Raw genomic sequence first — 72,089 nt, 5'->3', positions numbered from 1 at the left:
AGCAGCAGGGTCACGGGGTTCCTCTGTGCTTCCTGGGAAAGCAGAGCTTGTCGCCACAGTGCGTGGGTCCTGTTTCACCTTCCTTTGTGGGAAGTAGGGGCTGATGCCTGTGAGTTCAAGCTGGACATTTGGCTTTGGCCCCCACCTTGAGGGGCTTTACCTCCCATTGTCACCATCTGCCTTCAGAGCCAGAGGCCAGCAGGTGCAGGACCAGCCTGCACCTCCCCTAGAGTCTTTCCCCTCTCTGTCCACAGAGGTGTCTGACCTCAGTCATCTCCCAGTGTTCCTGAGTACAGGTTTCCTGTCATTCCTGTGTCTGGTGGTGGCGGTAGTGGTGGGGCAGAGAAGGGGATGTGAAGTGTGGCCTGCCACCCCTTCTGGGCGAGAAGCCCATGCTTTCCCATGCAGAGCCCACGTGCACACTGCACCCCTATTTTAATGGGTACACATTTGAAGTGAGTTGAATCAAAATTAATGAAAGAGGGCAGTATTTCAGTAATTCTGAATCTGTTTTTTTGGAATGGCGTTTTGAAGCCAGCAGATTATTCATGGTGCTAACTGGGTGAAGGGAAGTCTATAGGGACTGATGTGGGTGCAATATTCTTAGAAATTCACGGGCCTGGCTTATTTACCGAGACATTGAATGGCTTCAAGGGAATTTACACTCTGATTAGTGTAAGACTTTAAAAGATAAATCTGTAACGGCTGCGGAGAAGCAGCAAAATTAATGGCTGGCCATCTGGCTTGGTTTTATTAACCTATTTGTTCCAACTGTGTTTGTTGGCTTCTGTACTTGGCTTGATGAAGATGAACTAGCTACAAGGAATTTTTTAAAGGACTTCTGAGATTTGTCTCCCTCTTTTCTAAGCTGAATTTGTGTGAGACTACACCACTGTGAGGTGTTTTCTCACTTAACAGATACAGATTGCAACGACCATGGCATGCCAAGTGCTCCCCCAAACCCCATGTGGGAGACACACACAGGACCTTGACCCTCGAGTGCAGGGCCCAGGAGCTTGCTCATGTCTGGGTACTGCTCACAGCCAGGGGTGCTTGTTTGTTTTCACATTCCTAACCATGGTAGAAATTTTGTAAAAGCTAAATAAAAGTCATGCTTAGGATACATACAAGGTTTTAATTTCCTTCCCTCCCTCATTCCTCTCTCTCTTCCTTTCTTCTTTGTTAGGTGCAAGATGTATTCCTATTTAAGGTTCTTTCTGTGGTGCTGAAATCTGGGAAAGGGGGCTGCTCTGTCTAAAAGCAGACTCCAAGGGACCAGAAGGAAAGCGTCTTGGACTAGCTTAACGTTTTCCATCCTGCACTGGAGTTAATTAGACTGCCATGTGTTCCTTTGCAAGAAGAGAACCACTAGGTGTAGGATAAGGAGAGAAGGAAGTTAAAGAAAGGTGGGAAGGGACAGAGACAGAATGGACCCCTCTTCTGTCATCATTTTAAAGTCTTTCTCTTAATGGGTCCTTTGAGCTCTGACATTTGACCTCACCTTCCCCCTGACAACTCCATTGCACTATGAGCTTCAGTTGCAGGACTAGGCAGGTAGCAGGTGGAGGAAGTCAGCAGGGTGCAGAGAAAGAGGTGGTCGGCAAGGGTGCACCAGCAAGAAAAGGTGTGTGGGATGCACACCAAGGGCAGTGGGAGCAGCCTCAGCCTGTCGGGTGTGCCTAGGGAGCCCTAGACTGGCATTTGGAAGACCCCATTGAGTCTCACCTTCTTACCTCACCAGATGTCTCCCAACTGATCCCAGCCTCTTTCTTCACCTGTGCCATGTGGACAGAGCCGCCAGCTTATAGCCCTGGGTGCAGATGAAGCTTCCTGCCAAGTGAAACCCACTGCAGAGTGACAATGACACAGCCACGAGGGCTGGCTTCACACCAGGGACAATTCCACACTCACATCAGTGTCCCTAGCCACAGGATCATCATCGTCCAGAGCTCTGAGTTCCCTTGGGAAGTGGGTGGGTGGAGTTTTCCTTTCAGCTGCTCTTCTTGGCCTCATATTTGCTGTTGTGACCTAGAGGCCCCCACAGCCCTGACCTGTGTGGGGCCCTGGGCCAGGCTGTGTTGTTTCAGTCCCCCTGCTCTTGACTTGCACTTCTGTTAAGAAGGCAAACAGTGATGGAAGGAAGGTCAGAGAAGGACAGGAGGAGCCATTCGCTCATCAAGCATTGGGTTTGGCCTCTGCCTTCTGCGGGTGTGTAGTGGGAAGACCTGGGATGCAGGGAAGGTGGGCGATGCCCCAGGAGAACCCATAGGTGCATAGGGGTGCCCAGCCGGGTGGCATGTGTGCGGGGCACAGCAGCCGCCTGCTCCACTCCCACAGCCTCCATGCTGGGCTTCGCTTTCTTCCTGAGGGTTCTGAATTTGTGTGAGGGGAAAGGTGACTGGCATCTTTATCACCTGCCATGTGTGTCCAGCACCTCACGTGCAGTGGCTTGCCGTGGTTCTATAAGACAGGGAGCATCATGATCCCCACAAGGAAATGGAACCATTAGCCAGAGGCCATGTTGCTAGTGAGCATCCAGCAGGAATTCAAACCCAAGCTTGTCCCCGCAGCCTGTGTTCCTTACAGAGGCGAATTTCAAAAATGTGGGGTTTTGAGGATTTCCCAAAATGGTGCATGGTGGGTCTTCTGGAATGCTGTCATCTGTGCAAGTCCTCTGCTCACGAGAACTTGATGGACCCTCTATCAGCACAGAGATCAGGGGAAAGGCATCAGTCTCCTCCCCAGCCCCACATAGAATATTCCCCGTGAGTCTGTGTTACGCAGCCACTTTTGCCAGTTGTGCTCCCCATCAAAATGCTGGCCGAGTTCCAGAAGGTGTGTAACATGGCTCCCAGGCGTCTGTGCCACGGTGAGGACCATAGCTTTGGGGGCCCGGGGTTGCCCACTTCTCTGAGCATGGACTCTTGGGGAAGAGCTCCTGACTTTCGTTTGGGGCATGGCTCTCCATATTTATGCGTACTCTGCTGTGTGTGCACTAAGTTCTACTAGCTGCTGGCCTTGAATAACCCCTTCTCCACTGTAATGAGGCTGTGCTGTGTTTTCTCAGTGAATTAATGAGATCCAAAATTACTGACATCTGCAGAGCTTAGGCACCATCATGCCACCCCCCCGCCCTCGCCTTTTCCAGGACAAAAAAATAGTTCTCCATTTGTTCTGTTGACTCTTCTCTTTAAAATAACTGCAGGGATGTTTTTCCTAGAGAGTGAATCCACACTGTGCTCTTGTTTCCTGTGTGAGTCGGCTTTTTCTCTGCTGGGACCAAAAGACCCGACAAGAACAATGTAGAGGAGGAAAAGTGGATTCGGGGCTCACAGTTTCAGAGGTCTCAGCCCACAAATGGCCATCTCATTGCTGTGGGCCCTAGGTGAGGCAGGACACGATGACAGAAGTGGAAACAGCTCAGGACATGGCCACCAGGAAGCAGAGAGAGCTTCACTCACCAGGGACAAAACATAAACCCCAGGGGCCTGCTGCCAAAGACCTGCCTCTTCCAGCCACACCCGACTGCTCCCAGCTCCCACCAGTGATTCCATTCAAGTAGATCAATGCACTGAGGAGGTGAAGGCTCTCCTCGCTCAATTGTTTCCCCCCAAACTTCCCTGCAGGGTCTCACACATGAGCTTTTGGGGACACCTCAGGTCTAAACCATAACATTTTCCCAATGTGCTTAATGGTTTTGATATCAGAGATTGAAGTCAGTTCAACTGAACTGGAGCCCTGATGGGTGCCCAGTGAGTGGATTCTGCAGACGGCAGTGCCTTCTGGCTCTGCTGCTCACCCAGGCCCCTGCTCCCATCCATGCTGCCTCCGAAGACAGCTTCCTGTGGCCGGCAGCTTTGTCCTCCAGACATCAGAGGGGGACAAGGCGGGTCATCTGTAAACGCCCAGGATTCTGGATTTGTTTTTAAACTTCAGGTTGAATTCAACAGGCCTTACGGTCTTTCAAGTATATATAATGATCTGATAACTGTTTAGAAAAAGGCAAAGTGAAATTTTGTTTAAAATATGCATCTTAAAGTGTCAGGCTGATAAATTTTCTTCCCTAGGCATTCTGATCATTGGTATATATGGAGATAGATTCAATGTAGACAATTGACTGATAAGTATGCATATATCAATGTTTTCCTCATCCTTTTTTGTTCTGTTTTATTTTTGATTAGCACTTACTAGTTGTACATTTTCATGGAGTTCATGCAATATATTAATGCATGAACACATTCATTGTACCCTGACAAAATTAGGGTAGTTGACATGTCTCTTTCCTTATCTCTTGTTTACATGTGGATTCTTTTTTTTCTTTTTCTTTTTTTTTTAAAGAGAGAGAGAGAGAGAGAGAGAGAGAGAGAGAGAGAGAGAGAGAGAGAGAGAATTTTTAATATTTATTTTTTAGTTCTCGGCGGACACAACATCTTTGTTGGTATGTGGTGCTGAGGATCGAACCCGGGCCGCACGCATGCCAGGCGAGCGCGCCACCGCTTGAGCCACATCCCCAGCCCTACATGTGGATTCTTTAAGTTCCTCTCCTCCAGAGTTTCATAGAATATATGATAGGTTTTCCTGAACTGAAGTCCCTCTCTGTGCTATGGAATACTAGAACTTTTATATCTGTTTTGGTGCCTATTCTCCAACCCCCTTTTCTCTCTCCCACATTTTGCAGCCTTTGATAATCATTATTCTACATAAAGGTCATCTGAGAGAGAACATGTGGTACCTGTCCTTCTGTGTCTGGTTTATTTTACTTCCACCCATTTTTCTGCAAATGGCAGGATTTCAGTGTTCTCCATGACTGAGTAATATTCCATTCTGCATACCACGTTTTTTTCTTTCATTCATCCATTGATCGACACTGAGACTAGTTCCATGTCTTAGCTATTGTGAATAGTACTAAAATAAAGAGAGACATTCAGATTTCTCTTTGGTACATTGATTTCATTTTTGGGGGCATTTTTTTCATATATTTATTCATCATTTGTACTTCTTCATCTATTGGGATCATTTGCCCATTTTAAATCTGGACCCCCTGTTTTCTTACTGTGAGGTGTTTAGAGTTCCTTGAGTATTCTGTATGGGGCTCCTTCGGTTGATGAATAGTTGGCACATATTTCCTTCTGTTCTCTGGGTTGTCTCTGGTTCTCTCGAAGCTCTTCTTTGCTACACTTTTAGTTTGATGTAGTCCCATTTGTCTACTTTGGTTTTTGTTTTTTGTGCTGTTGGGTCTTATTTCAAAGAAATATCACCTATACCAATGTTTTGAAGTTTCCCTAAGGCCTTTTCTAGTATTTTCAGAGTTTGAGGTCTCACATTTAGGCCTTTGATCCATTTGGAGTTGATTCTTGCACAGGGTGGTATATATCTCCACATATACCAATGGTCAAAATGCCTAGGGAAGAAAATTTATCAGCCCCTGACATTTTAAGATGCATATTTTGCACAAGTTTCAATCTTCAGCATGAGGATATCCAGCTTCCTCAGCACCATTTACTGAAGATGCTGCCTGTTTCATGACTTTGTGAGGAACATTACTGTGCACAAGATGCTCAGGGGTTCACTGTTTTACGATTGTATCAAAGGTAGCTGTTATTCTGCTGCCATTCCTTGTCTTACTAGAGAAGGTGCATTCATTCATCTGAAGGTTTGGGTTCTTTCTTTCTTTCTTTCTTTCTTTCTTTCTTTCTTTCTTTCTTCCTTTCTTTCTTTCCTTTCTTTCTTTCCTTTCTTTCTTTCTTTCCCTTCTTTCTTTCCTTTCTTTCCTTTCTTTCCTTTCGTTACTAAATCTGCAGAAGAATTTGCACCATATTTGAAAATAGTAAAATTGTAGTAAAAATTTGAGTGAGTCATAATTTGGGAAAACTCAATGTATGAGGCAAAATGCTATTAGGTGAATATAATAAGACATGAAAATCAGCATTACCTCAAGATTTCAAATGGGCTTATGCTGAAAACCTTAGAGTGGACTTTGATTTTTAAAAATAATCACTTATAATTATTGACCATGTAGTTGTCTGCCATTTCCAAATTGGTAAGGTTTTACAGAAAGCATTTCTGTTCCCCACAAACCCCACAAAAATGTATTAGGGGTTTGATTCATCAGACCATTTGTTTTCTCAGGCTATTATAGGACTGTCTTATTTTTTCCAAGCTTCTCTGTCATAAAAGATGAGCTGGAGGAACTCATGAGCTGGTCCTCTGGGAAGCTCAGACACAAGCTTAAGCAGCACCATGATGAGCTACATAAGCCAACCCACCACACAGGGCTCAGGTTCAAAAACAGACGTCAGTCTCACTAATGCCCGCCCAAGAGAAGGGATGATAAAATCGGCTAGAATGCTTGGAGCAGGCAGAACCCAGGGATTTTAATGATTCTTTCCTTCCAACCCTGACTTGAAGTATCCACCCATTACAGTAGAAGGTAACAGACAAGCAATGGCACAGAAGGGCCATTAGCACTGGGTGCCACTAGCACCCAGTGGATCTTCAAGCATCTTCAAGCTCTGTGTAAATATTCTGCATTCAGGGTCCCTACTCCCAGAGCCTTATGCACCCAAGGAAACTGAGGCTATGATGGTATGAGCAATTTGGGTACCATTGTACACCTGGCAGGAGGGAAAGGTGGGGTTAACTTTGGTGTTCACGATAGCTCCTGACGCTATAAAGAAAATGTCCCCAGTACTGCCTTACAGCGATAGGTGCTTTGGGATTTGCAAAGGAATTTCACAAACAGAATCTCATTCAATACATAGCCAGAGGTCTTTTCTACATCTGCCGAAAGGCCATGGGTGATGTCCATCCACAGCTCACATTGTCACGGATGCCATTATGTCACCTGGATCATCTCCTCTGTGTCTATCCAAATGCTGAGCATGCTGTCTAAGGTCTTGTTGTCAAGTCCGGCTCATTCACCATAGCTTTCTTTCACCACTCTTGGGTCTGACCTCCAAATTGTCACAGGATCATGGAGAAGTTACTTTCAGCTTAATACACATTTTACTGTGACCTGTGTTGTGCATTTTACTTTCATAGTTTTAATCCATTTTATTCATATATCCCCTAATTGTGACAATTCCAATGTCCCCAGTCACACTGAGAACTCTTTAAAGATGTCTGACATTGCCACAGTGTATCTGGGTCCTTTACACCTGGCACAGAGCTCAGTACACTGGCACTTACTTCTCTTATGTGGTCAATGGTCCCCAAGAGCATTTGCCAAAATTGAGCTTTCCAACCCTTGGGCTGCTATCAGCTCAGAGCCTCAGGTCAATTAGTTTCTGCTGTCAGCAGCCCTAACATCTATGTCAACAAACTGGACAAATATGATTTCCTCTGGGTACCATGAAATAAAGCAGAAAATGATGGGAAGCACTGTAATACCAGATGACCAAATGTGGTCCTGGTCTTAACTAGACCAAACTATAAATGTTGAGAAAGGCAGAGGAGCTTAGGATAGTAATACATGCATTTTAGAGAACTATGTCTCTTGCAAAGTGTAAATTGTCCATGAATGTGTTGAAGAGGTTGAATGAATAACAAAGTTAGAACATTCCATAATAAGTTAGTGCAGTTCTGGAAATGCCTGATGACTACATTTTCTATTAATGTTGAATTAATTTCTACAAATTTGTAGAGATGTTGCTATCTAAGCATAATATCAACATTGACCAAGAATTTAGAAGAAATGCCCCACCATATGGAAATGTTATCCAAATATTTAGAAAGGAGAACACAGTGGACACACAAGGGGAGTGTTCGGCAGTGCATGGTTTTGCTCAGAGGTGGTCTTCCCATTATGCATGTGATGGAGTGGGACAGAGGAGAGCCAACAGTCATGTTTCCATCTTTATCAGTGGGTCAAGATGGTTTCTCTCCAATGGCCCTTTCTCTTATCTGGATCAAGTATGGGGTCACCAAAGTCCAACATTTAGAGTATCTGTGTCAAGAGTTTCTAGAACAAATTTTGAGCTGGTTTAAATGTCTAATAGTTCATTGAGGTTTCTAATTTCTTATACTTCTTTTTTCAGATAAGATAGGTATCCTGGGGTGTGAGACAGAAAGAAGGGTCAACTCAATGTTGAAAGTATGCTTAGATAGCAACATCTCTATTATGGTCAATGTTGATATTATGCTTAGATAGCAACACCTCTACAAATTTGTAGAAATTAGTTCAACATTAATAGAAAACATAGCCATCAGGCATTTCAGAACTGCTCTAACTTATTATGGAATGTTCAAAGGTGCTTTTTGAAGCACTTCTTAGAAGCTACCCTTGAAGTTCAGTGTTGGCTCAAGTGACAGAATCATGGGTCCCTGTGTTGGAACTGGCAGGTCTATGTGGCACTGCTGAGGATGGGGATAGTGGGGAGGGGCACCACGTTAGAGGGAATGGACTTACCAGAGGAGGGAGGCTCCAGGCTCACTGTACCATCAGGGACTCTCTGGGCTTGGGGCAAATTCATTTTCACGGGTGAAATTGTGATCTTGCAGATTTTGATGGATTCTGAAGCCATCATCATTTACTTAAATGGTTGATTCAGTGGATGCTTTGTAGCAAGGATGATATGGCGGTCAGAGATGGCCACAAAACCTTTGCTACTCTTCCCTTTGAGAGTGCCATGATTTTTCTCTCCTTCTAAATATGAACTGCATTCTTGACTTTTTAAAAATTTTTTATTGATTATTTAAAGCATTACATAGCTCATGATATATCATCTTTCATACATTTGACTCAAATTGTGTTTTGAACTCCCATTTTCACCCCAAATACAGATTGCAGAATCACATCTGTTACATATTCACATTTTTACATAATGCCATATTAGTGACTGTTGTATTCTGCTACCTTTCCTATCCCCTACTATCCCCCCTCCCCTCCCCTCCCCTCCTATCTTCCCTCTCTACCTCCCCTGCTGTTGTTCAATTCTCTCCCTTTTTTTCCCTCCCCCTTGCCCCTCATAACCTCTTATAATTTTATGTATCATTGAAGGTCTCCTACCATTTCCATATGCTTTCCCTTCTCTCTCCGTTTCTCTCCCCCCAGCATTCTTGACTTTTTGGACCACGAGAATACAGTGGAAGTAATGTCTTGGGACATACATAGACTGTGTGGCTTCCATTTCTATTCTCCCAGGATGTTCACACTCAAAACACTCCCTTGGCAGGCCCCTTCTTGGAATGTCTTCTATACTCTGGAAGCCCAAGAAGTTCTATGGAGAAGCTACATGGATAGGACCTGAGGTTCCTCTCTGGTGACGACCAGATGGTGGTTGGATAGATACAGCTTGGCCAACATCTTACTACAACTGCATGGGAGATTCCAAATGAGGGCAACCTACTGAGTGATTCCTAAGTTCCTGACCCAGAGAGGGAACTATGTTTTCTAAGCTACTAAGCTTTGAGTGAGTTGTTATGCTGTAGATAACCAGAGCAGATGGCAAAATGTGTTACCTACCACAGGGCCACAGGCACAGAGGGGAATGAGAACAGGCTTCTTCCTTACATTGAATGGCTTCAGCATGGGGAAGTGCAATGGTTTTGCCAGGGCTTGCAGACATCATTAGGAAAGCATCAAGTTTAGTTCACAGATGGCTGCAGTTTGGTCAAACTGGAAGAGGAAATAAGGCAGAATAGTTGAGCAGAACAGCTCACAGTCATGCAGACTTACACTCGGGAGGCCATTTTCTTCACAATCCATCTGACTTACTCACTTTTCTTGGGAAGAAACTGAAGTGCCAAGAAACTTGTGCCAGGTCATACACACACGGTAGAGTGGCAGAATCAGATTTATCAGCTCCAAGTTAAGAGATCTTTCTATAAGCCTGTGGCTTTCTATAAAACCAAACAGATTGGAGTGGTCTAATTAGAAGTCAAGTTCAAGGACAGAGAGAGTACCCGGGAGGGAGCAATGCACCATGAGGTGGATGTGGGGCTCCAGTTTTAGGACCTTCCGTTTGTCAGATGTGTGGCTTTAATGAGCTCTGAGCACTTTCATTTCTAACCAGACACAAGATAAGATAACTTCTAGAGCCTCATTTGGGGGGTTGAGATAGCAGACGAAGAGAAAGCACCTGCCATGTGCCGCAGTCTGGCTGGGCACAAATCACGAGCCACTGAAGCAGGAACAAACTTTATTTCTGAACTCTACCAGCACGTTCCACACACGCTCCTGGGAACTTCTCCCGAACCACGTGGCTCTTCCAGGAACTATCCTCTGGAAATCCCTCCTCCTGCACTTCCCCAACCAATGGGAACTCTCCGGGAATCCCCACGAGAACTCCAAAGTAGCGTTGAGAACTGCAAAGTAGTGGCCGGGGCAGATAGTAATGCCTCGCCTGTCAATCAATACTATTGGCAAAATGCCAGGGGCCATTCCAACTCAGCTGTGGCTCTCAGCAGCCATGGAGTTTGGAGAGTGCCTGACGTGTGCCACCACTGAGCATTTCTTCACATGTGCACTATCCACAGACATAGCCTCCACAATCCATCTCAAGGGATGATGATATTTCTGTTTTTCATATGAAAAGGTTGATATGCAGTTGCACTAGAAACTTGGATATGGTCCCTAGAGGCAAATGGCTATAACTCAGACCCAAGATTGTGTGACTTGAAAGGTAAGTTCTATCTACCTTGCTACATAACTCTGTTAGCCCCAGGGACGGGAAGATTGGTTTGGGGTTAACCAGGCTGCCAGGTGGTGTACAGAATCCCACGCAGGCATGGGAGGAGATCACAACAGGGGTGTAGGACTTAAAAATGACCCAGATAAAAGAAATGAGATTCAGCCTGCAGTCTGACAACAGAGTGTCAAAATGCAGAGTTGGTGCCAAGAGCACCATAGCATGGTGGCTTTGGATGGGAGTCCTTGAGAGCCCTCAGATCTGGCTTCAAGCAGGCTTTCCTGGGTGCAAAGTGGCTGACTCACATCTGTAGCCACTAGAAGGAGGGCAGAGATAGGAAAGGGCCCTTGGTGCATCAGAAGAATGGAACCCATGAAGTCTTCAACCTCATATTCTGTTGTGGTTGACAGAAGAGGAGGCAGCTAACGGGTTGCAATCTGTGATCCAGGGGCCACCACTCTGTCTGGTCTTATCATGGATCTCTTAGGAAAAACCAGCTGCTATAACAAACAAGCCCCTCATATAAGGAGCTTTCTGTGCCCACGTGATTATTCCTTTCTCCCTGGTCCATTGTTCCTGGTCTGGCGGCAGCTTTCCTCTTCGAGAGTTCAGGGTCCTAGACTCTGTCAATCTGTAGCTCTCTAATTGCAGCTGACAGAGGGAGAAAGGGGGGTGATTGGCGTGCAGCTTTTCCCCTTGGACAGGAAGGCACACACACACCTTTCCTTGCTTTCCATTCACATGGCTCCTTTCAGATACACACTGGCCTGATGGACAGGGTCCCTGGCCAGAGAGCCATCTCTCAGTGATGCTTATTTACCATGGGAGAGGAATGTCACAGGTTTTGGGTGGTGTTCACTGTCAGCCACATAGACATTTGTATCTGGATTGGTAACCTAGCCCAGAGGTCTGGTTCTAAGCCTCTTTACCCCCCATGGTTCATCATTAGCCACTGCTGCCCAGGCCAGGGCCATGTCTGTTACACTAACTGATCTAGCACTCTGACTCCCATGTGGGATGGAGCCCCTCTTTTTAAGGCTGCTCCCCCTTCTACAGACTATAGTCCAGCTCCTGTTTCCAGAAGAGCCTGCCAATTCTTGCATACTGCTCAGAGCTGATGTTCTGCTGATGCTGTGTGTCTGGCTGTTTCCCAGCGGCAGCCCTCATCCTGGCTCTCTGTTGGCCACTGTCCACATCAAAATGACCCTCTCTGCTGACAGCTTGCTTGGACTTCTATCTGCTATTGCAATTCACTGTCAAAATTGTGTTTGGTTGGCCAAATAGGACCATACCTTGGCATCTTCACCCACCTGCCCACCCCACCAGCTGAATGAGATCCCTTAGGTATTTTCTGCATCAGAGAGGTGGCTGGTCCAGGCCTTGGGTACCATGGGTGAACCTCTGTTCTTGAGTATCTGAGTGCATTTCAGTCTGCATGCCGGCAGTGTATTCTGGCAATATTTAGAATTGAGCATTAGGTGTCTTGTCACCTGGCTGCTTCTCATGGCTACTAATCAATTCTCTGATTATCTTTGCAGTTCAAAAGAGGGTGACACCTGTCATAAGATCACTACTCCTTGTTATAAGGTCAAGTTGTCAGGACCACTGTTGTTGGGGAGCCACCTGAGCCTTGTAACCTGGCCCAGATGATTGAACTGTGTTATCCAGGAAGCAGAGAAGGATGCCTGCTAGGGCCACAAGGCTGCTGTGTGTCTGTGTCCCAAGGCCCTGGGACGTCATGGTGCACCGAGCCATCACCCGCTGGACACAGCCAAGGGAATGCTGGACGTTTTCACAGCAGGCACCTCACACCAACAACTTGGCTTTCTTGGCCCACTCTGGTAATCTAATTGTTTCAGGTTTTCAGTGTTTCCTCTGTTTTTTATTTTTTTCTTTCCAAAAGAGAGTTCCCACGTTGGGTCACTTTGGAAGTAATAATGTTGAATAATGCTTGTGGAAGTTGAATGTGAACACATTTTTGTAAAACGTGAGTGCCTGTGCATTAATTTAAATTATTTCATATCATTATCAGTAGGGAAACTCCCCAACTTTGCATCGATAATGACTGAGAGGGCCAGAATATACACAGCCTGGGCCATCAAAATGCAGAAATGGGACCATCCCAACTTCTGTCCCCATGTTGCCCCTGATGGGTGCCTCTCATGGCAAAAGTGTCCAAGGGGGCTGAGCAAACAGCCCTGGTCCATGAGCTCTTAGTGACTTGCATCATGCTTTTAATGGTGGCTTGGGCAATTCCTTTCTGAGGAGGCTAGACGGGAGGCTTGTGGACACTGGTGTGGGAGGCCATCCTCGCACGTAACTTGAGTTACCTCCTTGGCTGGGCGAGAGGCGCTTAGACACATCCTTGTGTCCAGAGCTTTCCCCACCCTTCTCAGGTCCGAGGGCTTGTCTGTGTGGAGGCGTGTCTGGCCACTACCCTGAAGACCCAATCTTTACATCTGGCCTTAGGACATTCATTGGATGGGATTTTCCCCAGAATTTTTTTGTTCCCCAATAAAAGTCCACTCCCTGGCATGTTCTCGCTCTTTCTCTCTCTCTTGCTAGCCTCTTCAGTAAACCTAATAGGTAGCTGGAGGCTGGAGCTAGGAGAAGCCGTCCTGGAGCTGGTTTAAAGGTAATTAGAGCCTGACTCTTTAATTCAAACTCCCTTTGGATTTCTCACGTAGCTGAACCTTCATTTATGAAGCCTGTGCTGGCCGCGGGCTAAACACTGGCTTTTGGCAAAAATGACATGCTGGACTGACCATATGCAGCAAGATCCAAGAGGACTCTGATCCCTAGCTCTGGTCATGTGAGTGTCCTGGAGGGAGCAGGTTCTCCCTCCTGTGCTGAGAAGTTGATGGTGGCGGGCTGTGTGGGAGAGAGCTCTTATTTCTTCAGTTGGTTCATCCAGTGTGATAATGCCAAGGAAGGGGGAATATAAGTCAGGTAAGACAGCTTTGCTGTCCCAGTGCCTGGCTGCCACTGTCTCTAATAAATAAACTGATCTATCTCTGAGTTTCAAGTGAATCATGTGAATTCATTACACGGAAGATTTCAGACCAGAAAGAGCTTCCAGAGTGACAGTCCCTTGAGCGTCAGAGAAGGCTGATGGTTACAGTTTGCTCTGGGGAGTTTGACCCAACGTGTACACACGGTATTCACAGCTGCCTCGATTGTGCCATAAGATCTCTTGACAACATCCTGGTCTGTAGGCAGGTGCAGATTGTAGAGTCAGGCGGACCTCTGGAGACTGATGTGTGAGAGTGGCAGGTAGACCTGGGTAATTTGGTTCATCACTGACTATTTTCTCATCTTCTTTCTCCCTAACCCTAGGTCGTTTTTTTTTTTCCTCTACTAAGCCCACAGTGGACAGAAGCAAGGATTCCCAGAGCCCATGGGATGAGGGGTAGTTTTTCCTCTAAGGGGGAGAAGTACAAGGACCTTCTAATGTGACGTTCTCGGGAGCTCAGGGGAGGGGCTCAAGGACACGTTGTCTTCATACACTACTCTCCTCCCAAAGTCCCTCTCTCTTCATCCCCCACCTTCTCTGATGCTTCTGCCCTCAAGGAGCTTGGGATCGATGACTTAAGATAATCTCAGCTCATTTCAGGCACAAGATGATATTGTCACAGGAAATGCATCTTGCTCAAAATTAACTTCAGAAATTAGCTGATTTGTAGTTTTCAAGGCAGAAGACAGATTTGATTGCCAAACTTGTCTGGAACTCCTCCTCTGTTCAGCGCAGTCAGCTTCTGTACCCACAGTTCACAATCTTCTGAAATGAAATCATCTTATCTCAGGTTATCAACTGGATGGTCTTGTCTTTGGGTGTGGTCACTGAGTCACACACCTTGGGTCCCCAGAGCTTAGACAGTGTCTTGTCTGGAGTGTGAGCTTAATAGGTTCTTCTGTTGCTGATGCTTAGGGAAGGTTTTCAAAAGTGTTCTTTGTTTCAGAATGTATTGTGAACAACACAACTCAATCTCCAGGAAATCCTAAGGAATCTTACAATTTTAAAACAGATGACATTTGAACTTGAATCAAATTAGAATGAAAACTCCAATGTTTTGAAACACTAGGAGGCAAATAACTTTGAAATCCCCATAGCACTGAACCATCAGTCTTGGCATTATAGGAAACAAGCTGTGTGTTATCAGTTCTTCAGCACATAGGAGATTAGAGCAAAGTTCACAACCCTATAAATTCTTTGAAACAAAATTGCAGTGTTTAAAAACCAACATTCCTGACTACCATGGAAAATAATTGTTTGACACCTACTGTGATTGAAATGAAGGGCAACAGAAGTCACCAAATGAAATGCTTGAGATTGCTGATGTCCTAGCAAACACTGGGCCTGGAGTCCCCAAAAGAGTGTCCCCTGACTTCAGGGGCTTGGACACCATACATATGCTCTGAAACTCTGAATAGCCCGTCCCATTGTCCTTCATCATTGAAATTCACCATGAGAAGTGAGAATTCAATTGCCAAATTAGGTGGACTTCAAAAAACCATTTATACTCATCTAAACCACACAGGTTTAGATATCTAACCAACCAAGTTTAGATAGCTAATCAACCCACAACCCACGTGCTGTGTCATGCCTGTCTCCCAGAAACATGGCAAATGGATCTTTTGAGGCACAAAATACAAAGCAAATTTTAAAGCACTCTTTCTTGTAGGACTTTAAAATATAGTTATCCTTCAAAAATTTTACTGAATGTAAAGACAATAATTTAAGGAATCTGCTGTATCGTGGTCTTCTGCTTGAGTTGACAGGGGTTAAAGAGACTAAGTATGCATTGCTTCTACTGAAGAAGAGGAGACTACTCTCCCCACTGTATTTTTTAATCTAGTGGCAATCAATTCTTGATACTGAAAACGGCAGCAGCCCCACTGTGCACCCTGGCTGGCTGACACTGTGGTGTTAAGTTACTGATGCTGGGTTCCAAGGCCACACTTGTTCTGCTCACTGGAAGCTATGACAGTCCTTTGCCAATAGAAGGTTCTAGAAAGACTGGGAGACAGGAGGAGGAAGATGAGACTGGTTCCTGCAAGTTTCATTTCTGTGACCTTTAACCAGCCCATTTCTTCACATGGTGGTGGAGATTCTTCCTAGAAGGAGTGAAACTGAGTTTACAGTTTTCTTCCAACCCTGGCTGTGTGAGCTTTCCCACACCCTTCCCAGAGACCCCAGCACGGGTCAGCAGCCACCCTGCTGCAGCGGTCCTGGTGCTTTGCAAAATGAGAGATGTCTGCTACTGGAATCCACTTGTGAAATGTAAAGACCCTTTCTGCTTCACTCCAAACAAAAATAACACATTTTTACATGAGTAAAATCAAGACATCTACAAGTGTCAAAATGCTAAATTATGTTTGCATTAGGCATGTAAACTCTGCGCGTTGCAGATGGACCCTGATCTGGGGTCTTAGTTTCAGTTTCTCAAGGCCCTCCTCCAAGCTTCCATGTTTTTAAAAATTAAAAAATAATAATTGCACACATTATATATTTATGAAGTAAACGTGAAGGTTTGATATGTGTTTATAAAGTAGATTTATTATATCAAGTTAACAAATCCATTACCTCATATACTTATTATTTCAGTGGTGAACATATTTAAAACCTATTCTTTCAGCAGTTTGAAATATAAAATGCATTATGATTCATTACAGTCACTGTTCTGTGGCATAGATCAACGAAGCCCATTCCACGTGCCTGAGATGTTGCAGTCCTCCATCAACAGCTTCCCTCCACCCAGCCCCGGTGCCCACCCTCCTGCTTTCTGCTTCTCAGAGTCTGCTCTGCTTTGTGGAGTCTGACGTTTTTAGACTGACGTGTATGTGGAGTCACTGGCTGATTTCACTTAGCATAATGGGCAATGGACTCGAATAGACATTTCTCAAGGGAAGCCATACAGATGACCAACAGATACATAGAAAGTGGTCATCATCACTGAGGGTCAAAGAAATGTAAATTATAGTGAGATATCATCTCATCCCTGTTAGAGTGGTGATTATCAAACAGAAGGTAAGTGTTGGGGTCAATGCGTAAAAAAGGAACCTCCATTTGACCCAGCTCTCCCACTCCTCAGTTTATACCCAAGGGACTTAAAATTAGTGTATTACAGTGATACAGCCACATCCATCTTTATAGCAGCTCAACTCACAATAGCTAAACTATGGAACCAACCTAGGTGCCATTTAGCAGATGAGTGGAAAAAGAAAATGTGATACACACACACACACACACAATGGACTATCACTCAGCCTTAAAGAAGAATGAAATTATGGCATTTGCCAGTAAATGGATGGAGCTAGAGAATATCATGCTAAGTGAAATAAGCCAATCCCCCAAAAACCAAATGCCAAATGTTTTCTCTGATATGAGGATACTAATTCATAATGGGGGGTGGGGGCTAGGAAAGCACAGATTTACTTTATACTAGGTAGAGAGGAGTGAATGGAGGGAAGGGTATGGTGGTAGGAAGGATAGTGGAACAAATCAGACATTATTACCCTATGTCCAAATATCACTATATGACCAGTGGGATTCTACATCATGTACAACCAGGAGAATGAGGAATTATACTCCATCTGTGTATGGTGTAACAAAGTGCATTCTACTGTCATGTTTAACTAATTAGAACAATAAAAAGGAAACTCATGCACTATTAGTTGGAGTGTGCGTTAGAACAGCCACTGGAGAAAATAGGATTGGGTTTCCACAGAAAATTAGAAACAGAACCACATGACTCAGCAATCCTACCAGGTCTGCCTCCAAGGGAACTGAAATCAGCATGCTGAAAAGACACCTGCACTCCCTTGTCCTTTGTGGCATTGGTCACAGCAGCCAAGATACTGAAGTCACCTGAGTCCATCAACAGATGAATGCCTGAAGAAACTGTGGTGTGCACACTCAGTGGTATCCTGTACAGCCTTGAAAAGGAAGAAAATCCCACCATGTGTAGGGTCTGCCCGGTGAACCCAGAAGGCACTGTGGCAAGCCTCCAAGCTGCAGGACCCCCGTCTCCTCCCATCCCCTCTCCTGGGTCAGGGGTGTCTTATAGGTTGCCTTAGTGTTCACTTCCTGTCTCTTCAGTTAGTAGTAACTGGATCTTTAGACCTAGTTAGTGACCCTGCACATTAAACCCTCTGTTCTTTTAGCTGGTGTAATTGCTAGGCCCCAGCAGATATGGACGACATCATTAACAATTCTAAGTAAATTTCCTGCGGCATTGATTTCATGAATAATGTAAATGTAATCTAGATTTTTAAAAAAGTTCCTGAAATTGTATTCTCAATTCGCTACAAAAGAACCAGACTATGATTCAAAACTATTGGTGAAAGTAGTTTTATCAACCCAAACTCACGGAGGCAAGTGACAGAGATTCTAACTTAAACAGAAAAGGGGACGTACTGGCTCATTAACTGAATGACTTAGCAAAAACTGGGCCCTGGAGTTGGCAAGAAAGGACAAGTGAGAACTGGGGCACCTTGTCCTCATGAAGACATTGAACATGAAGATTAATTATAGCAGGAAAAGTTATTCCTTGGGACAGTTGAATAATATTGCACCTTCACTGACCTGATGCGTGTGGGGGCTCGGGGGCGGGGTGAATCCTGCCCCTGAGCATCACTGGATGCATCCATCACAGTCTCTTCATTTCGTTTCCTCTGTTTCCTGCATCTGCTCTTCTCCCTCTGGACTTCCCTGTGATGTCAGGCTCGCACCAGCAGCTCCAGCTTGCTCTCTCCCCCTCAGCTGAAGGATGGAGTCTGAGCTTCCTGCATTCCCAGCCAAATCCCTGGAGCCCTCTGGGCCCACTGGGCCCTCGGCCAGCCCCTTCATCAACCCCCATGGTGGAGGCAGACCGGGAGCTGATTGTCAAGGTCCTTCACTCACACCTGCATGGAGAGGGCCAAGCTAAGTCAGGGTCCCCCAAGCCAGATGGACCAGAACGGGGTAGTGGTTTCCCCGGAGAACATCTGGTACCGTGGCCAGAGGCCGAGAAATTAGTGCTGAACTGCAAGACCAAGATCCTCATGACAGAGGTCACCATAGTGCTCCACTCCTCTCCTCTCAGAGCCACCTAGGCCAATGGAAAGTCCCCCTGGCCATGCCCTTGGTCCACTATCCTCCCCTGGAGCTGCTCCCAGCCAATGCCAGAGCATGGTGGGCCTTGAATCGGCCACTCCTGCCTGGTGCAGGGTTCCTGAAGTAAGCAGCTGTGTGGCTCAGGTTCTCCTCCTCTCGGGGTGAGGTATTCCGCACTGGCCCACAGCCCCGGTTCTTCCCCCTCGCCTCCCTTCTCTCCTAACACAGGCACGGGCCTGAGTGGTGGCTGGAAGGCTCTCCTGGTTCCTCTCCTCTCCTTGTGTGGTGGTTCCTGCCATCTGCTCTGGCAGCTCCCAACCAACACAGGGACACACGCATCTTTCAAAGTTTTCCCTTCAAATGGCTGTGCCGTGTGCGTGCTCTTTGATTTGGGTTGATGAATTGGGGGAGATACTGAATTTCTCTGCCAGAGATGATGTCTGATTTGGAAAGAGGAAAACTATGGCAGGGTGATTCCTCCTCAGGCCAAGTTGTACACCCTCAGGGACAGGACTGGACTCAGCCGTGTTCAGATGTTCAGCTCCTTTTCCCTTGGGGTGCACGGAACCCCACACCTTCATGCTTTGCTGACTGCCAAGGGAGGGTGTCTGTTGAGTGGTCTTTGTTGCCGAATAGATTGGGGGTACCATGGGACCTGGGGCGATGTGGTCCTTCCTAAGCTCTTCGTAGAGCACTGCAGTGGGAAATTTCCGGTGCTCTCCCACTTGATGGAAAGTAGGAATCATTGGCAACGTCTGCATGGTCATTCAAGAATTCAGAGGCCATGTGAGATCCTGGACAGGTCCTCACTGGCAGAGGAAATGGTTCTGGGCTCAAGGATCAAAGATTTCCTATTTGTATTCTGGTTATTATTACCCCATTAGCACAGTGCCAATCCTGTGGACATTTGTGATAAACAATGTATTCCTCAGTGGTGGAATTTGTCTTCTCAGAAATAGATAAATCAAGATGTTAGGCCGCAAACTGGAATCTGATCATTAAGACTGACCCAAATGAAGGAGCAGGGTAGATCCCAAGCAGCAGTTCTGCGGCTCACAGCCTCCATTTTCTCCTAATTGGTCATTTTTTCCTTTCTGTTCAGCATGGTTTTGTCTTAGTTCCACTAATGAGGCTCAGTCCATTAGGACAATCAGCGGAAGAGACTGGAGAAGTGAATTTCCACCCATTTTAATGGAAAAATTCACTCTCCTTGCTGGAAAAAGCCTTTCCCAATTAATCAGGACCTTTCTCCTCTGTGCCCATCTGTGTTATATGAAACCCCGTGGGCACTTACAAGTGAACACAGAGCGTCGGTAACTTGGTAAGAGTTCAGAAGATGAACTTCCCCTCTGTAGGAGCCAAAGCCACTCTGCCCACCCCTAACACTCTTAATGACGATTCAGTGCTGCTCTCCATGGTTAACTAGTCCAGAGAACGAGGTGGATAAACGTCTCTTGTAATAAGTCAGAGTGTTGTCATGGGTCTTCACACACAACTGGTCAAATCCCAACAGGATGAGTACACTATGTGTTTTCTTTTTTGGAATTTAGTCCATGGTTCTAGCCTACATCAAAGATGAAATGATTAACATTCTTCATATTTTTGGAATAAAATGTGTTTAGTTTCATTAAGATCACATACTTCCCTTAGCAATTAGGTTTCCAATCATAACAAGGATATCTCCCTCATTGTTTTGAGGAAAAATATTCCTTGCTTTGCAATATGAGAAAGAACTTGTTGAATCCTGGACTCTCTTGACCTTTTTCACTAGTTTAGGTTCCACTTTTCTGATTAACAGATCTTTTCCAATCTGACCGTGCTGAGTACAAATAATGTGGAATTAAATTTTATTGGGCATTCTGTTATTGTCTGTAGATAAATCAGAGATTTCTGCAGGGTTTTCAACCATTTATTTTTGCTATTATCCTCATAAGTGAATTCAGAAAGTGAATCCTAATTTTGTGTTTGAAAAATTATGATCAGGGCTGGGAATGTGGCTCAAGTGGTAGTGCACTCACCTGGTATTCGTGGAGCACTGGGTTCTATCCTCAGCACCACATACAAACAAAGATGTTGTGTCTGCCAAAAACTAAAAAATAAATATTAAAAAATTCTCTCTCTCTTTCTCTCTCTCTCTCTCTCTCTTAAAAATAAGAAGAAAAATTATGACCAGGGATGGGTAAAGGAAGGGCTGTTCTTCAGGAAGTAGAAAGTCTCTGTTGTGCAAGGAGAGTGAGCTCCGGAGGTCTGTTATACAACACAGTGCCTACGGTCAACAGTACAGTGATGAGCATTTTTTTTTTTTAAGAGAGAGTGAGAGAGGGGAGAGAGAGAGAGAGAGAATTTTTAATATTTATTTTTTAGTTTTCGGCAGACACAACATCTTTGTTGGTATGTGGTGCTGAGGATCGAACCCGGGCCGCACGCATGCCAGTCGAGCGTGCTACCGCTTGAGCCACATCCCCAGCCCCCAGTGATGAGCATTTTGAAACAAGAGAGGAGAGGTCTCGGGTGAAGTGACCTAAATCTTTGGAAATGAGGAAGAGGTTTGGCCTTTGGTCCTGGTGATAGTACTATAGGCATATACATAGGTCCAGACGCATCAATATGTGCACATTAAATATGTATAATGTTTTGGGCATCAATTATGTCTCAATAAAGCAAAGAAGTTATGGTTTATGCAACAATGAAGACACTTCAGTTCTGATCCAAGTTCATGACCTACCTGAAAATCTCTCATCATCCTTTGTATTTAAGTCACATTGAGTTTTTTAAAAAATTCTTTCTCCTACTTAGAACCTTACTCAGTTGGTTAAGAGTCACAGACTGAGTTTTTTGATAACTGAAATGTAGAAAGACCAATTTAGTGACCTCAGTTGATTTTTCATTCACCTTGGTGTTTTTAGGAAATGGTAGTTTGCTAAGCAGAATGAGAAAGCAGTTTTCATTTTCTTTGGAATCACCAACAAGTTTCTTGTTTCTTCTCCGTGAGGCTTTAATGAGCACATTTCACTATCTGAAGTTTTTGGGTGATGGCACTGCTAGTGGTGGCTAAAGCTGAGCCAGTGAGTGGTTGGGTGTGGTTGACCAGGGAGTGGAGAAATGGACACCAGCTGGGTGTGGAGCAGTGAGTTAGGAATGACAAAATCTCATCTGCTTCAGTCAGTTCTACATCTCCTTTTGGCTTTATCAACCCTGTACATGTGCATAGTTTAAATTGTTTACTATATTTAAAAATCAAAGCAAAACAAACAGAGGTCTTCTGCTTTGCTGTTCCCCATCTTTGCATCTTATCATCGAGAGGCAACCATTTGCATTTCTTTGGGGTATTTCTTCTGATGTTGACTCCTTGTTTCTATTGTTTGAATTTTCAATCATACATTTCTTTTGACTTACCAAAGAGGAGGATCTGACGTTCTCTTACTCACCTCTAATATACTCACCTGCTTTCCCCAACCTGTTATCATGGTTCAACGTCAGTTTTTGGTTAAAGTAGTATTCAGGATTGCACTGCTATTTCTGCATAAGCAGTGTCCGCAGCTAAGCTGTGGAGTATCCTGAGATGGTATGTCTTTTAATGTCCATGATTTCCCTACATATTTCATTTGCTTTTAGTTTTTTAATATACCAGAGACTAAATCATACCAATCTCTCCAATGAAATTTTAAACAAAATCTCTGTTCATCGGGTCCACATCAAGGAATCTATCTATTTTATTTTATTATATTTTCCCTCTGGAGATGACCCTCCTGCTACCACCCATCCTCCCCTCCACTCTGGAGCCTTCTAGACCTGCAGAACTGTTTTACTGAGGATCCAGTTCTTCATCACCCCGAGACCTCTCATTCTCTCTGCCTGGATTGAATTCTGTTTCTTGGGTCCCATTTTCCTCTTTCTTGGTCAGCTCTGCCATTTGGTGGATCATGCCCTACAGCAGCTTCTTGAGTGAGGAACCATGATGTGAATATTTCAGATCTCTTGCATGTTTGAAAATTTACTTTCTAGGTAAAGAGGTGCTGTTTACACTATTTTCCCTTCTGCACTTTGAGTTCTATTTCTCGGCTTCTGGCTTTCAGTCTTTCTATAGAGAAGCCTAATGACATTATGATACCTGATCCTCTTTTTCCTACTTTAGGAATCACTAGATTCTAAAATTTGACAGTTACATGATTTGCTGTGCATCATTTTTTTAAAATCCTCAGATTTAACATTTTGTGGGTTCTTTCAATCTGGGATATAGTACTTCAGCAGTCTTCTTTAATTTTATAAAATTATATTTATATTTATATACTTGATAATTATTTCCTTTCTTTTCTTTTAGAAATTCTGTTGTTCAGATTCTAAACTTACCAAACTAATTGTCTTTTTTCCTATATTGTTTTTCTGTTTTCCATTTCTTCTCATGTTCATTGTACTTTTTGCATCTGGGAGACTGGCCTTTTTAATTCAACCCATTCTTTTGATTTCCTCCTCGTTCCTTCTTAGTCCTGTGCTCCCTGCCCCAGATATGTGACCACTGCTTTCCACAACCTCCTTGCTGATCTCTGATTCTTTACTCTTGCTCCTATAATAAGACATCACCCTGTTTCTGTGGCCGCAGAGTTTCTCTTGTGGAGCTGGAACACCTTTTCCTGAGGCCACTATTATCTACACACTCATTTCAGGATGTGGGGTACACCACAGCAACTGAGCTGAGTTGCATGCCCAGATCCATCAAAAAAGAACAGTTGTTGTTTCTTAAAGGACAGATGAGAAGTATGAAGCTGGAAGGTGGGTGAGGTCCTGGATTTGAGTAGGAATTCAGAACCACATATCTCCTTGAAAAACTAAATGCAGAGGAATGGGCCAGAATCCCAGGGAGGTCACTGGACCTGCCAGAGGATTATTTCACTCTCAAAGTTTTAATAGTTTCGGTTGACATCCAGGTTACTGCAAATTTTGCTGAAAATCTTGCATATCTAATATGCTTTTATCTGTATGGTTACCCATCACCTCCATACCCCCAACTGTCCCCCCCCCCACACACTGCTTTAAACATCGAGATGTACCTGCTTTCCTTACAAATCATGTTTCCACCATGCTCACCACGTCTCCACAGTCTTGTACTTTTCCATTCTTCTCTCTGTGGATAACCTTGACTAATGGGTCCCAACTCAAGCAAAGAAAAATTTTCTGATGCTCACATTCAAAACCCATCTCCCCCCCTCGGTGGTCTTGTGGCACTCCAACTTTGGGACTGTAGGTTTTAACCTGTGCTTGTGTATGTTTCCCTAATTCAACTCGATCACCACCAATGCTACCACAACAAATATTGGTTGAACATTCTTTTAAGAATTTATTTTTGAATTGACTTCTTATAGCAACTGTATAAAGTAGCCAGTGTTATGAAGAAATGGAGGAGCCCAGTCCCTGGTCCCCATTCAGCGAGTCAGGCAGTATAACTGTGTATCCCATGCTGTCCCCAGATCCACTGCCCAGCACAGTGTTGCCCCGGGGCATATTCTCAGAGAGGCTCATTCCTCATGCATTCATTGGTTATGTTTTTTTAAAAAAAGATGACAAACATTTTCTTCTGGCTCCCAGTTGGAACACAAGTAAACAGGTGAAGGGTTCTAGAGAGAACAGATTTGCTATTGTGCTTACTGTTTCTTTCTTTAATTCAACCCTGGGCAAGGCTTTGGAGCTGTGCTCTGTGAGGTGATATGCAGGCAGTGTGCATTGACTCAAGCTGCATTCAGTGAGGGTGCTTAGTAGCACTGCTGCCCTGGGGTCAGCTAGACCTGAGTGGGTGACTGTCCACCACAGGGGGTCAGGTGGCCTTCCCAACCATGCTGAGAGGTGGCTGTGCTGTCACCTGATGAGAGCATCTGTACGAGGCTGTCACACAGCAGGCAAAACTGTCATTGTGCTGTACCATTTAATAACCAAGATTTTCCCTATCAAATGCCACCAAGGTCTCATAACAGTAAAGAAGAATGGACCAATACCACTCCAAGAGCAGGGCTAATGCTTGGATTCACTTGGTTCTGGCACATGGAGTTTTTTAATGAATCCTGCAATTACTTACCTGTTAGTCTTCATTAGTGTGGTTTTAGTTGGCATATAGGTGCTGTGCGATGAACTGGCCAACACTGGCTTGTCATGGGGTCTGTAGTTATTATAATTCTATATATTAATAACATTTCTCAGTGCTTTTTAGAAATATTCTAGTGAGATGACAAGCCAAACGTCACATGCTGATTGTCTGATCTGTGAATTACTCTTCCACAGCCCTAAAACGTGGTCTGGAGCTGAAGTAGGGCTTCCTTGGCTCCTGTAGACCACGGCACAGCCCAGAGCAGGACAGAGAGCAGCAGAGGTTGGGTTTCCTCTCTCCCCTGCTGTGTCCCCCACTTAGAGTTACTGAGCGTGGTGCTTGCTGATCTCAGCAACTGGCATGTGTAGATTCAGAGTGGTGACTTGGACATTAGGTGGGCTCTTACTCCTTAGAAAGGCATTTCTTGGTTCTCTACAATCAGGAAGATTCCCAGGCAGAGGTGTGGGGCTCTGGCGCCCCTCTCCTCTTTGCTGAGTGTTTTCTGGAAGTGCACAGAGAGAAAGAGTCTCTGTTTGAGTCTGTATTTGGTGTACAAAGAGCCCCCAAACCTTTCAGAGCACTCGCTCACTCCTGAAAGTGGAAACTTATCCTGTCTCCTCAGATTTAGGATTTCTCTCCACTCTCATCCTCAGCAGTGACTCAGCTAATATACACTGACATTTGTACTTAATTTCAATGCCTGGCATAGTAAAAAGAAGTAGCTTTCATAGACTCTAGAAAGAGAACCAAATGATGAGTCTTGTACCACATATCCCAGAAACATCTTCTCATACCAAAGGTCAAGGAATGCTGTCAATAAATGAGTTATGGATTCTTCATGATGCTCTTCAAGACCTGAAAAGTGAACAGATGACATTAAATAGCTCTAGGTGACACATGTCCCTTCTGACTCAGATTCTCTATGATTCTATAAACAGAAGACCTACTTAAGTAACATTTCTTGCCCCCCCACCTGAGACCTTGATGGACCACGGTGCACTATTTGTTAACCCTTTTAGTAATTTTCATGCTGTCTCTCACCTACGATTCTGACAGCATAATTTTCCTCTGTCCCCTAATGCCACAGTAAATCTATGTCAAACATATCTCAAACATAAATTTGTTATGATACCTTTATCTTTAAAAGGAAAGTGTGAGCAAGTGATTTGCTCTACAACTCACAGGAACATGGGGAAGACACATGAAAAAAGGAGATGATTATTCTCTTGTGAGCTATGTAATATGCTGGATGATAAAATAGAGTTGGCACAGAGCACAGAAGTCAAGCAGAGCACTGCTGAGATAAGGATGAACCAGCCCCACAGGCTGCAGAGAGGTCAGGAGAGATGGAGGCTGAGATGTGACCACTGGATTCCGTCATGCAGGGTCACTGGTGTCCTTTTCAAGGGCAAGGTAAGTATACTGTAGCCGAGGACAGGCAGAGAAGACCTACTGTAATGGGAGGAGGGGCAGAGAGCCAACGTTTGCAGACCCTGACCATCAACTCCTTTTACACGTGCAGAGGAGGGGAGGGGAGGCTGGAGTTTCGTATGTGGCTTGAGAAGGATGTTTTCAAGGTAGGAAGATGTGGAGAGATGAATGGAAAGAAAACAATCAGGGAAATAAAGACTGATGTGCAGTAGGAGCCAAATTATCCAATGCACATACAACTGTGGAGCAACTCCAAGTGTAATGAGGGTTATTTTAAACATGTTTTATGCTTCATTGTGAACTCCATGATGGCCATAGAAATCACAAACATAAAATGTGAACCCAATCTATGAGAAATCAATTACTCATAAGTAACTTGCTTTAATATTTGACTAGCTCCACTCTGTGGTTCTGGGTTTGGCGTTAACACACAGTAGGTAAGTCTTCTTTACACTTACAGCATCTTCTCAATTATTTACCTTTGTGTATTTCTCCCAAAGAACTTCAAGTACACTTTATGAAGTTATGAAAGTGCACTTCTGGGATTCAGTTCAATTTTGAAGGAGGATTCAATGACGTCACAGTGGCCAGTCTTCACCATGGCCAGTCTCCCTCTCACCAGGCTGTGTGGATGTCACATCTTTATTTGCCTTTAAGAAACACTTTCCTCATATTTTCCCCATGAAGGCCTGTACACCTCTTGCTTAGTTAATTCCTGGATATTTTGTTATTTTTGTTATCATGGAATTTTTTTCACTTAGCTGAATGTCATTACAGAGTAATTTATTACCCACAGTCACTCAAAAACCCAAAGGCCGAATGTTCTCTCTGATATGTGGATGCTGATCCATGGGAAAAATGGAAGGTGGGATGGGGAGGGGCCCTAAGGGGAGGGGATATGGGGGCAGGAAAGAATGTGGAATGAGATGGGCATCATTACCCTAGGTACATTGTATGACTGAACATACGGTGTGACTCTACATCATGTACAACCAGAGAAATGAATATTGTGCTGCAGTTGTGTACAGTGAATCAGAATGCATTCTCCCATCATATATACCCAATTAAAATAAATAAATAAATTAATTAAAAAATACAAAGGGAGTTTCCCTTTGAGAGTTTGCGTCCAGACAGCTGCAAACAATAGAAAGAGTCATAGTCTTTGATTTGTGTAATTCTTCCTGTTTCTACCTAAGCCACTATCATAATGCCAATTTTGGACTCAATGCCTCGTGCAAGAACACATTTAAACTTAATGTAAAAGAGGTCGGCTTCCCTGTCTGATTCACATGGCCTTGCCTTACTCGTGTTTAGCCAAATTTATGATCCAGGCCTCTCCTTTGTCTTTTTTAAAGTCAATTATTGAATCAGATATTGCATGGGATTCGGACCTGATGGGTTTATACACCGAAACATCTCTATTTCTTCTCTTTAAAGAGCCCATACATCTCACGTTTTTTTTGCAATTACTCACAATAATTTATTTTTCTGAAGAACTTGTTTGTGTGATGAAAAGTAAATGGGGCAAGAGCAGATATTTCTTTCTGCACTCTGAGATGAGACATTTCAACACTGGGATGGCTAAAATATAATAAGTAAAACACAGTGCTCTGAAGGACAGGCCATCAGCAAATCTCTGGTTGGCACCAGGGAGCATCTATTGACCGACAACACACAGCATCCGACTTTTAACCAGACCTTTGCTTCTGTGTCGCTGTCGCTGGCACGAGTCACCTTGGCTGTCCCAGGAAGTGGGCACTTTACAAAGGTGAGCACTGGAGCTGGGCAAGTTGTCCCCATTCCTGTCATTCCACTACAGTCTCTAAAATTCATGGGCAGATATTTATTCCAGAACCACAAGGTGTGACATAGGGAACATTTATTATTTACAACTCAAAAGATCAAGGCCGCTTATACCCCAAACCTTAAACCATAACGTCAGCGAATTCAGAATCCTGCTGTGATGAAGTTGCTTAAAAGTGCTGGGCACCCAACCAGGGATGTTGGCGGAGGCTGAGGCCAGCGCACCTGGATGGAGGGCAGTGGAGGGGCATTGGACGCAGAACCAGGAGACCTGGCCCTGCAGTGGCCTTGGGAGCGCTGCCTCCCTCTGGGTCCCCACCTGTGGGAAGACACTGATAGGAAAGGCAGGGTGACAGGAGGGGAGTCTGTGGTGTTGGTGCCCCTCTTGGGGGCCACAAGCCCTGTATTTGCACCCTCACAAGTGCATTTCTGTGTGGTTGACGAGGCATCCAGCAGGTCTGAGAGGAAGTTCACTCTTGAATTGTAAGTGCCTCTTGTGGCCATACTGGACTCTCTCGTTAATGAGAGGAAAAGAGAATTTTTATAAAATCAGATACTTTTAAGTATTGAATTCTATACATCAAGCAAGTGATTTTTCCCCCCAAAGTCTAAAGTGAGAAAGCTTCCTGCATCAGTGTTTTTACAATTTGATATTTGCACTGGATAATTCAAATTACTTGATTATTAGTTTTAGAAAAATCATAACTGTGTCCTTAGTTATCAGCTTTTCAAAGTGGTATTGCAGATATTATTGAAATGTGCTTTCAGTTCTGATACAGTAATCAAATGTTAGCCTGTTAATATAAGTTGACAGTTATAGAAATGACCCAGAGGTAAAGGCTGGATATGTGGATGTTGATCTTATTGTTCCAAAAACATCAACCCTAACTACTGTCAGCACTTTTTCCTCCCTATTGTCTCAGTAAAATTTGCATCATTTGGGGCAAAACTAAATTTCAGTCATCGTATCGCCACCATTTCTGAATAAGGGGAATTTCAGGGTAAGATTTTGCCATTCTAAATATTTTCCTTTATAAAACTTGATTTTTCTGCAGGTTTCTTCCTTTACAGCCAGCAGCACTGAGTGGCTTACCACATAGCCAGCCTTAGAGGCCCTGCATTTAATGACTTGGCTTCCCCCGTCTGCACGATTACCTTTCTTGTCATTTTATACCAGAAGAAATGGGAGCTTGGTGGGGCTCAGAGACCGGGCATAAAGAATGCCAGTGGCAGAGGTGGGATTTGAACCCAGCTCTGTCTGACTTCAGAGCCGCGCCTGCCACTCACCCCTCCCTCCCCTCTCCTCACAGAACCCCTGCAAGTTAAGGTCATCAGCATTTCCTAGGCAGCTGAGTCCCTCTGTGGAGAGCAGCTTACCTGAGGTTGTACGGTGGTGAAACGGGAAGAAATCCTGGTCCTGGCCCACAATCCCAAGCTGCTCATCTCTGTGCATGCAGGAGTCAGCGTGTGTCTGCTGGGCAGGTGGGTGGGAGGCTGCCCGTCTTCCTCACCGCTTCAGAGCAGGTGCCCAGGTGCTGGGTCCACCCTTGCAGAGCTGTGAGACCTACATATGTGGCTAATGGGTTAATTTTCATGTCCTTTTGGACATGATTCCTTGCAATCTGACTTATATTCTGAAAGCAGAAAACATTTTTAGAGATTCTTGGCTGATGAGTGTCTTCATCCCCATCCCAAGTGTCTAAATAGTTTAACTCAAAGCAGGGACATTGTTGACAACCAAGGACAAGACTGAGGCTGTAGGGCAGAGGTGAGGGAGGGGACATGAGGTGCAGAGCCAGACTCAAGCCTGGGCCACTGCCCTCAGCTTCCCCTCCCTATGCCCTTAGGATTTCATCGGCACATTTAGTTCAGGGTTGCTCCATTTTATAGAAGAGGAACTAAAGTTCAGAAAGGTTACATTATCTTATTTATTAGTTTACTCTTTAATTTCATTCTTCAATCCATCCATCTACTCATCATCTCTTCATACATCCATCCTCCAGTGAACACTTACATAGCAATTGCTATATTCTAAGCTAGTATCCAGTTTTTCCTTGATAATAATAATAATACTTGGTGCAATTGGTGAATCTACAGTGCCCAGACTTTGACTGTGACAAATATGGTCCTTGCCACAGCAACTTGGATGTTGCCAGAGGGCTGCTAGAAAAAGAGACTTGGGGTCCCATCCCAGTTCTACCAAACGAGAGCCTGCATTTTAACAAAACCCTTCTTTCTCCTGGGGTTTTAATGTATATCAGCATTCATGGAGCACAGTCCTCTGTGATTCTTGTCACTAGAGAAGTTTGGGACATGCTTTTGGGCATCATGTTGGAGGTATTGATATCCAGAAAGCACAAAGCTTTGTCTTTGCCCACAGAAGCTAAATTTCGATTAATATTCGTAGAGCCATTCTGCTAGGCTGCACGTACAGCTTTTCCAACTCTGACCTCTCGTTTTTATGGGATGCCTTCCTTTTTATAGCACTCTGGACCTACAGCATAATACTTTGTGTATCCAGTGAGGAAAGCAAAGCTTGGACAGTTCAGGTGGCTCACCCAGGGTCCGAGAGCCAGCACATAAAAGATCTGGAACTTGAAGTCCCGTCTTCGGCCACCTCTCTGTAGAGTTAGTGCATTGACCATGTTGGGGATGCTGGCCCCAAGCCTGAATTCCATAACATGCAGGTTCTGTCACATTTTTCTCCTTTTAAAATGTGTTTTACTCCACTCAGGACACATTTTACAAAAAGCAAACCCCTGGGGAAAAAATCAGTGAGAAAAGCTTTGTATTGATTGTGAAGTACTGAACCGACATGGCTGGGGTTATTAGGCCCGCATCAGATGGCACGTCTCAGTGGGCTCCTCTCCTGGGTCCCCTTTGCCAGCTCCATGGCTTGCTTGGATTTTGGGATTGGGCTATGAAGGAGTCCTTCAGTTTTCTTCAAATGAATCCCCAGGAATTTTTGGAAATGAGCTCATACACTTGAAGGAATTGCTGCTATTGGCCGTGTCCTAATGATCAACATCTGTGGTGTTCTAGAAATGAGACTAATCGCTCGTATCTGCTCATTCTAAATAAATGCGTGCTCAAAGTTTTCATTGTCAGATGTCTAGTTTTTGAGGCAGGGTGTGAGATCAGGACCCTCTGTGGAATGGAGGCGTGGGAGTCTGTAGGGCATCCCCCGTCACTGCACGGAGGCCACCAGGTGGGCTCTGCAGTGCTTGGGCTCCCGGGCTCAGGTGCTCCATGTCTAAGCAGAGCCCAGGTGAAAGCTGCAGTTTCTCCTGCCCGACCCACTGCACCAGGCCATTGCACAGGGCCTGACAGGCAAGCTGCCTGTGAGAGTCCCACAAATTTCCAGGACACCCAGCAGGCCTAGAGTGACCTTCTCACAGGGGTGGCTTCTTGGTGCATAGCATCTATTCTGAGGATGCGGACCTCAGCCCTTCACAGGGATATCTCCATCTGCAGCACCGTCTACTCCTCTTGCGTGGCTCTCTCCCTCAATGTCTAACTCCCCTGCCCCTGTGGCTCTTGCTCTCCTTTCACGTCAGGCATCAAGTCTACTCAGGGCGCAGTGCCCCTCTCTTTCTGAGCGTATCGCATGTGTGACTTAAGTTATATGCTCACGGTGCTATCGTGCCTGTGTTTGGATCCCTGTTGTTTTATTTCCTGTGAATTTTCTTTGCCTTGTTCTATGTGTAGGAGGCTTTCTCCTGTGGGCTGGTGGTGCTTGTTGTACACTTGTATTTTCCAGGGAGACAATAGAAGTCTGAGAGTCACTGTGCGGGGGGTGCTGTCCTACCTAACAGTGGGATGTGCTGCAGAAGGTCTCCATGGGACCTCTCTGTTTGGCTGGAGAATCCACATGTGTCTTTTGTCAGTTTTCCCAGGAGAAATTGGCCATCCTCTCCTGCTGAACGTAAGCTGGCAGTGTTGCTCTGGCTCTGGGTGGAGTTGAGGGCACAGGACACCTGCCCGCAGTTTCTGGACCTGTGCTGTCCATCACACTGTCCCCTAGCCACAGCAGCTATGGGTGATTGAAGTAATTAACAGGATGAAAATAAACAAATCAGTTTCTCAGTCAAACTCCAAGCATTCAAAGGCTAGAACTGGCCCTTGATGGTTGGAACAGTTTCACCCCCTCTGAAGATTCATTGAAAAGAGCTGCCTAGACTTTTGCTTCTTCTCCTGAAAAGCAGCTTGCCCTTGGCTGGGCCTGGAGCCCTGAGCTGAGGATCTGTCTGGCTTAGCCTCTCCAGAAGGGCTTGGCAGGAGCCTCTGTTCCCCTCCCCCAGCTTCCAGATGGACCTGCTCTGGATGTCAGCTCTGCTCCTGACCCTCCTCTGTCTGGGACATCACACAGCTTTCTTCATGTTCCCCTGGGTGAACCAGGGGAATGAGACCAACTTAACTTGCTCTGATAGATCCTGCCTGCCCATTTCATTCCATCCTCTCCATTTGTCAGGACTTGGGACTCAGGAGGAACCACGACTTGTCCTGTGTGTTCCAGTCGCTGTCTCAGCGGGAAGCCTGGTCACTCCCTGTTATCTACAGCAGAGGCTGCAGGGGAGGAAAGGCACTCTGGCTCTTGTGCCTCCAGCAGAGGAAGGCATTGTCCTCAGGAATTTCATCTGTGGCTGCTGATGACCAAGACTTGGAAGGAGCAGCACAGCTGTCACATCATTGTCCTCATCCAAGACTGTTCTTGGCACAATGAAACCCGTCAGAGTCCCCTTCGGTGATCTATTTCTCTCTGTGAGTTTCCATGGGGCATGCCCTGCCATGCTCCTTGTGCCTAAATTCGCCATGCCTTGTCTTTCAGAGGGCCCCTCTGCAGCTTAGCTTACATGCAAAAGGTATGACTCAGGGGGTGATAATAAACACAATGAACATTGTAGCAGCAGGTGACAGAACTCAGCTCTGTTTTCCTGCTGTGATTAAAGTTCTAACACTGCCTGCGAACATTGCTCAAGATGAAGGTTCAAATTGGAGAGTTTCGGTTCCTGTATCTTCGTGGCCATCAGGAGTCCCTGTGTGTGTGCAGAGGGTGATGGTGCCTGAAGCTCACCTGGGAAGAGGGTGTCTTGGTCTAAATGAGACAGGAGGGGGATGGGTGTTGGGCTTTGCAAGGACACCTGCTGTGGGTGGTGCTATCACTCAGGCTTAAGTCCCCTCATGGAGCCCTTGTTCCACACTTCCCTGTCCCCTTCACCCTGCTTCTAAGGGCCATGCCATCCAGTCATGGGGGCCAGGTTGGTGAGTGGCCTGTAGCCAGAGGAGGCCCCACCACAGGACGCAGTCCTTACCTTGGTGATCAGGAATCAGGCAGAAGTAAGCATTTCTGTTCCACATCCCACCCCACGGAAGAGGACTGCCCTGACTCTTGACCAGGACGCAGACATCTGTGGGGACACACTGATGAGAAGTGAAGAATACCCCAGTGTGGTGCAGAGAGAAACCAGCCAGGACAGGCATCTGACAAGGTTTTGAGGAGAAATCACCAGGGAATATCACGGTTGGGGCTGAATCTATTTTCAGAAGACTGAGCAAAACTGGACATTATAATGAGAGTCTGGGCAAGAGGACACAGCACAGGGTAGAGCAGCATGGGACAGAGCTGTGGGAGACACCAGAGGGCTGCAGAACACAGACCTGACGTGGTGGACTAGCCCAAGGAAGAGGCCACCAGGGCTGCACTCCAATCCCATCACAGAGCCTGGAAGTCAACACGTCATACTCACAGCTTGTGTGTTTGATGGTTTTCAAGATAATTTTTTTGGGGGGGACCGTAGACTTGTTTTTGTGGGTTGTCATGCACCACGAAGCTCCTCAGGGCCACCAGCTGAAGAATGTGGGTAGGTGGCTATTGGTTCCATAGATCTCCTCCCCTGACATCCTTGCTCCCAGTTCCAGAGAGAAGCACTCAGAGAACTTCACCATCCCTCCTGGGGAGCTGCCAAGGGACTGGGCCTGTGTCCAAACCCCATCGTTTCTCCCAGTAAAGAAACGGGCTCTCCAGATGCCAGCAAAGTCCAGTCCCGAGCCCAAGCCTGGCAAAGGCAGCCGTCCTGTGCAGTCACGGCCCCGCCTTCCACCACGCTGGAAATTGCACCTGATATCACTCCCGTGGCATTAAACAATCACATTTTAATTTTGTCCTGGTTTTTTGCATCAGTATTTTCTCCCCTTCAGTGTCCCTCATGGCAGAATCACCCTCAGCTGCCCCTCCTCTGCTCCCAGCTGCCCCCCCTTCCCTGCTCCCTTCAGAGCGGATTTCCTCAAAACACGGCCTGTTTCTCTCCCCACTTCCTCTGCTCTTGTGCTCATTCGAGTGTATTTCACACGAGACACAGACCCAACAACCCCTCTGAGACCTGTGTCAAAACCACCAACCACTGTCACTTTCCAAGTCCCATGTCCAGGCCCCTTCCTAGCAGGATTGGTAGGCGGCTCGCTCCTCTCTGTGGATGCTTTCTTCCTGTGGCTTGTGGATGTCCTTCCAAATCCCAGGCCCTCCCTCTGAGGCTTCTTCACCGGGTGGTCAAAGGTCAGTGTGGATTTGGCTCTGACCCCTGACTTTCTACCTGCAGGTACTGGGAGGTAATTTCAGCTGGGAGCAGGGCTTAGGGCCCACCCAACAGGAAGCCCTCTCAAGGCCCTACTCCCACCTCCCACATTCCTCTTGCCTGGCATTGTAGGGTTCCTTCTTCATATGCTTCTCTTCACCCACTAACCTTCTGATATGCAAGGAACACAGCGTTCCGCATTCTATCTTCAGTACTTAAAACGATGATGAGGAGCTCAATAAATACATGTCAAACAAGAAATAAAGGCATGCATATATAAATATATTTTGGCCAAGTAGAATTCTCTTGATTTCTCAACTCATGATTCATGTAACTGGAGTGAACAGAGCAGGTAAAGAGCACCCTTTAAAAAACATGGCCTTAGATTTACTTATTAAACTAGTTACTTTTATTGAAATAACGTTTTATAAATATGATGCAAGATAATTGTGGAACTTAATATGCACCCTTCAAGCATGATTTTTTTAAAAAAACCAATTTAAAACTCCATTCTTAGGATCCCTGCCATGGATTGAATCATGTCTCCTCAGGTCCATTCGTGGAAGCCCTGCCTCTCCCATGTGGCTGTATTTGGAGAAGGGGCCTTTACAGAAGTTGGTAAGGTTACAGAAGGTCACTAGGACACTGTGGACACCTGAGAAACACTTTTGAAATAAGTGGCTGAGTAGGTGGGAGTAGAGATGGAGGAAGTGATGGGAAAACAGACTATTAGGTGGATGATTTGATTTATGAATTGATTACTTTGGGGAAATCTGAAGGTAAGAGTTGTGTGTCAGAAAGAGCAATGGTGAGGCAGTTGTCCCCAGGAGCTGAGGGACGAAGCCAGCCCTGGAGGTGGCGTGAGTTTAAACTGCACCTCCACATAGGTAAGGATGTGCCACCTTTTGCAGCCGAGGTCAGCTCTGTGAGCAGAGGAGGCTTTGGGGTTGGTCAGGCCCCTCATCTGTTAGGGAGATTCAACCCCAGGACAAAGAGAAGGAACCCAGGGAAGTAGGGGAGTCTAGGTGAAAGGAGCAAAGGAAGAAGTAAGGACATGCACCTCCCCCGATCAACAAGGTGAAAGCCAGCACAAGTACAGCGGGGGAGAGAGCAGGAGGACGAGAGGAAGAAACGCGTTAGTGCCTCACCTTGGAGCCCTGCTTCCACGTGTGAAGAGTCCCCAGGAGAGAGCAAGACCTGGAGTGACCACAGGGACGACCCACCCAGGTGAAACGGAGAAGAGGATCATCAGAATGTGCTGTGATGGTAACTCAGCGTTCCACATGGTGAGGCAATGGCCCCTGTGGTCTGGCTGAACACTTATCTAGAGTTGAAGACTGGAAATCATGGGCTCTAATCTCAAGCTCATGGGAACCAAAGGAGATCAAGAAGGCATAGGAAACAAGAAGTGAAAGACCTCAGAGGCAAGTGACAGGGTGGGCTTTCCAAGTGGGCATTGGCCTTAGGGGGAAGGTGACTAGGGGACATGGCTCTCAGCCCCACACTTACTCCTCATGGAATTTCCTGGTGAGCTAGAAGAATAGGAAGGTGGGGGAGAGGCAGGGGCTGTGGGTCACGGCACCTCCAGCCTGGTTCAGCAGAGGGATCCTTTGGGCAGAATGGGTTTATTATGGAGCAGTTTGGTTATTTATTGGAATTTGCTTCTGTTACTAAAAATTCCTCTGAATGATTAAGTCATTGGAAATGAAGAATTTTGTTTCACTTTCTTTTTAATGGGTCAGAGGAGTCAGGTTCCACATGGAAAGCCAGGATGGATAGGCGTCCCACTGATTAAAAAGGTGACACTCTAGGGGATGTTAGAACTTAGAATAAAGAGACCCCAGGGAACAGAGGCAAGTAAAAGGAATCATCACCTCTGCTTGCCGTGAGCATGGGAACAGGAGAAGTATAGCCATTGGGTCTAAGATGCTGTGTTTACACTTCCCATTCTTCCTGGGCACTAAAAGTGATAACTTGAGTAAAACGATGAACCAAGTACTATTAAACATAAAGGCTAATTTTATCATTTGTAAAATCTTTTTCTTTTCAAAAGATTTATATTTGACTGAATCATAGCTCTAATGAGGAAGGGAGTGTGTGATTTTATTTATTTTATTTAATTAACTTTTGAAAAAAATCAATTTATAAGTAAAGTTTTGTTTTTCCTTATGGAGAAAAAGACCACTCTTTACATTCAGCCAATCATTTGTTCCTGCACTTGATGCTTTTGACAGTAATTTTAGGGGCATATAAGTTGTCAATTATAATACAGCCCAACTGGAAATCCCTGAGTTGAATGTGGGTTTACTGCCCAGCTCACCATGGTTGGGATTGGGCAGTAGAAAGGGAAAGAAAATAATTCTCACATTTGTTGCTTATTGGAGCACACTGATTTTATTTGCATCGGTATTGATGCAGGCATGGATGAATCTGGAAAACTTACTAGGTTCAATACTAGGTTTCAACTGGCATTTTATATATATTGCTTTTTATGCATTTCAAATTCTTTTGGGGACAACTCTGAATAGCCTGAAGTTAACACTCTCTTACCTTCAAACCTAAGGGAGTTGATCTTAAGAGTTCAGAGTCTTTCTGAAAACGATGTGTTAGAAAGTGAAAGAGCAGCAGATTTTGTTTTCTCTATTTTAGACAGTGGGGAAGGTTGGCATTCAGTCACGTAAATGTCAGTTGGAAGCCTAGGTATACTCTTTCTACTTTCATGCTTTAATCGCAAGTCCAGATGGTCTCTGAAGCAAAGCCTCACAGATGATCATGGGATTTCATACACATGACATCTGATGGCAAGGAACCACTGGGAAGGTACTCAGTCTTTCTGCTTTTGCTCTGTGTGTGTGTGTGTGTGTGTGTGTGTGTGTGTGTGTGTGTGTGGTGTGATTCTCATCATCTTGTGCTTGTAGTTTGTTCTTTTTATAAGATGCCCAATGAAGGAAGACATTTCAATGCAGTACTTGTTGGGGACTTATTGCCCTAGAAGTGATTGTGTTCCAAAAATGCAAAACCTTAAAAAGTCCGAAGGCAGAGAACTTACAGCATTAGACCTTTGCCTGCAGGGCGGGGGCCATGATCAGAAGTAAGAAAGGAAAACATTTTATGAAACATGGAAGAAGCTCCTTTGGCCTTGTTTGTTGAGTACTGATGAGAAAATTATCTGGAAAACCTACAGGAGAGGTTATTAGCTGTGCTAAAGTGAGGCTACATGTGCAGGGTGACTGTTCCTTGAACTGACACCTTCCTCCACAGGACTAGGATCTGTGGACGCCTGAACTTCCCCAACCCCCATCCTTTCTCGTTGGAGTCAGGTTTTGGTTATGAAGACATAGACATCTGGGTAGATGTCTCTTTAGTGTTCAGTACCTACATCTATCACAGATAGGTTATGCAGAGAGAGCTTTGTAAAGACTGTGTAGGTGGACGGCATCTATCTTATCAACTGTGCTCAGGTTCAGGGGCACGTTCCCCCCACCACTGCCCCATGCTTCTGGTCAGAACCACAGCTCTTCAAAACAAAATTTTCCAAAATACTACCAGCATCAATAAAATCCCTTTGTACTCAAAATTCGGTTGATAAAGACTAATAAAAACATTTTTAAAAGTTTTAAAAAATATTTCCTTTCAAAAATTAAAAAAAAATCATTTAGATAGTTTTTCCATCCCCTTTGGAAACTAAATAAAAGTTTTTAGTATAAGCCAAAGAGAAAACACTCACTTTTTGATATTTTGGCTTTGCTTTACATCATTAAATCAAGTAAGTAAGGCCACAGTCTCTTAAAAATAACCATTTGAGAAGAGCTGGCAGAAACAGAGACTTGAGAAATACGTTAGCATGGAGTGGAACCTTAGAGAGGATTTGAACATAAAGGAGCACTTTCAAATTTGAGAACCTGTGGCTGCGAACCTGTGGCTGCTAGCCTACAGCCTACGGGCACATCGTGAGAGCCTTGAATCTATTTCCATCCTGCTCTCTCCATTATATTGAGGGAGCCCTGATCAAACACGGAGACTTTCCTCTGCTTGCCGTCAGGGCTTCCCTCGGAGGGTGGTGAAGCTCGGGCTCCCATTTTCCTTGCTGTTTCTAACAGACATAACCCTTGTGGCCAGCTGGTTCAGGAGGCCAAGGTTTCCAGAAAGAAAGTAAATGCCCAGAAGAAGTGCTTTAAATCCTCAGCATCTATTTTTCCTAAGCTGACAGATGACGATCGTACATCTGCATGGGTTCCTTGTGATGTTTCATACTTGTATGAAGTGTGTGTTTATCAACTCAGGACAGTAGTGCTGTCAATCATCTCAAACGTTCATCATTTCTTTGTGAACATTCTAAATCCTCGCTTGCACCTATTTTTAACCGTATGACACAATGCTATCAACTACAATCTTCCTTGCATCTCGTGTAACACAATTTATCCTTCCCATTTGGTGATCTCAGGTTTGAATTCTCAGTTCTGTGTGGAGCTGCTGCATTTTATTTCTTGATTTTGGGTGTTTCTGTCATCATTATCATCACAGTTGTTACTTTTTCTCACCCACACTGGATGCTTTAACCACTTATGCTTCTAGACCCTGGTTGCTGACGACATGGTTTGGCAATTCATGTCTATGGAGAACTGCAGACACATGTAAGACCCCCCACATTCCAGGCACATGCCCCCCCGGGGAATGAGACAGCCAACAAGAATGAATTACTAGCATCTCTGCCGGATGTCACCTCAAAGACAGGAAGCCGTTGGGGAGTAATTAGAGCCTGCCAGAAGGAACATATGGTAATAGCATTCTCTGACTCCCTCCTTAAGAGTACGGCATGCACACTGTAGACAATGGAAGAAATCTCCTTTTATGTCATTTCCCAGTGTTTGCCTTCCATCCCTGATCTGCACCACAGTCATGAATGGCGGAATCCAGGAAATGAGAAGGCTCAGTTTCCAAGGGTATAATCATCTTTTTTTTTGTCCTGTTTGAAAGTGCAGAGACAGAGCGTGGTTTCCCTTTCTCTTGGTGTTCAGTATTGGGTAACAATACACAGGTATTAAATGCCGGGTGCCAGGTTGCATGGATGACGCGTCAAGATGACAGGCGGCTCCCCAGAGAAGGCAGGTACAGTGGGCGTGAATGAATATGCCTAAAATCGGGGTGTATCTACTGAAAGCCATGGGCAGAAAACAATGGCAGTGAGCATCCTGGGGGGAAGCAGTGTGGAAAAGGTGTTGGGGAAAGGTGCTCAGGATGCTCTCCCTGGGAGCTCTCTAGTGCCCTGGTGCACCCAGCCTTCTGTGCCCCTGTCCTTGTGATATCTTGGAGAGCTTTCACTCATTGGTGGCTTCCTATTGTCAACATACATTTTTGCCTTTCCTAAAACATTCATGAACCCCAAGAGTCATAACCCATGCTTCACATCCTGTGGAGCAGCTGGGCCCTTGTCTTCAGCTTCCCAAAGAGGACAGCCTGCTGAGGTGCTGGTGGCATGACCATTGTCATTGCTCCCTTCTGCTCTCACCTGTGACAGATTTGGGCCAGTGATGGGCAGGGTGGGCAGCAGCAGGGGGTGTGAATGCTGTCCGAGAGTCTAGAGGCTGTTTCTCCGATGAACACAGCATTTTTTAGAGTCTAGTTTAGGTCCAGTTTGCACATTCATTGGAATCATCCCAGATGGCTAAGATTACCAGAAGAGGCAGCTCCCAGGTCTGCGGGATTTAAGCTGAATCTTTGATGCACAAAATTCATTTCTTAGCCTTATTTTAAAGCCAAGAGAAAACCTGTAATCCTGCACCTTCTTACTTTTGAAATGGTAATAGAGTTGCTGTCTCAGCTTCTATTTGGTCCACTTTAGTCATCAATCATTTCTGTGAGCCTGCCAAGCACTGGCTACCACGTGGGCACCAGGGGGATGCAGAATGCAGAGTGGTGAAGCCCACCTAGCAGACACTGGACACCAGGCCGCACTAGGACATACTGATGAGCAACTCAGGCTTCTTGTGTGTGAGAGTCGGCACTGAGAGGAGCGGCTGCTGAAGGCTGAGGCGAAGTTCTGGTTTTAGAGCTGACGAGGCTGTACCTGCTCTGTCCTGAAACAGAAGGACATCATCTCCCTGGTGGGGAGAATGAGAGTAGAGAATCCACAGGTGCCTGGAGCACCGTGGGTGAGAAAGGGGCACAGGGAGCCCCCGTAGCTCAGCCTGGAGGTTGGTGGCCTCCACACAGAGGCCATCTGATAGCAAGGAGCAGCAGGGTTGCTTTCTTCTGTGGCTTGTTCTCCCTCCATCTCTGCATGGTCTTAGTGTCTGTGTCCTGATCTCTTTTTTGTTTGTTTATTTATTTGTTGAAAAACTCATTTTAACTTAATTACATTTAAAAAGATATTTTTTTCTCCTGATGTCCTGAGGATAAGGACTTCAATGTAAGAAATTCAGGGGACATAATTCATCCCAGAATAGGCACAGAGTAAATGAGTCAGGAACCAAAGGGGTTTGTCCACAGAGGGGCTCGGCTCAGATCTGGAGGGTGAGCTAGAGTTTCAGTGACCAAGTCTTCCGCCCCTGGAAGGCCCTCCCAGGCAGGGGGTCCACCTTCGAGTTCCACCTGGCCCTTGAAGGCCACCTTCACATAGAAGACCAGCAACCACAAGTCGAAAGGTGAACTTGGGCCACTTGGGCCACTGGTTCTCGACATGGCAGGAGCAGGACGGGACACTGAGCCTACAACAGCCCCTGCAGCCCAGGCTTGTGCTGGTGTGAAGGGGGCTCTGCTCGCCAAGCCACTCTGCAGTCAGCCCGCAGCAGGGAGGAAAGAGACTCCTCCCCTGATGGGAACATGCAATGCCTAGTGCCAAGAACCTGGGCAAGGTCAGGGGCCAGAGGGACCCATGGCCGGTTCTGCCACCAGCACAAAGTTTTCATGCTATTATGAGGGAGAGCCTTTCCCAGTGATTAAGGGATTACAGCATAGTATTTTTGTAGTTTTAAGAAAATATGATGAGAAAGAATTTGGGGGAAGTTGTTAAATTTCTCTCCTTTAAAATATCTAAGTCAGGAGAGGATTCATCTTAATAAAAATGTTAACTAACCCTGAATCTCACTCAGATAACTTTGGTTGTGTTTTTCATAATTATCGTTTATTTTATTTTTTATTAGTTTTAGGTGGACACAATATCTTTATTTCATTTCTATGTGGTGTTGAGTATCGAACCCAGTGCCTCATGCATACTAGGTGAGCACTCTACTGCTGAGCCACAACCCTAGCCCATAATTATAGTTTTAATAAATAGAAAATACTAAAAATCATGAATCACATAATGTAGAAGTTGAAATGCACAGGGAATTTCTCTTCCTAGTATGCCGCAGTCTGGCTGGGCACAAAATAATGAGCCTCTCACAGCCTTGTAGATTCAAACAGCAATTCTTTATTCCCGAACTCTCACCGGCACTCTACAAGCACGTTCTGGGAAAATCCACGCTCTGGGGGAATTCTCCCGAACACCATGAGGCTCATCCAGGAACCCCCAGCTGGAAATATCTTTCCTGGAAATCCTTCCTCCTGCACTTCCCTAACCAATGGGAACTCTCGGGGAATCCCCGGGAATCCCCACAAGAACTCCAAAGTAGCGCGAGAACTCAAAAGTAGCGGCCGAGGCGGATGGTAATGCCTCGCCTGTCAATCAGTACTGTTGGCAAAATGCCAGGGGCCATACAGACTTGGCCATGGCTCTCAGCATCTCCCCCCTTCTGTTTAATTAAACAACAAGCAATGTGGTTTAGGGACTGTGCCTGTGAGATTGTCCAATTCAACATATGGTCCTTACCCGTCATCGGATGAGCTGACCTCTAGGCGTCAGCCTCCTGTCTTAGGTTGGTACCACTGCAATTGGATCATACCCGTCACTGACTACCGGTCCAGCATACAGCCATACTTGTGGATAGTGGGGGGTGAGGTTCTTTGCCTCACCTCTGTTGGCCCCCAAATTTGGCCTTGGTGCCAGTGGGGGGGGTGAGGTTCTTTGCCTCACCTCTGTTGGCCCCCAAATTTTAGACCATCACTAGTAGAAGGGAGGAGGATGCAAAATGCCACGACACTAAACCAACTGAGGGCTCCTTTGAAAAATTGTACCACCGGTGACACCATCAGCAAAAATACTCCAGCACTACCACAATTCACTGCACCAACAGATAGTTCACAATGCATACAAGTGATACATAGTCCAGGCAAGTTCTGCAAGCAGTTCAAAGCAGAGGAATCTGTCAATATGTCCATTTCCTCCCAAAGTAAATCGACTCCTTGATTGAGCATTACTTGTTGAGTTATTATTCATTGATGCATCAGTTTATACAGTTTGTTGTGATAGCTATCATAGAAGCTGTAGTTTGGTTTTATCTTTGTCTTCACCGGCACTGGGATGAAGATAGGAATTCTGGCAATGATGCTAAAGAGACATTATCCTGAACAGAATTATTAAATATAATGAAAAGGAAAGGTGAAAGTAAACAAATAGATCTGTTAACCTCATTTAAAAACAATCCTTAATAGCTGTTTACCTAATTTAAATTAAACCATTTAAATCATGTGAATAAAAAAATAATTAGGATCCATTTTTTCATGAGTGCTCCTCATATATGATATATGGACATATGCACTTATAGACATACAACACAAAACAGAAGTGTGCACACGTAACATACAACACATAAGACAATAGTAAAGGCCTTGTAGCTTTACACAGGTGAAATCTCCATTGCAATGTTTAAAACTCCACAGTCAAAAAATAAAACTGATCAGAAAAACATTAACCTAGGTTTGTATGAGCTCAAAAATAAAATAGAACTTTATAAATGTGGAAAAATGCAATAATAAAATAAATATTGAAAAAAGCATCCTGGTTAATCACTGTCGCAGATGTAAGAATAGCCAAACTGGAGTTCTGGATATCAGCTGTTATGGATTTGAGTCAAATCACCTTTTTTTTTTTTTTTGGTCTGTAGAATTCACTTTGGTTAGTTTCTCTGGAATCCAAATCGGCTGTTGTTCTCCCTGTGGAAACACACAAACAGAACCCTGACTCCAGACAATCACTGGGTCAGGACCTTAGTTAATCTCTCTGGAATCCAAATTGGCTGCTGTTCCTCCTGTGGAAAAACACAGACAGAGCCCTGACTCCAGACTATAACTGGGTCAGGACCTTTCCATTGTCCTGTTAGAATATCCTTCCAAAGTACCTTAGGCTTATGTACATTTTTTGGACACATATGCCTTTCCGCAGCACTAAGTCCTGATGAATCCAAATTTAAAAAGTTTAGAGTAAAAAGGGTTATTTTAAGTTTATCTTTGGGGGATATATACCCCTTTCCAATTCCCTCTTTTTGCTTTAATAATTACATTTTAATAGTTTTATGAGCTCTTTCAACTATGCCTTATCCCTGTGGATTGTATGGGATTCCTGTTAAGTAAAACATTAACTGATTTTTTTTTTCAGGGATGATGTTCCAAAACATCCTATATGCATCCTTTGGAAATTTAAAGGTCCTTTTAAATGTAAGTGTTCCAAAAGCATTTTGCCTTAGTTTTTAGAATTACTTTAGTCCTTTTAATTTTTTGATGTGGTTTTAAACCAATTTCCTTCTAGTTTAATGTTTTCTAAATTGGCTCTTGTCTATAAATTTTAACACCCTCATCTGAGACTTCTAATTTCTGCACCACCAGAAATTAAAGTTGATGGGCTCTTTGAAAAAATTACTAATAATCTCCTTGTTTTCCTATTCTATCCAATATTTGACTTTAAACTTCTCTCTTCTACCTTTTTCTATCTTAAATGTCTGTATCTAATAGTTGCCTTAGCTTTTTGCATTTTCTATTTGAAATACCTTTACTTGACATTTTCAACCATTTTCTATCTTATTTCTATCATCTAGTTTTTTGTTTTTTCTAAGATTTGTACATTCACCCTTAGTTGCTTTTTTTTCCTCCTAGTTTTTTTTTGTTTCCTATTTTGTGGGTTTAAAATTCCTGTCTTCCTACATCTTTTTTATATTCCTACATCTTTTCTATATTTTTTCTTTTTAACTTTCTATACTTCTGTCTTTAAAGTTTTTCACTTCAAATTTTTAATCTTCTTTATCTAAATATCTTTTATCCTATTTTCTTCCCATTTTCATGGTTTTTTTTTTTTAAAGTAATGCTTTTAAGATTAACTAGGCTTCGAATGACGCACTCTTTCCTCCACCATGAAGGCATCTTAACCACCTTCAATTTAACCTTTTAAAGCCTTTTGCAACATACTTAGACATTTTACAACTTTTTACTTTACCACACAAAGATTATCTCATCTATAAACATTTCTTTTTCTTTTAACCTTCCATATTAAAATATATTTTCACATCTTCGATCTTTAATATCTCTTTTCTAGCCGTTAACCCTTTTTATAAATTCACATTCTGAAACAACTCTTATAAAATTTCTGCTTTAGACAAATTACTCCACTTTAATAAGATGAAATACTTTCATGTTTTTTTATGGTACTATAATACTATAATTGAAACCCAACTGAAACTTCTTATACTCTTTGTATAAAAATTACACCTGATAGAATCTTAACTCTTAGAAACCTTGTTTCAGCAAAGACACAGACACAAAGCAATATTAAACTTTTTTCCCATTTACCAATTTATAAAAGCACACATAATGTTAAGTAAAGAGTACTTGATTTTATATTTAGTGGTTGATATTTTAACACTTTAGCTTTGTAAATTAATCAGATCTTTGTAGAAACCAAGATCTTAGACAAATGTAGTAAACAGAACTAGCCATCTCTTTCTTGTTGAAGAAAAATCCTTCTACAGGATACCATGATGGTCCCATTGATATACTTAATAACATGTCTTTAAAAAGCCATGGGATACATTTTTGTATAGTATCAATATATGTCCTAGCTGTTCTTGGTCTTACTGGGGTACCTCCTTCCTCTAACAATTTCTCTTCCTCGGGGGTGAACAACTTCAAACTTTGAGCCAACCATTTTCCCAAGTTTGCCTGAGAATGTTCTAGGGACAGGCAACTTGAAATAAAAACAAAATAAATCACAATAAGAACACATTGTTTTTTGAAATTTTCACCCATTCTTTCGCTCTCCTTCAGAGGTGAGCAATTTCACTTACCTCCAAGTTTCAGACGTTCCCCGTACAGGCCACCAAATGCCACAGTCTGGCTGGGCACAAAATAACAAACCACTCACAGCCTTATAGATTCAAACAGCAATTCTTTATTCCTGAACTCTCACCGGCACTCTACAAGCACGTTCTGGGAAAATCCACGCTCCGGGGGAATTCTCCTGAAAACCACGCGGCTTGTCCAGGAACCCCCAGTTGGAAATATCTTTCCCGGAAATCCCTCCTCCTGCACTTCCCCAACCAATGGGAACTCTCGGGGAATCCCCGGGAATCCCCACAAGAACTCCAAAGTAGCGCGAGAACTCAAAAGTAGCAGCCGAGGCGGATAGTAATGCCTCGCCTGTCAATCAGTACTGTTGGCAAAATGCCAGGGGCCATACAGACTCGGCCATGGCTCTCAGCACTAGGAGATCTTCTTCCCTCTACTTGTTTTATTTAATTTATGATTGACACATAGTAATTATACAAATCCATGGGGCATAATGTAGTGTCTTGATATATGTGTCCACTGTGTAATGAGCAAACAAGGGTAATAACATATCCTAATTTAACTTACAACAGCCTTCTTGATACCAATAATGAAAGCAGTGATCCTGCTCTTTGTTACTTCCTTTTCTTCCTATAGTTTTTGTTTTTTTTTTCCTATAGCACCTGCAAAGCTTTCTCTTTTTTTCTAATGCAGAATATCTGAATCTCTGCATTTATCGTCATACATGACCTTTCTTCTATTGATGGATTCTTAAGTTCTTTTTCTTGCTATTATAAACAATGCTACAAGGGACATCCTTAGACATAAATGCCTTTATGACATACTTGTTTGTTTATTGTTTTGTGGTGCTAGGGATCAAACCCAGGATGTCACACATAATAGGTAAGTACTCTACCCTTGAGCTTTATCCCCTGCCCCCTTTCAGCATCCCTAAGGGTTATTTTTAAAAATAACACAAATGATCAAGAAGTATATGAAAAGATGTTCAGCATCTCTAGCAATTAGGGAAATGTAAATCAAGACTACACTAAGATTTCATTGCACTGCAATTAACAAGAACATAAATAACAATGAATGCTGGCAAGGATGTGGGGAGAAAGGTCTACTTGTACGTTGTTGGTGGAATTGCAAATTAGTACAACCATTCTGGAAAGCAGTGTGGAGATTCATCAAAAGACTAGTGATGGACCCACCATATGACCCAGCTATTCTACCCCTTGATATTTATCCAAAAGTACTAAGATCATCATACTATAGTGATATAGCCACCACAATATTTATAGAAGTACAATTCATAATAGCAATATTATAGACCCAACTGTAATGCTCAACAATAGATGAATGGATTAAGAAAATGTAAGATATATACACATATATATTTGTGTGTGTGTGTGCGCGTGTGTGTATGTATGTAATAGAGTTTTACTTAGCCATAAAGAAGAATAATTTGACAGTAAATGAATGGAAATGTAGAAAATCATGATAAATGAAATAAGCCAGACCCAGAAAATCATATGTTCTCTCATATGTTGAAGCTTGAGTAAGATAAGGGAAAGAAGAGAGGGTGGAGGGATCGGATATAGATATAGGAAGATCAGGTAGATATAGGTATAGGAAGATAGGTGGATGTAGCAGAATGACGAGGAGGGGGGAAGGGAACGGGGATGAAAAATTGAATGAATTGAATGAAATTATGTCATACTCATGCATAAAGACACCAAAAGGAATTTCACTTTTACATGTGTGTAGAAGAAAGGAAGTTTAATAAAGTCGAGGAGGGAGAATCAGGGAGGAAAGAGGGGCTTGAAATAAAACTCCTTGTGAGTATGATTTTGTCACAATGAACCAAGTTACTATGTATATTATGATGCTTTAATAAAATAAATACACGAATAAATAAATAAATAGCCCTCTGGAAGGAGGTTTCTAGGGCAAAGCTTAATTATATTTGATATTTTGATTGCTGTTTTCAAATTGACCTATAGGAGTGTACAACTGCAGAGTCCCTGAGCCCAAGAAGATGGTGCCCATTTCCCCACCCCCACATCATCACCAGGCACGATGTCTTTCTTTTCCATTAGACTTTTTAGTAGGTTAACAAAATGACATGTCATCATTACTTTTGGTTTGCATTTCTTTGGTTTTGAATGAAGTTAAGCATTTCAAGGTTTGTGGTTATCAGCATTTACCACAATTGACCACCAGTGCTCTCTGGCCTTTCCTGCTGCCTTGTGTCATCGGTGCCTCATTGATTGGCATGACCTTTCCAAAATTTTAAATTGTCAAACCTAGTGTATTAAAAGAATTCCCAGCTCCTCTTTATATATGGTATGTGAAATATCAGATCCCAGGAAAGGATAGCAAATGATTGGCAAGCAATTTTCTATACATTGTTAATAGAGAAGTTTTGCATTCTTATAATGTCAAATGCTTTAGGAGAATTTGTGGATTTCATGTGCTATTTTTAAAAGACTTTTTATTCTGATATTAAAAATGATTCATTACTTTTTAAAGAATTTGTGTGATGTCAATTTTTTTAAGCAGTTCTTTTTAAAATCTGAAATGTACTTTGAAGGAATGAAGAGAGCTTGTTTTCCCATTATTTAAACAGAAAATTCATTATTCTAGCACCACTTATTAGATAATTCCATATTTCACATAGATCTGAAAAGACTCCTTTATTGTAAACTAAATTCTCACATATTCTGCGCCAATTTTCTACTTGATTTATTTTTAATAATTCATTTTTTTCTACAGTATAAACTATTTTTAATTAGCTTAAAGAAAGGCCTTTGTCTGTGGGAGGGCACCTATGGTTGAGTATACAATAGAATGGGACTGTGAGGGTAAGTTGGTGGGGTTAAGAGAATGTGGCTCAAATGGCAGAAAATTTAAAAAATAAAATAAAATGCAAGCTTTGTAGATTTAGACCTCTAAGGGATTCAAAAGAAAGATGTGTTTGTACATATTCTTCCCCTAGGGAAGTGCTGTTCCCTAAAGCATGCACACATGGGTACCTGGGCACATGCGTGCATGTACACACGCGTGCGTGTACGCACACGTGCATGTACACACACACACACACATATACACACATTATGCTTTTACTTTAGAGAAAGAGAATCAGGTACAGTAACAAGGAAAACTTGAAGTTGTAGCCCACATGTTTAGGAATTACTTGGGTACTTGCTCTCCATGAAAGTTATAGCTTTCTGTAATATAAAGTTGAGAAATAAGGTCAAGTTCAGGCTTTTTCCTGGGTCCCACTAGAGAATGAGCTTTGGTGGCAGGGAGCTAAAAGAGGGAAAAGCTGAATCCTGCTTCACGTCCCTCTTCCTCTTTGCAATGGAAGCCTCTATCTTCCAGCTGCTTTTGCAGCCTGGTCTTGTCATGTTATGAGCATGGTGTGACGGAGACCCCTGCAGACCTGGCCATGTGGCCATTGTACAACTCTCCAGGCACCCTTTTCCCTTTTGGTGACAATCCTGGTCAGCTCATGTTGGCAATGGTGGCGTCACAAGAAGGAAGGACCAGGGAAGGTTAGTGCATTCCTGAAAGAAAGCCCGCCAGTGCCTTTGGACTATGCATGTGAGAGAAATAGACGTGCACTGTTCATATCCAAGATCTGAGGACTTTGTTTTAGTATCCAGCATCAATCACCCTGATAATACAAGCCAACAGTGCTCTTGAGAAACTTACACTTTTAAAATAGATATTTCAAGGCAGGAAATATCCTCAAAATACATGTAGAGAATATAATATCTGAATGCTATAAAACTACCCATTGTCCTACATCCTGGTACAGGCTGCTACCATTGCAGAGGTGCAGGAGGAATCTATGTTTCAGTGCCCACAGTGTCAGAGGTGAAGATTTGGACCAGAGATCAAAGACAATGTGTGGCTCAGCATCTCTGTAGGCTAGAGACACTAATTATTTTAAATCAAAGTATACCTTTACCCTTCCTTCCATCTCTTCCTTCCTCATCTTCTCTAGGATACCACAGAAAAATAATACTCACTTTCAGACATATGTATTCTTTCCACTCATTTTTGAACTTTCCTATGAACAATGATCTTTTCTTCCCAGCTTTTAAGTGCATGTATATGCGTGTGTGTGTGCGTGCATGTGTGTGTGTGTGTATGCATGTGTGTATGTGTGTGTATGTGTATGTGTGTGTGTGCACGCGTGTGTGAAGGATATAGGAGTGGTGCTGAGAGGTGTAAGGACTGTGCAGTGAATGGGAGGAGACCTCCGTTGTAAGCAGGCAAGCGTGGCTGTGTACCAGGTGGACAGCACTGTCCTGGGAGGGAGTGCTCACTGAATGTGCCTTCCAGGACAGAGAGGAGCAGAGGGAAGGACTGCAGAACCAATGCCAGTGGCCCAGGGGAATCCGAGCCATGGAATCGTGGAATTTGCAGTGTTAATGAATGAAACAGAAATCTGGTAAGAAAAAAATAACCTAGCTGGCCATGTTCTAGGGATACTGTAGAGGCAAATTCATTGTCCACTGGACAGCGTGTCATAGGTGAAAGACTCCCTCTCTACCAGAGCCTTCTGTAATTCCAATAAAAAATAAAGAATTGGCCACCTTTAAGAGTGGCACCTTCTATGGTGCAATGTTTGTGCCTCTCAAAAATGCATTTGTTGAGAGCTGATCCCCAATGCCTTGGTGTTAGGAGTTGGGGCCTTTGCATTTCTCTAATTGTTAGACATGTTGAACGCTTTTTCATATTTTTGCTGACCATTCATATTTCTTATTCTGTGAAGTGCCTGTTCAGTTCCTTTGCCAGTTTATTCAATGGGTCATTTGTGGTTTTGGTGTTAAGCTTTTCGAGTTGTTTTTATATCCTGGACATTAATGTTCTATCGGAGGTGCAGGTGACAGAGATTTTCTCCCATTCTATAGGCTCTCTCTTCATGCTCTTGATTGTTCCCTTTGCTGTGAAGAAACTTTGAGTGGGGTTTGTCTATCATCAATAAAAGTTTTATTTTGATTTAATATTGTATGATACTTTAAGTTCAAAAAAGAATAACCCAGATCAAACAGAAAGGAATAAATTAGTTATCATTAGAAAAGAAGATGGCAGTCAACTCTCGATGTCCTAGATCCTCCTCTGCTCTGCTTTGAGTCTTGGGAGGGGCAGGAGGACGATGATGGGGCTCTAGTGGTGACAAAAATGTTTCTGAAGTCTTATGTGCAGGCTGCTTTCCTTTGCTCACCATCTTTAACCATCAGCTTTGACTACTGCCTTCGCTCTCTATCAGCTGTGACACAGAAATGCAGGTACAGAATGTCTGGCACTAGGCTGTGTTTCATAAGGTGGCATCCTCAAAAATCATTATTTTTATCACAAGACTTAGAACACATCCCCTTCACAAAAAGCCCTAGGACACAGAATAATAAAAAATCTTCTAATTAAAATACTTACGACAACAGTCGTTTCAACTGCTCAGGGAACAGAGAAGTGTCTTCTTTATTGTGCATTGTGACAAGATTGATCTGTTAGCTGAGACCACACTTGGAGAACGTGGGGTTCTTGGGGTCATTTTATCCAAGAAAATGAGGTAAATTCAGATTTTAATTAATTAGGTGTGTGAAGTTTGTAAATGATGCAGTGGGATCGTATTGTCTGAACATATGGAAATGTTTTGAGAGAACATCATTTTAAATTCTCAGTACTTGAAGTTCAAGGAACTGTAAAAGGAGTTATTTTGGTAACTTCAATGTGGGTCCTCTCATTTGAAATTCAGAGATATTTCAACCACAAAGGATTCTTAGTAGGAATCTCCACAGTGCAAAATGGAGAGAAGGGATGGTGAACCAGGGGCAGGGGAGAGGAGCTCCACCAGCTTCCCCCCAGCAGAGGATGGCAGAGCAGAGCTTGTTATTTTGAAGTTCCTTCTGGAGAAACTCCCATACTGGGAATTACTTAATTGCCCTTGTGTTCTGTAGTCGATGGGATTGCAATAACTCGCTGTGCTCGTTACTAGGTGTAGATATTAATTTTGTTACTGTAAAGTTTATTGTACAAACTTAAACAAGGCATTATTTGAAGATCTTGTTAAAATGCAGTTTCTGATGAAAAGGTTTGGGCAGGGCTTGAGATCCTGCATCCAGAACAAGTTCTTAGGTGATGACATGATTAGAGAGCAGACACAAGTTTAGCCACTGAAGTTTAGATGAGGAAGGTACCTAAGCCTTTAGTGGCTCCTGGAAATTCTGGCAATGACAGAGAAGTGCAGGGAAGAAGTGATACTTCTGCATTAAAAGCATATGGCCACTTATTAAACAGCCTAAGTGCTGCCTGCACTAGTGGACACTGGATCTGGCAACAGAGTGGACACATTCTCCACTATTCTTCGGCTGCTCCTCATGGATCCCTGTGGAGCACGCCTATAGTGGGATTATCTTCAAAGACCCTTGGCTGACCTTTCTACACAATCTGAGTGGAGGATTTAGGCAGTCCAGAGCAGCAGGTAAAGTTAAAAGCTGCACCTGAGACTAGAAAGACCATTACAAATTGATGGGTGTCAAACTCAGGACCACGTGTCAGGCCACCATCAGGATGGCCTTCTGGAGGCTGGGGAGCCAAAGGGCATGCCTTGTGAAAGTATTGGTTTCAGTTGAGATACGGAATAATCCTGGTGCAGAATGAGGGTTCAACGAGGCAGCACTTAACTTGGGAGAGAGACACACCATTCTACAGAATCGGGGCTCATTTGTCCCTGCCTTCCAAGGCATGGAGAACCTTAGTGGGCTTTAAGAAGAGGTGGTAAGAGGGCTGGGGATATAGCTCAGTTGGTAGAGTGCTTGTCTTGCATGCACAAGGCCCTGGGTTCAATCCTCAGCACCACACACAAAAAAAGAAGAGGTGGTAAGAACTGGTGGTGAACCCACTCCCTCTTTCCAGAAGAATTAAGCCCCCAAATAACCCAGGATTGACTGAGTTCAGGTTTTCCAGGGCATCACAGAGTGGAACCTCCAGTGGCAGAAGTAGCTTGATCATAGATGTTGGGGGTCTCCCTCTGCCAGGATCAGCAAAATCTTGTGCAGTGGTGTGCACATAGGACCAAAGTCCCCATGAAAGTCAGTAGCCACAGGAGGACACCGTGGCATGATGAGGAAGAGAAGTTGAGGAACCCCTGCCTTCCTGCTGCTGAGCTCCGGTGGAGCACTCTAGTGAGCTGGGCAGGTGGGAATCTTGGAAGGGAACACTCCTCAGCAGTCAATCAATGCTGCAGGTCTCCAGTTGTCATGATTTAGGTGGCATCAGAAATCACTGTGAGCTGGGCTCTCAGGAGAGAATAATGAATAAAGGGGACTAAGACTTTGTCTGCATATTTGAAGTGAAGCGGCTTTACCTTAGGAAAACTTTTCAGGGATCAAAAGGGAGTCGCTTCTCCTAGGGGATCAGCTTTAAGGGGGAGAAAGGAGCTGATATTTTGAGACCTAAGAAAGTCCTGCTGGGCATGGTAGTTAGTGCATGTCTGTTATCGCAGAGACTGGGGAGGCTGAGGCAGGAGGATTCCAAGTTCAAGATCAGCCTCAGCAACTTAATAAGGCCCTCAGCAACTTAATGAGTCTCTGTCCCAAAACAAAAAGTAAAAAGCCTGGGTATATAGTTCAGTGATTGAATACTCCTGGGTTAAAAAAAAAAGTCCTGAAACCCTTGCCTGTACCAAGGAGGCAAACACAGGCAAGAGTGCCCACCCTTGCAGAGATGTCCCCCAGCTGCTCCAACAGGGTGAATAGAAGAAAAGAACTGGAAGGGACTTGCCCAGAGGTGTCCTTGAGTGAGATCCTGTTTGCAAAGTGACCAGGATTGCACTGTTGGCGAGGAATCTCAGGTGGAAAGGTGAGGGGTTGCTCTATGACTTGCAGAGTATCAGAGGTACTCCCAAGGCTTTCTAGGGGACCCTAGAATTTTGAGTCTATCAGGCCTCTTCTGCATTAGCAGGATAAGAAATCTGAACTGAGTGAACTTGTCCATTCTACATTCTTATTCTCTGCAAGCTGCTGCATTCAGCTGCAGAGTCCTGGGATCTGATGTCCTACATTGTACCCTCTTCACACTTGGAAACCCATCCTGTCCCCAGTCCTCCAGAGCTCCACTCTGTGCACCACTACCTCACCCTCACAAATTTTTAACCTTCTCTTTCCACTGGTTGTCTCCCCTCGATATTTAAATCCATTTATGTTCCAAATACCATTTTGAAGTGTGTCTATTTCCAGAGTCTCAGAGGTGACAGGCCCCTTCCCCAGCAGAGCTCCTGAGACGAGCGGTTTGAATCCACATGGCCATCACCTCTGCTCATGCTCTGCCCCGCACCGCTTCCTGCTGCCTCAGCCCTTCAAGGTCATTTCAGCCTTCAAGGTCACTGTAGCTTTCCTATAGTCCAGGGGCCTGTGGCCCCCTCCTTCTCAATCCTCCAGCCAGTCGATTGTCCTTGACCCCTGGATTGCAGGCTGTCTTTCTGCTTGTTTTAGTCAGTGTTCTGGCTGTTGTCCAAAAGGCTTGATAAGAACAATTAAAGGGGGGTTTATTTTGGGGGCTCAGGATTTCAGAGTTCTCAGTCCATAAAAGGCCTACTCCATTCCTTGGGACCTCAAGGAGACACAGCACGTCATGGCAGAAGGGTGTGGCAGAGGAACCGTCATATCAGGAAGCTGAGAAAGGAGCTCCACTCTTCAGAAGCAAAACATATACCCCCAATTTACACCCTCAAGGACCCTCCTCCTGTAGCCACACCCTGCCTACCTGTGGTCACTACGCAGTTAACCCCTTTCAGTGGGTTCACACACTGACCAAGTGGAGGCTCTCATAACCTGATAATTTCACTCCTGAGGTTTCTTGTATCATCTCACACATGTGGGCACGCCTCACATCCAAACCACAGCCCTGTTGGGCTCCTTCCCACCTCCTGAGGATGTCTCTTTCATTCTGTTCATTGAAGAGGCTTCTTACCTTCCTGGCCTCACGCACTCCCATTTTCAATGACCACTCGTCCCTTTGTATCTCATACATCTGTATCTTTATTGTGATTCCTCTCCTAAATTCCTGAGCTCATGTTTAGCCCTTGATTGTTCTTTCCTAGCCACACTCCTGATGACCTTTCATTACCAACCTGCCCCACATTGAAATGATCGTCTTCATCCTTAACCCTACCCAGGGTGGGTCTGCTTCTCTTCTAGTGTTCCTGGAGGGTTCCTGGCAAACAGCGCCTGGATTTCTCGCCCACCCTCCAAGCAAGAGCCAGATCCAATGGCATCTGTCTCTGTATTCCTCTGGCAAACTGTATGTTCCTTTATCAAGACAGATATCAATGTTGTCTGAAGTTTGCTGTTCATGGTGAATCTGCTCCATCTTGATCATACCTGGCTCCTCATTGTTGGCTTCAGCACCTGGAATATAGTGGACACTGAGGAAATTTTTAAAAAATCAGTTAATGCTCTTTTTGTTGTTTTCTATCAACTATCTCTAAAGAAAACAGCTAAATAAAAATGAAGACAGTAGGATCTTCAGGGGCATGGCCAGATATGAAACTGTCCATCAACATGGCATCCTGAAGACTGCTCAGCTTTCTGTCGTGCTGAGCTGAGAATCAGGCCTTGCAGCAAACAGGTTCCTCATTAAAGTTGTTGCTTACCTAACAGAGCCGCTCCTCTTAGAGCTGCTGAGCCATGCTAACAGGCTCCCCAAGGATAAGAAGACAGGCCCTGAACATTGCAGGTTTGTGGCCGATGACTAATCAGAGTAATTGCTCTTGGCTCTTTTATGAAACTGTGGTCAACAACTACTCAAAGTGGTGGTCTTGCATTGACACCGTTGTAAAGGTGGACAGATCTAACTACTGTGTAGCAGGCTCTTTTTGAGGAGGCATTGGGTCTGGAGTGTGGCTTTAGGCACTGTGGTGGGGGTAGGGGAGGACCAAAGTGCTGGGAATAGAATTTGAACCCAGGAAGCTTCAGTGCAACAGGGACTTCAGGAGTGTTAACACACATACAGACACTACTATGCACCTATGGCAACTACCATGAAGTGCTCACACAGTGTTATGGCCACTCAGGGCAGGAGAGATGACACAGAATGGCCACCCATAGCAAGAAAAATGTTTTGTGGTTCTTGGAGTGGGGCTGATTCCCCAGGTACCGCACTGGGAGGGAGGGAGTGGCATCACAGGGATAGGTCGCAGATTCACAGCGAAGCAAAGTAGAATGTCAAGATTGGAGAAGGTGTGCACCGTGCAGGGTGCAGTCAATGGGAATGAGCGACCTCCTTGTAGCCCAGAGTCAGATCCAGGAAGAAAGTTTTTTGAAAGCTCATGTTTTATGTTAAAATGTCTACTGTAAGATGCATCTGTCTTTATTTAAAAATAAAAAATTATGTTTTCTGTTACTTATCATTGAAAAATGTACGAATACCAGGAAGAGGTCTGAAGTGCATCCAGTGGTGCTGAGGATGGCCCTGACACATTGCCTCACCCACAGGGAGAGTGTTCCCCAATGTGAGAACCACAGAAGTATAGACTCTCTTAAAAATCATCTCTAATACATGTCATGGGCTACAGACTACACATTTACACAAATATATTAGCTCATTTGAGCCTCAAAGCAAACATTAGATAGCACTTTTGTTATTCTTATTTTTTTAAAAAAAGGTTATATAGTGAACACTGAGGAAATTAAAAAAAAATCAGTTAATGCTCTTTTGTTGAGAAAGAACTTGCCTGAGATCATGCATCTGGAAGAAAGAGGCTGGAACCCAAGCCTCGGTGGTAGAGCTCCAGGGACTAAGCTCTGTCCGCTAACCAGAATGCCTCTATTGAAATTATAGAGAACTTCAAGATTTATTTTGGAAACTAAAATGAGCCATATAGTTAGATTAGTGCATATTTAATGAATCTAAATTTGTCACTGGTATGCAAAAAATATTTTGCCTAAACTGTTTGCATATATTTGAGTGTGCATGTACGTAAATTACAGACTTAAATGATTTGACTTCATTGGTAATTATAAATCTCACCACAGATCTGTGATAGTAATTTCAAAGGTAAATTCCATCTTAATACCATAAATTTGGGCAAGCAGCTGGTATAAATGCAGGGAGTGCACAATGTAATCGGTTTCCCAAGTGCCCAAAGTCATGGCCTGGGACATTGTCTCCTGAAGCTCTGACCCTTTGTCCTATGCCTACTAGAAGTGATGTCTTCTCAGCTCATAGTCCCTGAGAGGAGACAAGGCATGCTCCAATTCTGACTTACCAGGGGAGGATATCAGGAGATGGAACATGGTCTTTACAGTCCAGTCTCTTTTAAACAAGGTATTTTGAGTCCCCTCAAATATTTTTAGATGTAGAGTCAGAGCAAGAAGCTGCTGATAGTTCATGGCAGCCCACCAGCCCACCATGGTTTCTGCCCAGAGAAAGAGACTTCAGATTTCAGGTTCTCAATCCTTGAGTCTCTCCCGTGATACTGACCAGGTCACTCTGCTGGAAAAGAACTTGGACAATGAATAGCTCTAGCTCCTACATGTTGTCAACAAGCAGGAAATATGTATGTGAAGATAGAACACGAATTAAGGATGGGGTCAGCCTGATTCATTTTGTTTAAAGATTTCATCGTGTGAATGTTACAAGACATGCCATCATGTTTGACTTCAAACACACTGGAACTGCTGTGCTGGTTCTGAGTCCTGTAGGCAGTGAAGGTAAGATTCCATTGTTCCTTCATTCCACAGTGGTGCATTAGTACTGCCTTGGTTGGGAGCTATTCTAGGTGCTGAAATATGGGAGGCCAATAAGTGGACCTAGCAGAGCTTTAACTATAGTTCAGGGTGATGAACACTACATATTCATAGTTATAGAATTAAAAATAAATATGAGATGTTACCCAGTTGATAAAGACATGAAGCACATATCCAAGAGGAGATGACAGACTTCATGGCCAGCTGTGGCTATTTGAGTGGAGTCAACAGGAAAAGCTCTGCAGAAGTGAGATGAGAGGTGAGGTCTACAGGATAAGTCAATGTGAGGAGGGGGCAAGAATCCCAAACAGAGGTTGCAGCACAACCAAAGGTGCTGGGGTGGAAAGCACCAGGCTTATTTGAATAGCAGAAAGGACCAGGGGGCATCCATGGGAAGAAGGTAAAAGAGGAGGTTTGACAGGCTGCAGAGACCCAGGTTCAGTGCAATGTCAAGGACTTGGCTCATGGATATTCTTCTCAGACCTCCACTGATGACTTTGAACATATCATTGGATCCATTGTTTTTTTGTTATTATTTTCAAAGGTTTGAAGGTCATTTTCTAAACCATGTTGCTGAAATAATTTCTCAAAATGGGGAAAACTCCTTGATAACTTTTCTGTTTGATTTTTACCTGTAATTGTCTGTATATTGCCTGATTGTGACAAGGCTCCATTTTTTACTATTTTACAACTACATTTGTTTTCTTTCTTTCTTGAAAATTAAGAATTATTGCCTTCAAATAAGTGGCAAAGGATTATTAATTTCACTTCAGTCAGTGTCACAAATTTGAGAGGAGTGACGAGAACAATCCAATTCCCCTTAATTGAGACTGAAGAGGAGTAAAGTACAATTCAATATTAATTATCACCTTGAGAAGATAGGGGAGCTCAAATGCTGTGGAAATGGAGAGGATGGCCCCTGGAGTATCCACGACCAGCCCTGAGTTCTGCGCTCTTGAGAGAGGCTCCGCTTGGGAGGCAAACTGGGAAGGCAGAGTAACAGACTTGGACCTTGGAGTGGCTAGGATGCTGAGACCCTCCCATGTTTTCACTGGTTGTTGGCTCTCACTGTCTCATCACCTAGCATTTCCTAGATGTAGGACTCAGAGGGCCCTCAAGGTATCGTGCAGAGTTTGCAGGAGGAGCCATGCTTTGAACTACCTCCTGCACGCACAGGCTCTTACAGACCAGACCAAACCAGGATGGAGCTACTTGGCTGAGTGCCACATAATCAAACTGAACTGCAAAGTACCCTAATTTCTGCAGATAGGAGATTTACAGCAACCAATCAGAAGGGGTCCATTGTATCTGAGCTGGTATAGTAAGGATTTTTCCCCTGTTTTAACCTGAGAAGTATTGAAATGACCAGTATGTTTTCTGTTTCCTGTTTATGCTTTATTCAGCTGCTCATCGAACTTAAACCCTTTCTATTTTTCAGAATGAGGTGTGGGCCTGACTCTAGAATTTCAAATAAAAGCCAAATATACTTTTAAACTAAATTTGTTTTTTTAAACTAATTTTTAGTTTTTTAAACTAATTTTATTTTATTTTTTCCTTTGGACAAAGACAAAGGTGTTCTTTATCACTGGCTTGGGCTTTCAACTGGAGAGCTAGTTTGTATTACCTGTTGTATTTGAAGTCTCCATTTTTTCCTCCCAAATTCAGTATTATAGAAGCACATGCACCTGTGCCCTCTCCTCTTGGCCTTTTTTGTCTTTCCACAGGGAGATTTGAAGCTGGAAAGGGGCCATTGGCATCTCCCTAACTGGACTCTGGGAAGCACAGTGACTTGCTCTTCTTTGCTGGCACAGAAAGAACCAGATCCCATGGGATTCCTGGGAGCTGCCAGTCCTCCACGTCATCTTCAAGGCACGGCCTAGAGTGCAAGGAAGACCAGAGTGGGGCTGGTGGGGTTAATTTCAGAAGAAGCATCAGGGACTCCATATTTATTTAGACCCTACAGTGTGTCAGAGAGTGTACAGAACACATTGCATGAGTGATTTCCCTTCAGGATCACAAGCATCCATGGAATGAAACTGCTTCCATGATAGTTTTAGAGACAAGGATGTTGAGCAACCATCCAAGGTCTTACCTGAGCCTCTCAACTCTGGAACTCACAAGGAACTCACTCTGTTCTTCCTTCCTCTGGTCTCTGGTAATGGTAAAGTCCAAAATGTTTAGAGAATTTTGAAATATATAGAAAAGCAAAATGCTCTTTTAATATAAAATCCACAGACCTAAGGACCTTGGGTATATAGTAGGTGTTATATGATAAAAAAAAAAAAAAAAAAAAAACTTTGGTTTGAGTGTATTTTAGTGTTTTTCCTGCTTCTCAAAAACAAATGATTGACAGAGTAAAAGGGCTTGCTTTATTTATTTGTTTATTATAAGAACATTTCACATGAGATTTACCATCTTAGCAATTTTTCTTTGCGTTTTTCAATTGTGCATTGAGCAGTTTTTTGAAGTGTACAATGAAGCATAAACTACAGGTATAATTTTACCCAGCAGACTTGAGAATTAACTCAACTTGTATAACTGAAACTTCAACCCCCTGTCAAAGCAGTTCTCTATTTCTCCCTTCTCCCACTCCTGGAAACCACCCTTCTGCCCCCTGTTTCTGTGAGTTTGACTATTTCAGATACCACAGGACAGTAGAATCATATAGTATCTGTCCTGTGCCTGGCTTATCTCACTTAGTCTAATGTCTTCCCGGGTAATCCATGCTGTTGAACTTCCTTCTTTTTAGGGCTAATATTCCATTGTATGTATGAACCAAAGTTTCTCTCTCTATTCATCTATAAATAGACACTGAGGATGTTTCCAGTCTTGACTATTGTGAATAGTGCTACAATGAACATGGGGTGCATATATCTTTTTTGTATTCTGATTTCAACTCTTTAGTATATACACCTGGAAGGGAGATTGCTGTACTCTATGCTAATTATGTTTTTAATTTTTACAGAAACCTCCATACGTATTTTCCATAATAGCTTCACAATTTTACATCATTACTAGTAGTGTATGAGGATTTCAATTTCCCCATATTCTCACTGATAATTATGTATTTATTTGTTTTTAGTAAAACCCATCCTAAGAGGTGTGAGGTGATATATTACTGTGGTAGTGCTTGCATTTCCGTGGTGAGTGGTGATTTTGATGCACTTTCATACACCTGTTTGGCCAATTGTGTGTCTTTGGAGAAATATTCATTCAAATTCTTTTTTGTTGAGTGTTTTGCTTCCATTATTGCTATGTAGTTGTAGATATACCTTATATCTTTTGTATTTTAATACCTTATCAGACATATGGTTCACAAATATTTTCCCCAATCTGCAGGCTACCTGTATAATATCATCTTCTATAGAGAAGATTTTTAGTTTGATGTAGTCCCACTTGGTTAATTTTGCTTTTATTATTTGTGCTTTTATTATCATGTAAAAAAATCATTACACAGACCAAATGTCTTGAAGATTTCACCCTGTATTTTCTACTAGGAATCCTGACAGTTGTAGGTCTTACATTTAAATCCTTAATCTATTTTGAGCTGGTTTTGGTCCACGATGTCAGATGATTTGCAGCTCACATCTAGTTTCCCAGGCCATGTGTTGAGTAGGTTGTCCTCTCCCTGCTGCATATTCTTGGCACCTTTGCTGGGGATCAATTGTCCCTCCATGTGTGGGTTTATTTCTGGGCATTCTGATCTCTTCCATGGGTCTGTATTTCCTTTGTTAATTTGAAACTTTTAATACTAGTAACTACCAAGTGCAACTGTGTTACAAAACGGGAGTATGTCAAGTTTTTATGACTATAAAAGCAAAAAATCTACATGCCAATTGTAAAGAACATTATAAAGAATAAAATTAAAAATGCCAACAAATGCACAACGTGAATGTCACCATTGTTGCTGGCTGCTGCTAAGAGCACGTCATTCCGCCCACCATAAACTATCAGGAACAGCAATCACCAATTCTGCACCTCACTCTGCCCAAACAAGGATGGGAAGAGGGCATTATCATCCCCACGGCATGGACAGAGAAATAGGGCTCACCCACTCAGCCACCTCAGTGACCTCAGAGCATTAGAGCAAATGTTCCCTTGATCAGTCTTCAATTTTTCTTGCTTCTCATTTTTACAGTTGCTCATACTTTTTCGATTTAAGAAAAGACAATTGCTATAAGGAAAAAAAAAACTTGTTTTCTCTTATTATTAAGAAAATGGGGGAAGATGTAATGAATCACAAATAGTTGTATATTTAAAATTTTTATTATTTACAAGGATTTGAAGGCTTTTATTTTTGCAAAATTACCCTGCCTATCAAGTGCCAATCACATTGTGAAATTCAAAGTGAAGTGCTGATGGCATTGCTTTGTGTTTCTCCATTGTTTCTGTTATGAACATTATTATTGTTAATGCTCTCACTGTGAATAATGTCTTTTTTGGCAACATGATTAGAAAAATAATCGGTTGGTATAGTGGCCTGGCATGCCTTATGGTAAAATGTTCCTAAATTTATATGTAACAAATTTCCAGTAAGAGAAATTAGGATGCTAGAGAAAATGTTACACATACCCACTTGATATGTCCATGGAGGATTTTCCTTTAATGACTTTCTGTATTCCCATGGATCTGAGTAAACAGCTTTTCATCAGGAAGTGAAATTGAAGAATATGTGCTATAATAAATCCAGTGTATATGAAGAGTGTAATTTAGATTTGGAGAACATCAACACATTTATATCGAGCTTCATGTGACAAAGAAGTCTGAAAGGCAAATGAATCAATTCATAGGAATGAACATTTTAACATCTATTTGATGCATCTAAGAAACCTCTGTAAGGTAGAAGAATTCCCAATAAATAATATCCTGACTATGATTTAATTACTAACAATACAATGATGTAGGACTCAACCCAGCCATCTCTTACAAAGAATTCTTGCAGTGCACAAAATTTGTAAAGAAAAGAATGGTTTGTTGTCACAATGTCAGCTGGTGTATGTGCACCCTCCAGAAGAAAAGGCACAGTACTTTTTTTCTTTAGAGCTCCCAGAGGCCCTTTTTGTGGAAACACATCCTTGGAAGGAAGGGCTATATATAAGCATTCATTTGTTTTCCATTTTTTTATTTTTATGATTTCTTAAAGAAATGAATAGTTACTAAGGCTTCCTTTTCCAATTTAATATTTTCTTGTTGATAAAGACAATGTTATCTATAGTTTTTTTTTTTTTAAATTCAGAGCCACTACATATATTTCTGCTGTTTTAAGAAACCAGTGTAACATTTGATATCATCTTAACTCAGAAGGAAATTCATAAACATTGTTAACCAACAGCCCAAATGGTTACATTTTTTCTCATATCTGTATCTACATCCATATATATGCAGGGCCGGGGACCAATCCCAGAGTGTCAGGAATGCTGGGAAAGTACTTTGTCATTGAACTGCATCCTCAGGTTTTATCTCATGCTTTTCAATGCAAACCTATTTGAATAGCTTCTTTTTTCCCCCCAATTTTACATGTATTTATTTTTTTATCATTGTTAAATTGATTTTTATAATGACAGGTGCTAGGCTGCACGATCATGGAAAAAGGAATTCCAGTGCTTTCATAAGACAGCGTGATTTGTGATAGGGAAATGCATTTGCCACTTGGTCAATCACTCTGGACTCCTATAACTAAAAGGCAGACACTCCAAGGTGCCAATGGATGGTCCCCCAGGAGTCCAAATAGGAGTATCTCTTAGATGCATAATGATTCCCTTGTCAAGTCGACAAGAAGGAGTTCAACTAGCCTGTAGTTCGCTAGAAGTCGAGACCCCCACAGCCCTTGGTTGGGAGGAGCCAGGTGGGCAGAGCAGAGCGGGCTGTGGCCGGGTTGCACTGAAGTGCCTGCTCCCTGCCAGTTACACTTTCACCCTCCCTCCTCATCAGCATCACCCAATGTTGCTTGATTGCCTCAACACAGTGTCTGCCAATTTTTCTAGCCTCCTTGGTTCCAGGAGCACCACCAGCCCCAGGTCCTGTGACGAGATAGGAAATGGGAATAGAAGGGAGCCTTCCAAGAAGGAGAGCCTGCGGCTGAGGCCGTCTCTTTTCCCCAGGCTTTGTGCCTTGAGCATGGCAGCTCTGATAACAGGAGTTCAGCCGTGGAGACGTCCTGCCCTGTGGGTGTCCCTGACCTGGGAGCCCCTGACCTAGCAGTGATTCCATCCCACTCCTCCCTAGATGAGAACAGGTATGGCCTGACTTGGCTAAACGTGTGTGTGAACCTGTGAACGTGCATATGTGTGAGCACACGCCGTGCCCCAGGCTGAGGATGTGCAGGAGAAGCAGTGGTGCAGTCAGTCATAGGAGTATTCCGCCCCACACCTCTTTCTCTTGTCTTCAACAACATTTCTTACTGTTGAGAAAAGGGGAAACAAACGGGATAGGAACACACTCGGAAGTCTGCGGTGGTTGAGGGAGCCCAGTGGGAAAAAGGAGAACCCTAGTGTCCTCGGGGTGGGGGTTTATGTCACCTGCCAGGTAAGGGTAGCCATGCCTACAACACAGAAACCTCGCAGTGGGCCCGCAGAGCTCAGTGGGATGCCTGATGTACAGTTCTGTCACCCCAGGATATTAACTTCTTCACTCTTTTCCAAGGAATTTTGGAGTGTGAGTCCCAGAAGACAGGAGCCAGGCTGATGGCTGTTCACCACAAGGGACGGTTGTCCCTCTCCTCCCAGGTTGGAAAAGGCAGCACTCACGAGCAATGGAAACTCAGGGGAGCCCTGTGCTCCCCATGAGGACCTCAGAGCGCATCTGTGCAGGCATCTGCCAGGCATAGGGTCTCCACAGTGAGGTGGCTTGGTGTCCACACCTCCCTTCAGCCAGCCCCATAGGAAAATGGCCCCAAGGAAGAAAAAGTCAGTAGGAATCACCTCTCTTCCCAGCTACTTCCTCAAGGACAGTGAAAGGATAAGTATTAAATATCTTTCACCAGAAAAAAAGGAAGTGGACGTGAATTATGTTCCTGAATTTCACTTGAACATTTCATGGCTGGGAGTCTTAGTTGGCCACAGAATACTTTTCATCTGCCTGTTCCTGGGAATGTCTTCATGAAAAATGGAAAAACATGGACAGTTGCCTTAAAACATTGCAGGTAAGAAATCCTGTGTATATTTTAATTTCCCAGCTTATGACACTGAGATAAGGAACCTCTACTCTGCCAGCTCTGTTTTGAATTCAAGCCAGCGAAGCAGCCTGCGTTAGATGGACAAGCCCAGCAGGGATGGAGAATTGAAAAATTCCCTGAAAGATAGAGGCTGTGACCTAATTGTGCAGAATCATATCTTAGAGATTTAAAAGATATATTTCCAACTCTTTCCAAAAAACATCTATCTATGTCCTCATAAATCCTATCTATAACCCATGGATATTAAAATCAAGTTAATTGCTTTTCGTATAAAATCTTGCTATTTTTTTGTAGCTAAACACAGAATAGTGAGGGAAGGAAAAGAGAATTGGATGACAGAGAATTTTTCTGAAAAGCTAAATGTGCCAAACTTGGGTTTTCTATTTCGGCTCCATTAAGGGATGGGCATTGTGCTTGTCTTTCCTGTAAGTTAAAGGATGCAGCCCTGTGGGACTTCTGATCAGCACCCAGCCAGTGTTTAGTCACCCCTCCACTTGCTCCCCACCCCCATGATCTCCCCACATCTCTCTGCAGTATTTCGGGTGTTGCCAACCCCACCCAGCTCCCTGGAGCCAGCAACATTTTGCCTCTCACTTTCCCCCCTTTCCCTCTCAGAACACAGTGGCCTTGTTTTAGCTCTACCAAGGCTGGTTTTGAGCGCTAAAATGCTTGCTTATTGCCTGACTAAGCTAGATATTAATTGGGACAGCATCTTTATCACTGATCACATTTCTGTGAACAAATTATACTAAACAATACAAATGCATGTGTGTGCATGCATGCTTGGGTAGGTGTGTGCATGTGTGAGTGTGTGGTGCTGGGGACAAACCCTCCATCTTGAGCTTGCTAGGCAGATTCTCAACCACATGCATTTTTATAAGAGCTGCTAACGTTGATACTGCAAAGGCCAATGTGGACTTCCGATGACCCTCAGATCATATGTATACACATAGTGCCTACTTGTGGAGGGGACAGCTAAGTAAGGCACAAACCTTACGGCACCAATAAAGAGATGGGACCTGCCACTGGAGCTGTGAGAAATCTCATGAAACTCCGGCACATGAACTTGCTCTGCCAGAGCTGTTCTCAGAGGAGAGGGACCTGGGGACACCAGGGGACGTGCTGGAGTGACATCTTCTGATGGTTCTGCCATTGGCGGCCTGCGGTTGGCAGGGGCTGTGAGGAAGTTAGAAGGCAGGTTCAGCCCTGCCCCAACATTCCCTTTCTCTTTTTCTCCACATGGAGCTTGGCTCCAAATCAACATTCACAAAACGTTTTCCCAGCTTCATTGAACTGCTGTTGACCATCAAGATTTGTCCACACACAAGATGTGCATCATGATGTCTGATATGTGACGCTCTGTGAGAGAGGGCTATCACACCGCCATTCCCGCACATTCTCTTTTTTCTGTTTTCCTTTTGGAGAGAACATGGGAGATCAACTCTTTCAGCAAATTTCTCACATACAATAGAGTATTAACATCTATGGTCACTATGCTAGACGTCACATCGTTGGAAGCTTTTCATCCCACGTGATGGAGCCCTCCTACCTTTTGACCAGCTCTCCCTGTCACCCGTCACCCTCCCCAGTCTCTGGTAGCCACCATTCTGCTCTCTGCTTCAAGGAATTGGACTTGTAGATTCCACAGGCAAGTGACACCAAGCTGTGTCTGGCTTTCTACGTCTGGCTTATTTCACATCATAACGCCCTGAAAGTTTACCCATGTTGTGGCAAATGGCAGAACTTTCTTGTTTATTATGGCTAAATAATATTCCATTGAATATATATGTGGATGTGTGTGTGTGTGTGTGTACACACACACACACACACATATATATATATATATATATATATATGCAAATATTTGTTGATTGATTAACATCGACAATGACTTGGGGAAGCATCTTGTCTATGCATGTGTATATATGTATATGTGTATAGATGGATGTACACAACATAAACACACCCCACATTTTCCCTTATCCATTCATACACCAAGGGACACTTAGGTTGTTCCATGTCCTGGCCATTGTGAACAGTGCTGCAGCAAACACAGGGTGTAGATAGTTCTTCAACAGATACACTTAACTTCCTTGGATGTGCTGGTAGAAGTGGGATTGTTCAACCATATGATAACTCCATTTTTAATTCTTAAAGAAACTCTGCTCTGTTTTCCATAATGACTGATGAATTTGCACTCCCACCAAGAGTGTCAAGGATTTCCCTTCTTTACATTTTGCTGACACAACTTTCCTCCTTTTGATAGCAACCATCCCAACAAGTATGAGGTGGCATTTAGTTGTGGCTTGGATTTGGATCTCCTTATTTAATAATGTGGGATCTTTTCATATTTCTGTTGCCATTTTCACAAATTATTTGGAGAAAATTCTTTTTAGGTCCTTAACCCACTTTAGATCAAGTTTTTAAACATGTTTTGTTGTGACTGTTTGTTTGTTGGGTTGATTGCCTTTGGGTTGGGTTCTTTATGTATTCTGAATACTGATCCCTTATCAGGGAGCTGGTTTGCAAACATTTGATGCTGTTCCACATTCTGCTTTTTCACCCTGGGAGTGTCACTAGTTGGGTGTGAGCTCTTGAACTTGATGGAATCTCACTTGACTGTTTTTGCTTTTGCTGCCTGGGCTTTTGGATCAGATCCAAAAAACCAAAAAACAACTTTTGTCCAGATTAACCCCAAGGGGCTCTTTCTCCTGTGTTTTCTGGTGTCGCTCACAGCATTTTTGTTTGTCTCTAGGATTGTTAATTGGAAGGGGCCCAACTCATCCTGTGGCTAGGAGGCTTAGGTCTCAGCTGGGCCCTGTCAAGATGAGGGAGAAAAATGAGATGATGTGGAGTTTTACATCAGACTTGCTCTAAACCACCAGCATCATCTCATGACTGTGGTTGGGGGGGAATATTATTTGTAATTTATTAACTAGAAATTAAAATGATTAATTTTATTCCTTCTAATAAATGACCCTAATTCTTCACCTCTTGCAAAGTAGGTTATGTTATACAGCAAAACCCCACATTCCAAACAACAAATCTGATATTTGTTTCTTCCTGTCTTCTGCTTCTCTCTTCTTTTTTTGTCCATCAGCTTTGAAATTTCAAATTGAAATACTTCTCGCCCCTACAAAGAGTTAGGCCATTTAGAAACAATAATTTGGGGGTAAATAGAGAGTATTGGGTTTTTGATTTCTAAGCTTTGAATTTGAGGCAGCCATTTATATGTCAAGTATACCAGATATTTTCACCCTGTAGTTAATAATATAATTAACATATATATTCATATGCTTATCCCTGGCTGTTGTCTTCTGCCCCTTTTCCATCTTGAATCATTACTGCACTACGTGACTGTTCCTTGTCCCCTATTTTGTCACAGACAAACTCTAGGTTCTGCATGGGTAAATGAACATTCTCTTATAGGCTACTTCATATTCAGCATGTGGACAGGTCCTGTGTATCACATCTACTCAGGGTTTGCTGAATGAATGGAGGGGTTGCTCTTTCTACCCCTTCATGTTCAGTTCTGCATATATGAATAACTTTGCACAGACTTATATCTCAATAAATGATCACAAAGCCAACACCCACATAATGACCTCCCAGTGATGAATCACAATCTTACCAGCACCCAGACACCACATGGACTGTCTTCCTCAGAGTGAATTACAGGTTGAGTATTCCTTATACAAATGTTTGGAACCAGAAGGGTTTTGAAGTTTGGATTCTTTCCAAATTTTGGAATATTAGCCTGCACATAGTGGGGATAGCACCAAAATTTAAAAACAAAATCCATTTATATGTCAAGTATACCAGGAGATCATTCAGTTTAAATAATTTTGTGCATGAAATAATTTGAGTACATTGAGCCATCAAAGGGCATTGTTTGTGGTGTGTTTTCATTTCTCTAAAAGCTTCAGATTATAGAACATCTTGGATTTCAGACTTGGGATTGGGATGAGCAGCAGCTTACTCATTTGTTCCCGCACTGTTTACTGAAGGCCTCTCCTTCCTGTAATGCACGGCCTTTAACCTTGGTCCAATACCACTGTCCACGTGCACGTGGTCTTTCCCTCGACTCCATTCTGTTCCATTTAGCCATCAATCTTTGTACAGAGTCAATGCTACATTTCTAATTGTGACTTTTAGTTGTCAACTAGTAAAAACAAGTCCTCCTGAATTGTGGGCTGGTTTTCTTCAAGAGCATCTTTGGTATTCTTGGTCCTATGCTTTCTCATAAAAATTTACAAACCAGTTTCCTGGCTGATTAACACATGCACAGATCACATTGTTACCTTTACTGGGGTTGCACTGAGCCTACAGATCCCCTCAAGAGAATTTTACTTTTTTTATAATCAACAAATAGGAATTTTTTTCATATTATTATATTCTATAATTTCTTTAAATAATGTTTTATAGCTTTCTGCAAAGAAGTCATATATACATTTTATTAGGTTGATTCTTAGGCATTAGATATTTTCACCCTGTACTTAATAATATAATTAACGTATATATTTATATCTATATCCATATCATGTTTGAGTTCTGTTTCTTGCTAATATAGAATAAGAATTATAAAGTCTAAACTGACCTATAATAAATAATGAGGTCTAATTGCTAATTTACAACTTCCTCCAAAGAAAGGTTCAGGTCTAGATGGCTTCACTGGTGAATTCAATGAAACATAAACATTCTAATTAATTTTTCAGAATATATTCCAAAATATGTAGAAGTAACATCTACTGCCTTATTATAAAATCAATGGTATCACCTTGACCCTGAGACCAGAAAAAAATCTTCATGAAAGAAGACCACAAACCAGTACCTCAAAGAAAAGACAGATGTAAAAATCCTAAGCACAGTACTATCCGATTGAATCCAGCAACACACAAAATGGACTATACACCATGACCAATTGGAATTAATCCCAGGAATACAAAGTTAGGTTAGTATCTGAAAATCAATTAATATAATACATCATATTAATAGAATCAATAAAAAGCATATGGTTATCTCAATAGGCACAAGAAAATATTTGTTTTTAAATTATAATACCCCTCCAAGATAAAATCACTAGGAATAAAAGAAAACTTCCTAAATATGCAAAAAGACATTATAAAAACACAAAACTAAACAATATCCATAGATAGCAAAATACTTAATAGTGGAGAACTGAAAACTTGTCCTGTGTTCAGGAACAAGACAAGAATGTGGGGTTCCAACACTTCTCTTCAAGATTGTGGTGGAAATTCAAGCCAGAGCAATTAAATGAGAGAGAAGGAGGGAAGGAAGGAAGGAAGAAAGGAAGGAAGGAAGGAAGAAGGAAGGGCACACAGAGTTAAAGCTGTTTGTAGATCACATGATCTTGTGTATAGAAAACCTCTAGGGCTCCACCAACTGCTATACAACCAGTGAGAACGTGCTGCGAGGTCACAGAGCACAAGTACTCCATTTATGTATGCTGTGTCAAAATGCATTCTTCCGTCATGAATAACTCATGAGAGCATATAAAAAATCAACTACATTTTTAATTACTAAAGATGAAGAATTAAAAATGAAATCAAGAAAATTCTCCCATTTCAATAATATAAATAATAACAAAATACTTAAAGTTTAACAAATGAAGTACCAGGCTTATACTCTGAAAACCACATGGCATTGTTGAAAGAAATTAAAGAAGTCCTATATGAACAAAAGCCATCCCACAAATGTCCAGAACGGGCAAATCCATAGCACCTGAAATGAATGATGGCTGCTGAGGCTGGGTGCTGGGGACTGCTTGTGGCTAGGGGCGTGTATGGAGGGTGAGGAAGACATTATACCACTGATTGTGGTGATGGTACCAACATTTCAAATGCACCTCAGACCGTGGGCTTGTGCATTCCCGGGGGTGGAGTCTCTGGAATGCATATCCAGTCTCAACAAATCTGCTGTCTGAAATCAACCAGCAGAACACAAGGCTCTGGGACATCAAAAATAAAATCATTTGTCAACAGAAGTGTCATGCATATGCTCTAGAGGTAGCCACAGCACAAGTCGTGGTCCACAGTAGTAAATTTTCAGAGGCAGGCAGGTGCCATTTCTGGACATATGCTTCACTGTGTTGTGAATATATTTTAATGCATTGATTTGGGATTTGGGACAGATGTAATGCATTATATTCTTCCCATTAAATATAATTGGAAGTAGGCTCAGGATGAGCATGTTTTTGTGTGTGTGTCTTTTTTTTTATTGGTTGTTCACAACATTACAAAGCTCTTGACATATCATATTTCATACATTAGATTGAAGTGGGTTATGAACTCCCAATTTTACCCCAAATGCCGATTGCAGAATCACGTCGGTTACACATCCACAATTTTACATAATGCCCTATTAGTAACTGTTGTATTCTGATACCTTTCCTATCCCCTACTTTCCCCCTCCCCTTCCCTCACATCTTCTCTCTCTACTCCATATACTGTAATTCATTTCTCTCCTTGTTTATTTTCCCATTCCCCTTACAACCTCTTATATGTAATTTTGTATAGAAATGAGGGTCTCCCTTCATTTCCATGCAATTTCCCTTTTCTCTCCCTTTCCCTCCCATCTCATGTCTCTGTTTAAAGTTAATCTTTTCTTCCTGCTCTTCCTCCCTACTCTGTTCATAGTTGCTCTCATTATACCAAAGAAGACATTTGGTATTTGTTTTTTAGGGATTGGCTAGCTTCACTAAGCATAATCTGCTCTAGTGCCATCCATTTCCCCGCAAATTCCAGGATTTTGTCATTTTTTAGTGCTGCGTAATATTCCATGGTGTATAAATGCCACATTTTTTTAATCCATTCATCTATTGAAGGGCATCTGGGTTGGTTCCACAGTCTAGCTATTGTGAATTGTGCTGCTATGAACATTGATGTGGCAGTATCCCTGTAGCATGCTCTTTTAAGGTCTTCAGGGAATAGTCCGAGAAGGGCGATAGCAGGGTCAAATGGTGGTTCCATGCCCAGCTTTCCCAGGAATCTCCAAACTGCTTTCCAAATTGGCCGCACCAATTTGCAGTCCCACCAGCAATGTACAAGTGTACTCTTCTCTCCACATCCTCGCCAGCACTTGTTGTTGTTTGACTTGATAGTGGCTGCCAATCTTACTGGAGTGAGATGGTAACTTAGGGTGGTTTTGATTTGCATTTCTCTGACTGCTAGAGATGGTGAGCATTTTTTCATGTACTTGTTGATTGATTTTATATCCTCCTCTGAGAAATGTCTGTTCAGGTCCTTGGCCCATTTGTTGATTGGGTTATTTGTTATCTTATTGTCTAATTTTTTGAGTTCTTTGTATACACTGGATATTAGGGCTCTATCTGAAGTGTGAGGAGTAAAAATTTGTTCCCAGGATGTAGGCTCCCTATTTACCTCTCTTGTTGT

This window comes from Spermophilus citellus (assembly GCF_964194105.1).
Source record: "Spermophilus citellus genome assembly, chromosome: 1".
Lineage (NCBI taxonomy): Eukaryota > Metazoa > Chordata > Mammalia > Rodentia > Sciuridae > Spermophilus > Spermophilus citellus.
This window is presented reverse-complemented; position numbering follows the sequence as displayed.